The 72,089-nt window shown below is 38.1% G+C and overlaps 4 protein-coding genes across 11 annotated transcripts; 3 read left to right on the forward strand and 1 right to left on the reverse strand.

The window, feature by feature from the left end:
* Positions 1 to 5,433: 5,433 nt before the first annotated feature.
* LOC104224851 (small RNA 2'-O-methyltransferase) lies at positions 5,434 to 14,665 on the forward strand. Of its 8 annotated transcripts, none has more exons than XM_009776564.2 (10): positions 5,435 to 5,625; positions 6,399 to 6,737; positions 7,234 to 7,323; positions 7,999 to 8,456; positions 9,294 to 9,533; positions 9,928 to 10,874; positions 11,040 to 11,191; positions 11,269 to 11,385; positions 12,756 to 12,893; positions 14,107 to 14,665. In XM_009776564.2, the coding sequence occupies exons 2-10, from the start codon at positions 6,465 to 6,467 to the stop codon at positions 14,536 to 14,538; spliced, it is 2,847 nt and encodes a 948-aa protein (XP_009774866.1). In that variant the 5' UTR covers positions 5,435 to 5,625; positions 6,399 to 6,464; the 3' UTR covers positions 14,539 to 14,665. The 8 variants fall into 8 exon arrangements, with proteins under 8 accessions (XP_070023996.1, XP_009774866.1, XP_009774867.1 ...); XM_009776565.2 differs by having other exon boundaries at positions 5,436 to 5,625; positions 6,418 to 6,737; XM_009776563.2 differs by having other exon boundaries at positions 5,436 to 5,625; positions 6,423 to 6,737.
* A 946-nt stretch (positions 14,666 to 15,611) lies between these two features.
* Positions 15,612 to 17,330, forward strand: LOC104224852 (UDP-glycosyltransferase 91C1). The gene has a single exon (XM_009776568.1). It carries the CDS (start codon positions 15,740 to 15,742, stop codon positions 17,156 to 17,158), a length of 1,419 nt encoding a protein of 472 aa, XP_009774870.1. The 5' UTR covers positions 15,612 to 15,739; the 3' UTR covers positions 17,159 to 17,330.
* Positions 17,331 to 17,847: 517 nt separating this feature from the next.
* On the forward strand, positions 17,848 to 20,009 carry LOC104224853 (pentatricopeptide repeat-containing protein At2g01860). Its single transcript, XM_009776569.2, has one exon. It carries the CDS (start codon positions 18,243 to 18,245, stop codon positions 19,767 to 19,769), a length of 1,527 nt encoding a protein of 508 aa, XP_009774871.1. The 5' UTR covers positions 17,848 to 18,242; the 3' UTR covers positions 19,770 to 20,009.
* A 6,750-nt stretch (positions 20,010 to 26,759) lies between these two features.
* On the reverse strand, positions 26,760 to 31,534 carry LOC104232458 (LRR receptor-like serine/threonine-protein kinase GHR1). Its single transcript, XM_009785672.2, has 3 exons — positions 30,210 to 31,534; positions 28,521 to 30,059; positions 26,760 to 27,893 (listed from the first exon to the last, which is right to left on the reverse strand). Exons 1-3 carry the CDS (start codon positions 31,270 to 31,272, stop codon positions 27,310 to 27,312), a joined length of 3,186 nt encoding a protein of 1,061 aa, XP_009783974.1. The 5' UTR covers positions 31,273 to 31,534; the 3' UTR covers positions 26,760 to 27,309.
* Between the last annotated feature and the right edge of the window lie 40,555 nt (positions 31,535 to 72,089).

Below are 72,089 nucleotides of genomic sequence, written 5' to 3' on the forward strand. Positions count from 1 at the left end.
AAAAAAAGGGGATAACAACTTAGATCTACTTATTCTATTTTCTTTTGAATATGATTGCTTGTGCTTAAGCTTTTTTCTAATACTTTAGGAGTTTAAATCAACTAAATTTTGCGTATTAAGTTCTTCATTAGCTGAATATATAAAAGACTCTCATATTAAATACCTTGTATAAAACTCTTTCTTATTTGAATTATGTAATCTAATTTTTTAGTAAAATATAAAAATAATCTAAAATTAAACGGCAAAGTCCACAAAGAATAAGTGAGAACTAACTGTTATTAAAGTCGGTAATAGTAGGCGACACTCTCTCAATATTTAAGGATATTTAGGTTCTCAAACTCTAAGTTTTTTGCTTTGTAAATATATACGATATCTAAATTTCCTTTTTTGCAAGGTGTTCTAACTCATCTCAATTAAGGATCTTATTAGTTCATATTTTTTTGCCTATATTTTATAAAAATAATTATTAATAGTTATACCAACTCAAATGGCTAGCCACCTAAATAGAATTGATATATATCATTTTGAGAAACTTTTATACTATTTTTAGTTTATATTTAATAAATCAAACACATTAATTAATAATATTTGTATAATTTCAAAAAATTATACTCATTGATACCCTGAGACTAATTAGCAGAAATGGAAGTACACTGACTATATAGCATTATTTTTGTTGCCGTTTGAGCTAGTTGAGTGGAGGTAGGGATGGCAATGGGGCAGGTGTGGGGCGGGGCAGGGCGTGTTTAGAGATATGCCGGGTGGTCCAGGTTTGTACATATGTGGGTGGGGGCAGGTTAAAATAAAAGAAATTTATTTTTTTGTGGGTGCAGGTTTAAATTTTTTGACGAAATATAGTTTTTCAAGTTCTTGTGGTTGTTGTTATGGAATTTATTTTCACTTTTCCTTCATCTGTGATGGATAAATTAATAGGATCTTTACAAATATGAACAAAATGCTTTAATCTTTTTTGACAAGTTGACCTTTTAGTAAATAGCTTTTGTAATTTGGTGTTAGTATCTCCCTTCTGCACAGGTTTTGGAAGTAATAGACATGGTATATCAGTGTTAGTTTTTGAATTGAAGATTGGGATGTGTATCGCATCTCAGTGGCAAACTTTTAGCTTAAATATTTGATTCTACTCAATGATATGGAAATATTGGCTTTTTTGCCTTACTACATGCTTCATCGGTTGCTATTTGCTATTGTATATTTTTTTCTTTATAAAATTATACTTTTTCAAAATATAACCGGTGAAAAGATTAGGTATTTGGCATTTGAGGATATAAAATCTAAAATCTGACCAAGGAATTTCTCATGTTAGCCCTCATTTTTCTCACCTAAAATAGAATGAGATTGACAATGTCGTAGTTAAATTATGGTGCTCAGTACTCATTTTGAATGCTTGATTCTAAATTTAAATGGTTATTGTTTAGCTTATGTATGCTTATAATTAAGAAGCAAAACTAAAAATAAGACAACGGAAAAAAAAATGTGGGGCGGGTGGATTGAAAGAGCTATGCGGGACAGGGCGGGCGGGTTGAAATTTTACGTGTTAAGATAAAACTCGGCCCGCACCGCACAACACCGCTCGCTATCCCTACGTTGAGAACCATATTAGTTATGGTACATAACATGACCAAATTATTATAGTGAAAAATTGCACAATTCATTTCCCCATATGCAATAGCGTACGCGGTGAAGAACAGCAACTACAACAGCTCTCCTGACTCCCAACATTCTCCACATGAAACATGTGCATTTAGAGCCTCACTCTCTATAAATGTGCCTTTTTAGAATATTGAGTGGTATGGTTTTTCCTTTTTAATACTAGTACTAGTATATATTAGGCTTTTGTATCATGAGACCTAATATTGATTTTCTTACCTAAACACCTGTCTCCTCTCCCCAATCACAATTAATCTTGCAAAAGAACACAAATAAACAAAGACTATGAAAGCCCAAATTATTGTGTCCAGACATAAAGTTGTAGATACTTTGAAGTGAAAAGTAGTAAAGGAAAGGCACCATAATAGGAACTTTTTCTTCCTTTAATAATAAGTGTTTCTACTTTCTCCTTCACGACACCTTCCTCCACTAATCTAAAACTTAAGCATACATACGGTTTTGAACCACATTTCTTTAAACACTCCTTCTCTGCTTCTTCCATAACTCTATTCTTTATTTTCAAATATATACCCGTGACCAGACATAACTTCTCTCCCTCTATATTATTATTGTCCAAGATCATTGCATGTCCCAACAGTCCAAAACTATAAAGTCTCGTCCTTTGTATTGGATTTTTGCTCTGGATTTCCTCCATTAAAATTCCTCAGATACTAAAACTTTAGAAAACAAATTAGATCTTTTTTGTTGAATTGGAGTTTGCAAGCATGTCTTTTCCATGGAAGAAGTTGAAGAAGACAAGTTGGTGAAGGACCATATTCGTTCTCACAGGAATGGTGGATCTCCTCTTATAGTAGAAACTGGTTTCCCTACTTCCCTTGTAGATTTTTTTGTCAAAAATCGCCAGAGGTTAATGAAAGCTTCCAAGAAAAAGGTACTTTGAGCTCTCCTTCTTCTCTGAGTACTTTGCATTTGCCTTTTCCTATGGCTCCAACTTCACCAGCCACTTATACAATTAATAAGGGGTCTCAGTTAAAGGGTTGCCAGGAAAAAGGTGAAAGATTTGATGTTGATACAAATCAGGTGTTAATAGCACTTGTGAAGATCTTTCTGGTGGTGGTTTTAGTTTTAGCAGCAAAGAACTTTGTTATGGGGATAACCATGTCAGCTATATTGTTGTGTTTCTTGGAATATTTGTATAGATGGCTCATGCCTTGTGCAAGACCTCAAAGGAGGATTCTTTTGACAGTAGAGTGGGTTTGGAGATTTATTGGAGGCAAAATGTTTGAGTTATAAGAAGAAGAAGAAGATGATGATGATTGTGTTTTTAAGGCGCAAAAAGAGTTAGCAAATCTTCCTTGCTCTTATATGGCTGGTCAGTGTGTTAAGGAGAAAACTTATGAGTCAAGTAGGGAGATGAAGGAATGGACTCAGAGGGAAAAGAAGTGGAATTGAGGAGTGAATTGTTGGAATCCAAGAAAAAGAAATCTCATAAATCCAAGATGAAGAAATTTCTTTCAAACAAGTTGAGAAAGAAAATAAGTTCAATGATTGTCAAGTGAAAGCAAACAAGTTTTGCTCAAAAAATCTAACTAGAATAGTCAAGTTCAACATTTGATTAACCACTTAGCTTAGGGGTTTTGTATTATCTCTGATATGTACAAGAGTATAACTTAACAGATCTTACTGAATCATATATTGCATTGCCTTGCCAAATAATTCACCCTGTTTCTTTTTTAAAACATTGGACTTAATTATAATTTATCAAACCTTTTGTATTACTACAAATGTATAGGGACAAATCGCAGTGAATGGCACACAATACAATTGTTGTTTTAGGTTAATAGTATTTCCCCTTGCAAGATAACTCTTCAGTCATTATTAAAAATAAAAAATAAAAAGAAGAAAAGATCTTCACCTATTACTTTAGGTATTTTAGAAAAAGAAACATTAGTTTTTATCCAAAGTAGGTGAAAATGAGTACTAAATTTTGGCAAAGCTTCTAAAATCAGTTTTTTTTCTAAAGTGCAGTTTGTTTGTGTTTGATTAATTTATTTAAAAAATATTCTTGAACAATAATTAGTATTTGATCAATCTTTTGAAATGCACTTTTAGTGGGCGTTTGGACATAAGAATTGTAAAATTCCAACAAAAAAAAATGAACTTTTTTAAAAGTGAATTTAAAAGTGAAAATGGTATTTGAAAATTAGAGTTGTGTTTGGACATGAATATAATTTTGGGTTGTTTTTAAATTTTTGTGAGTGACCTGAGTGAAAATTTTGAAAAATAGCTTTTTGGAGTTGTTTAAATTTTCGGAAAAACTTAAAATGCATCTTCAAGTGAAATTAGAAATTTTATGACCAATCTACGCTGATTTCGGAAAAAAAGTGAAATTTTTTTGAAAAAAAGGAAAAAATTTCTTATGTCCGAAGGGGCTCTTAGTATTTTTTCTCTCAAAAGTGCTTTTCGAAAAACTAATTCTAGAGAGAAACTACTTTTTCTGCTTCTATTTAAGCACTTTTTTATTAGTTCTAAATAGGCAGAATAACTTCCTGGCCACTTAAACTTGTAAGGTTTTTAAAAGCCGATACATGAACTTTCAGCTCTCCTATTATAATACTCGAACTCATTTTTTCGATAACAAATAAACACATTTGACCATTGACCATGACCATATGGCATCAGTTGGTCCTAATCAGCAGGTCGTGTGAGGAACATGACGCACAGGAGCATGAAAGCCCCCTTCCCAACGCGTAACGGTACAAAATGAGATGTATGTATCTTCTTATTCATTCCTTCTAAAATATCCTATTCCTCCATTTTTTGTTAAATCTAAAGCTCCATTCCTCCCATTTGTAAAATCTAAAGCTCCATTTCTATTTTTTTTCTTCTTTTTTCAGACCGTGAAAATGATGGAATCGAAAAGAGACAAACGAACCTTTAGATAATATAACGTCACTGAAATCGAAAGCACGAACCAAATGAAACTCGATCAAAACAAGATTCACATATAATAAACGAAAATAAAAAAAATAGGTGAGCGATTATGATCGATTTTGTAATAGGGTGAGTTATTGTTAGTCCATTGGTAACCTAGGTATAACAGGAGAGGGTTTGGTTAGAGAGGTTAAAATGAGGGGATGGGGGTCCGTCTATGGAATAAAAGTGGGGATCCCGATCTATTAGGTTAAGGTTTTCGCGGTCTTGACGTATAAGACATCCATTGGTCGTTTGTTGGCTAGATGGACACGTATGTGTAATACACACGCGCATGGTTAATGGTCAAATGTATTTATTAGTTACCGGAAAAATGAGCTCGAGTGTTCAAATGAAAAAGTTTAAAGTTCATGTATCGGTTTTTAAAATCCCTACAAGTTTAAGTAGATAGGAAGCTATTCTGCCTTCTAAATATTGATCAAACACCTTAACCTTAGAAAAAAAAAAAAATTTTGGCCAAAAAAGTAATTTTAGCCCCAAACAAACAAGGAATCCTGGCCAAACTAGTTATAAGACTGCACAAATGACAAAGTCACTTAGCCTTCAAATATGTTTATAAATTGTTTTTTTTTTTTTTTTAACTTTTAGCCCCCACGGAACCTAATTACCTTTGGTAACTGAAAAAATATATATAATTTTTGTATATAACATATATATTTTTAGGTTATCATTTTTGCACTAGCTTTTGCAGTTTCTAACTAGTAAATTGAATTGCTTCTGAAGTTGGTACGCCCTATTTGATAAACGACTTGTACAATTATTATTGTTATTCGTGCAAAGCATTTCCCCTCCAAGTACCAAGTGTTTGTTTGGGGAATAAATAAAAGGCCAAATTTCTACATTAATTTTTTCTCATAAACCCAAAACCCCATTACCCTTTAAAACCTTTTCAAATTCCCAAGACTCCATTACCTTCTTTCTCTCTTACCTTCCCCACAATCGCAATTCACAATATTTGCATTTACACAATCACATTAGTTGTACCTCTGTCGCCAGTAATAGGTACTATCTTCTCCTTAACCTTCTTGATTCTCTCTTATTTTTTGCCTATCTTGTAAAGTAAAGCTTGTGGCCCTTTTCCCTTCTTTTTTCTTTTTTAAAGATAAGCACTCAACCCACAACCATACATGTACCGAATTTCTAAAACAAGCTTTACTTTTTTCTGTCGGCTTTTTTGCTGACCCAGAAACTAACTTCTTTGCTTGTAAGTTATTGGACTTGTTTTTTTTTGTTGTTGTTGGGGTTTGTTATGTAGGAGTGAAAGAATGATCGTTTAATGTGTTATGTATGTAATCTGCACTTTAGAAGTAGAATTTTCACTATTAGTATAACATTCCCATTATAAATGCAGTAACTTTTCTGTCGTTTAACGAACAATACATGCTGCAGTCGGAAAGTGTAAACATGTACTGACTTCTCTAAACCTTATTAGCTGTTGAATAAAGTATTAACATTGGATGGAAATTGATTCATTTGTCCTGCTGGATTGTTGGCAACAGAATGAGTATTTGAATCAAATTAGGAAATTGTTACTAGTATTTACTATTGTACTGTGTTCTTGGCCAGTGCCGGCCTCATGATTATTAGATCATCGGGGCTCAACAAATTTTAGTCTGAAAATGCTACCGAGATTGGATGCTCAGTCAATATATTTGTATGATTTACTAGCTATTCTATTTAAATAATAGTGTTTGGACCTGAATTTAGCTTTAACTTAGCTCCGCCATTATTCTCGGCCTCACTTTGCTTTCTAATTGATGCATGATGGAAATCAGTAATGAAGCGCCTTTTTAGTGTAGGAGTTGAATTGGTCTAAGTATTCAATTCTTCCTGGCAAAACTATGGAAACTGGAAGAAATCCAGCTAGTGGTCCAAAGAAATCGCCTTTCACGCCTAAGGCTATCATACATCAGAGATTTGCTGCTAAAGCTTGCTATAAGGTCGAGGAAGTTCAAGAGGTTGCACAAAATGGATGTCCTGGTTTAGTGATCCCTCAGAAAGGTCCTTGCCTCTATCGCTGTACGCTCCAACTTCCAGATTTTTCTGTAGTCTCTGAAACCTTCAAAAGAAAGAAGGATGCTGAGCAATCTGCTGCTGAGAAGGCTATACAAAAGGTTTTGCCTTTTTCTCTGTTCTTGAGCTATTTAAATATTTGAAGGAGAAGAGCGAGGCTTTACTGTAGGAGCTATTTAAATATTTGAAGGAGAATAGCCTAGTACAAAAGAAAAAAACTAACACTTGGTAAATTGGGTCTCAAGGAAACAACTTTTTTACTTTCCCTTTTTTGCTGACTCAGGTGGTAGACTCCAACTCTTAATCATAAACCATCCATTTCACTTAAAGTTTATCTTTGCTAAGCATGCTCTTATAATGGGTGCTGTAAATGTAGTGGGCAGTTGATAATTTTATCTCTCTCAGGTTGTCGCATAGATCTAAATTGTCCATGAAAAGTTCATCATTACCTCATGATTGTCGTTTATCTGCATGCTTTGGTGATCAGTTTTAACAGATGAAGTGGACAAGTTTCAATTTTTCTCTCAGATTTGAACTTAGTTTTTCAAATGTGAAATGCTAATGCATTAATGACTCATGGTTGTTGTTTATCTGCAGTTAGGCATCCAGCCTAAAGAAGATAATCTCACTGTGGAGCAAGCGTGGGATGAACTGGCTGGTCGACTATCATATTTATTTTCAATTGAGGTATGTAACTGTGTTGGTGTTAACGTGATGATGCAATTCTTCTTGGAGTCAGCTGCAAGGTTACAAAGTTTCACTAGCCATCGAGATTAAGTGAGAACTTTGACTTATATACATGTTTGTCTGCATAAGAAAGTTTTTAATAAATTATAATAACTCGATGGTGAAGCTGGTTATACAGGGTATTGTCACTTTGTCGTGAAATTTATTTTCTATAAAACAGCAAACACTATACCAAATACGTCATTTTTAGTAATATCTCAGCTTTGGAGTTTTTTTTTTTTTTGCAATTTAAAAGTCTTTCAGTGCTATTTGATTGTTTGTAGAGTCTGAAATATGATGTTTTTATGCTTTATTGAAACTTGCCCAAGGTTTCATTAGAAAATATAAAATTTCCTATGGTTTCATCATATATTTGTGGCATGTTCTTATAAATAGTTCTATTGAGTTTGTGAGATATTTAATGCTCATAAAGGTTCATTAATATTTTTTATATTTTCATTAAGTCCAGCTTCAGTAGATAATAATTACTGAGTTTTTTGTTTGTAGGATAACATGATGTAAACGGATTCACTAATTGGATGTAGTTATGTAATGTATTTTTTCCTGCAGCTAATGAACTACCTGACTTAATGTTATTTACGGTTCACTTTTTTCGTTTCCGGTTGTTGATGAAAGTTCTTGCCTTCAATTCATCCGCTTAGCGGTCACTTCAGAGCAGCATTGCAGAGAGGAGGTCACCTTAGTGGATTTATTCCTGTAGCAGCTATTGCTGCGTTTGATGCTAAGATTAATAGCTTATGTAAATATATAAATCCTGAAGTGGAGTCGAATCACATTTTGGTGATGTCACTTATTATTGAAGCTGCTAAGAGGTTAGCGAATACGCTTTTGTTCTCTGAGGAGAAGCTTTCATTGCAGAGGCTAAATCCACACCCTCCTGAGATTATACAGTCTTTACTAAAGAATGAATCTAGTTTCCCAGAGAGCATTTCAATTGAAGCAGTACGTATTCCAGCTTCAGCAGAGAAGATTGTGGAACCTTCAATACTTGATGCCTCTTTTGGCAATTATTACCTGGATGCCATTGCAAAGGAGCTAGGGGTTAAGGATGCTTCTAAGGTTCTGATTTCTAGGTGAGAAAGAATATATACAGAGCATTGAACTAGTACTTTGTTTGACTGGTAAAATGTTGTGAGCTTGACTTGTAACAATCAGAAGTCGGTTTTAATGCAGTATGGTAAGAAGTATATGAAGGAGCTCCTATCCAGTGATGGATGCAGCCTTTATGCTGCGAGTTCTACCCAGTATTCTCAATACAAAGTTTAAAGAATCACTAAAAGCTCAACAAATATTAAATCTGCGCACAATTTCAAAGTACAATTGCCATTGGGCTTTGGTCTAGTGGTGAGAACACAATGCGTGATGTGTAGGTTAGGTGCATGTCACAGGTTTGAAATTTGCTGCAGACAAAAGCCTGGTATTTAAGCAGAGAAGGGTAGAGAGACGGGCCCCATTACTCACCGAGTTTTGAACCGTGCACCATTGGCCCTCGGGGATTTCTCTGTTGTCAAAAAAAAAAGAAAAAGATCAGAAGTACAATGAATTTAATGCTAATAGCTTTGAAGGTTTAAACCATCAAATTTAAATGCCAGATCCGCCTTTGATTCTATCTAGAGTTTTCTGATAGGTTGTATTGTTCCTTCTTCCATGCTGGTATGATATATACTTGATGCATCTTGATATTTATTTTTAAGTAAGACAAAATTAATCTTGTATGACGAAAGCTGACACCCTTCATCATAAACTGGTTATGGATGGATGTTGGAAGTTAGTTCATGGCTGGTTCAATGTGAGCTGTAAGGTAGTTTTGTGGTTTTTGTTAGAGAAGGCTGGATCAAATAAATAATTGCTTCCATTTTAATTGAGCATTTCCTGTATCTTTGATGATGAACATTTGTTTTCTGTTACAGGACTATTGGCAAAGCTTCCTCAGAAACGAGGTTGTACTTCTGTGCTCCAGAATCCATAACGATTGGCCCATCATCAGAGTTACATATGAAACTAGCCAGTTCATTTAGAGAATTTAATGCCCTTGCGACCTACCTATCTGGTCAAGAAATATACGGTGATGCAATTTTGGCATCTGTAGGATACACCTGGAAGTCTACTGATCTTTCTTATGAAGATTTATCCTTGCGTGCATATTACAGGTATGTCCTTGGCACCATTTTTGAGTTTTTAGTCAGCGAAGTCTGGCTGAATCAAAACTGAGTCTGGCTTAATTACAACTGGATTGTCATCTAGGATAGCAGAATTATGATAGCCATTCTAGTAAGTTTCCCCCCTGTGATCTGGGTGTGGTGGGCTAAATAATGGAGACAGTGAATTTGCATGATGAGTTTAGGGTGCCGAACTCAGGACCTGAAGTCACGTGTTGTACTTCAGGAATTTCTTTTCTTTTTTATTTTTGTTTTTCCTTTTGATTTCTTTATTTAACTGTGACACTCAGTTGCTATCATTGATTTGCATAATATTTTACTTTTCTTCTTTTTTATTTCACTCATAATAGCGGGGTTCATTTTCTTTTCTCTTTTTCCTCTCAAGAATACTTGCCAACATGATACCTAGCGGAATTTACAAGTTGTCAAGAGAAGCAATACTTGCCGCAGAGCTGCCCACAACATTCACAACAAGGAGCAATTGGAGGGGTTCTTTGCCCAGAGATATTCTCTGCACATTTTGCCGCCAGCATCGATTATCTGAACCTGTCTTTTCCAGCGATTCCTTTGAACCTCTGCCAGATTTAACTGGACGTAAAAGATTGAGGGATACAGCATCAAGTGGAGACGAAATTAATGAAGGTGGTCTTGCTGCTACTGCTACTGCTGCTGCACAAGGAGGGTGTACTCTAGTCTATAGATGTACAGTGAAGATATACTCCAAGTACCAGGATTTGATTCTGCTGTGTTCGCCAAAGGAATCTTATAAGAAACAGACTGATGCAATTCATAATGCTGCTTTAAAAGTTCTCTTATGGTTGGATAGATTTCTTGATAAAGTTGCTATGTCTGTGGAGGAGATGACATCGTCTGCAAAGGGACTTGATGTTCTTATTTATCCTCAACAGTTTGTTAAGGAGTTCTCATCATGTCAATTCTTGCCCAAATATCGGTGGAGCACTGCAACACTAGCAGACAGCTCTCTGTGTTCTAGCTACTCTTATGTACAGAAGAACACGCTAGAAGACGAAGTAGCATCTGTTAGGATAAGTGGTGAATATTCTGGAACGACTCCATCTAATGGTTCTTTGGTGTGTGTGACATACAACATATATTTAGTCACGGAAAGGGAAGGCATTAAGGAACAGCTTGAAGGGTCTAAAGAGTTTGAATTTGAGATTGGCAGTGGAGCCACATCACCTGTTCTCGAAGCAGTTGTAACACAGATGTCCATTGATCAGTTTGCATGTTTTACTATGGAATTGCCTTCCAAAGAGATTGTTCTAGCAGTGGCTCGTGATTCAACAACTGTCCTTTCATTATTGTCTTCAGGTAAGTAAGGCAGTTCTTTCCTTTTGTTCTGATTTTTTTTTGGCTCTATTTGTGTTGATTTCCATTTTAGAACATGCTTTCCGCAGGACATTTGTCGTGTCGAACCCATATAAAATTTCTGTTGTATTCCGATAATCTAGAGTTTTCTCTCCTCTCTGGAGACAGGTACTTGTACGATGAAATGTGAAGTCACCTTGCTGCGGGTGACAGTACCCCTGGAGGATAGAATGGAACAGGCCTTATTCACTCCCCCATTATCAAAACAACGTGTTGAATATGCATTGCAGCACATTAGAGAATCTTGTGCTGCCTCTTTGGTATAGGCCTTTTCAAATGATTTTGCTGTCTTTTTAGATGATAAAAAGACTTGATTCTGATCTTTATCCCATCACAGGTTGATTTTGGATGTGGTTCTGGAAGTCTCCTGGAGTCTTTATTAGCTTATCAAACCTCTCTTGAGAAAATAGTAGGCGTTGATATTTCACAGAAAGCTCTTGCTCGTGCTGCCAAGGTCTGATGCACTCACAGCCTTTTTATACTGCTTTCCAACTTTCACAATCTCTCTCAGTAATTGTCCTTCAGTTTCTTCTTTTCTTTCTACTGCATTTCTTTTTCTTAGTAATGGTAATAAGAGCTTGTGCATTCTCTAACTTAACTATGTAAGTTGAAAACTGAACTGTGATTCGAGCGAGTGAGAAAAATCAGGATCTGCAATGTGTGCCAATCCAATATTTAGATATTATCCTGTATCGTCAGCTAGATCTAGTTTTGCCTATGCTTTCAGTGTGACATTATCCATCTCATAGGTAATGACAGTATTTTCGGATTGCGAAAGCTAGAGAGATGTTTCCTTATTCAGGAAAAAATTTAACATTCCAGATCAGAAGAATCTAATTTTTTTAAAACTCTCTAGTTTTATTATCAATTGTTAGATAAATAAATTGGATAAAGTAGGTTCTTCATATTAGCTTGACGTTGCTGAAATGAGAATGTCATTGCATTAAATGTAAAAACAGTAAAAGAAAGAAAAAAGGCTGATAAACAAAGAGATATAAGTAATAGCTGAAGTAGCTCCAGCACCAACAAAGATAAAAATAAAAATAAAAATAGAAAAAGAGAAAGAAAGATGGTCCAGATGGTTATATGCCCATTAGAAGGTTTAAGATTTACTTATTGGGAAGGCTGGTAGCATAATCATCACTTGGGAAGTCAAGGGAATTCACAAATGATTTAAAAAATTGTAAATTGAATACATAACAAATATGATTTTCTGATTATGATTGTTGAATTGAAGCTAATTTGAGTTCAGATGACTATTTGAAGGTTACTAAAAAAAAGAAGGTAATCACATGACTCCATATAAGATACTTGGACAGAGAAATGTTAAGGTCCTTTTACCCCCCCCCCTCCCCTCACAAGTAGTTGTACAACTGATATCATTTTCTATTTCCTTAGTCTAGCGTCGGAAACTCCAAAGTAGATACCATTCAGTCAGTGGTGGTATAGGATTCTAGAATTGGGAACTATGGTATTGGACTATCATGAGAAATCCAAAAAAAAAAAAGTAGTTTCTGCTGAAAAAGAAGAAACTTTTTCTCGTTTATCCCTTTCTTTGAGGATGGCAAGCAACTTTGAAGCTTCAGGAATATAGCAACATGAGCTTTTTTTCTTAGACATTCTGAACTAGTAAACTAATGAGGTCAAATATGTTAGTTCAAGATGCTAAGAGATTTCTGATTAGCATAGTTCACTTTTTCTTTCTGTTGCATTGACGGAGTATAGTTCTAAACATTTAATGTCTGCCACATGTGTTGCTGGTGCCAAATTATAATTTTAACTTTTCTTATTTATGCGTTCACTAAGAGTCTTCTTAATTTCCAGATACTTCATTCAAAGCTCAATGGAAATATAGAAGCTAAACAACTGACTAACAGAATCAAGTCTGCAATACTATATGAGGGTTCGATTTTGACTTGTGATTCTCGGTTATGTGGGTATGACATTGCAACCTGCTTGGAGGTAATTGGTTCCTCTTCTAGTGATGGTTACACAGCTTTCCGGATTTAAAATTGAGCTTTAGGACACTTAGTTTCATGAAGTACTTGCGTAAAAATGCTTGTGTACCTTATATCCATGCCAAAAATGAGGTCTATGGCTGGTTATATCATTCTTTTTTATTGAAGCAGTTGAGCACAGTGGCAGAACCAGGATTTTTACCAAGGGGATTCGGAATATTAAAAAGTACACACACGAACAAGCCAAGGGGATTCAACATCTACTATTTATGCATAAAAACAATTTTAACCTTATATATATAGTGTAATTTTCCGGCGAAAGGAGTTTAGGGATGAAGCCCCTTCCGCCACTAGCTCTCCCCCCCCCCCCCCGTTTGAGCAGATCAGTGAACTTAGTGTCTGGAGAGGATCTGTCAACTAGATTGCTGTAGAATGGTTTAATATGTTATCTTACCAAAAAAGAGCTGTTGTAGATGGTTTAGTATGTTAGATGTCATATATTAGTATTTGAGGTCGGGAGAAAGTAGTTTCTGAAGCTTGTCACTATATAAGTTGGAGATTGGTGTAAGTGAGATATTGAAACTTCTATGCATTTGATTTGAAATAGACGTCAGACTGATTTTTCTGTAGCCTTCACATGAGTTTGCAGAGATAGACACGGTGATTCACATACCAGAAGAGCATAGTGCCAGTACTCACTAATAAAGAGTGTAAGAGTGCAAATAATAATTTTTCATACTGAGTTTGTGTAATGGGTTGCTAGATCATACGCTATGACAATGATATTTTCAAGTTGCATGTTAGGGTCTATCCACTTAGCAAATTATCTGTTTAGTTAAAAGAATTTTGCCCTGCTAGGGAGACTGGTGATGCATATGATGGTTCTGCAGTTCTTTATTGGCACTTATTGGCTGAATTAAGTATGAATTATTTGGCACCTTTTCCTTTCTTGTTTTTCTTTTTGTTACTTATTTCTTATTATTCCCATCATTTAAGTGGTCTTGCCTTTCCATCGTGATATATATAGAGTTTTTTAGATAGGTTTCTTCAGTTATTGATGATCCTAGGTTGATACATTTTGTCAGCTCAGGTAGTTGAATGAGACTTTGCTTTTCTGCAGTTATATATCCATCATCTGTCTTTTCTTTGTTCCATACAATCTGTAAAAATTAGATCATCTATTGATCATGAAAGATGGGAATTTTGATCAACTATAGGTGATTGAACACATGGAGGAACATGAAGCGTGCTTGTTTGGCGATATTGTGCTCAGTTCATTTTGTCCACAGATTCTTATAGTCTCCACTCCCAATTATGAGTACAATGTGATTCTCCAGAATTCTTCTCCTCAATGCCAGGAAGAGGATCCAGATGAGAAGAGCCAGCAGCAATCTTGCAAATTTCGCAATCACGATCACAAATTCGAGTGGACTAGACAGCAATTTTGCCAATGGGCATCTGAGCTAGCTTTAAGGCATAATTATGATGTTGAGTTCAGTGGAGTTGGCGGAGAGCCTAACAAAGAACCAGGATTTGCCTCCCAAATTGCTGTCTTTAGAAGAAAAGATGGCAGTCCCGCTAATGCAGACTTTACTGAACACTTTGATGTTATTTGGGAATGGAGTAGCAGCAGTAATTCAAGATCTTAACTGTAGATGCTTTCTAACAAACTCATTTTTTGCTGCATCTTAACTGTAGATGCTCTCTAACAAACTCATTTTTTGGCTAGTCATGTCGATTTCAGAAGTTATAGAAGTCTGCTCCTCCATTCATACCTCTTCTTTTCCCCCTTCTAAATGGAAGATTTGCTCATGATTTCTTTTGCTTATACTAAGTGCTGACTGTTCTAGAAAATTATACTTAGTATTCCTTACCTAAACGCGCAGAAATATCTACTTACTAGGTGCAAAATGATACTAGCTGTTTGAAGAAGAAAAATATGGTACTCCTAACTCATGGTTTAACATTTATGCTTGAGTTTTAGTTTTGTTCGGTTTTCCTTTCACCTTCGCTTGTAGAGATGGTCTGTTGTGAGCTCATACTCATGGTAACAGACTCGTGTGGGTGGAAAAGTTTCTGTTCATCGATAGGAACATTCTTTTTGTACTTGTACCACTTGGCCCAAAAGACATAGTTCCCAAAGTTGAGCAAGCTGAGGATTGCTAGGAAGAACCAGTAGAAAAGCTCGATATGGTTCTCGTTTCTCTTAATTTTTGAGAAGAAAGGGCTAAATTCCAACATTGCGGTGGCGCTAGTATTGTTTTGCTGTCTCTGTTTGGCCAAGATTTGGGAGGAAAAAAATTGTTTTTGAGGAGAAGCAGTAAAAAGTACTTTTGAGAAAAATACACTTAGAAGCAGTTTTTTAAAGCTTGGTCAAACACTAATTGCTGCTCAGAAGTGCTTTTCAAATTAATTTGTTTGCTTCTCGCCAAAAGTACTTTTGAGAAAAACACTTTTGAAAAAAAATACTTCTCAAAATAAATTGATTTTTGTAGTTTGGTCAAACGGGCTATTAGTCGGTTGTAGATATATTTTAATTGGCTGATCCAGCCCGCATTTTGAAAATCATATATTTTTTTAAAAACGGCAAGTTGGATGGTCCCATTTCTTTAACCAAATATTACAAAATTCCAGGAAGTTGCTGCCGAAAGTAGCACGCAAGATTTATCTATATAATTGCCTTCTATATATTAAAATACATAAGCTTTTGGCTAGCTATAGTGGTTGAAACTTCTCGTTTATGGAAAGTCAAAACACGGACAATGCACCATATATTTGAACACTTTGCTTTATATCAATATCACAAATTACTAAGTTATTTGTTCTTTCAGTAGTGCTGTAATTCCTTCAATGGAGAATGAGAGAAAACCTCTTCACGTAGTTATGTTCCCATGGTTAGCCATGGGACATATTATACCTTTTTTCCATTTATCAAAATGGTTAGCACAAAGAGGCCATAAAGTTACCTTCATTTCCACTCCAAAAAACATTGAGAGATTAGATAAGGTTCCCTCTGATATTGCTCACCTGCTAAATATTATTAGCATTCCTTTGCCTAAAGTCGAAAACTTACCAGATCATGCTGAATCCTCAATGGACATACCTTATCAAAAAGCTCAGTTCTTGAAAATTGCTTTTGATTTGCTCGAAACCCCGCTAATCACTTTTCTTGAAAATTCATCAAACCCAAAACCAGATTGGATTGTTTATGACTATGCATCTCACTGGCTACCTCAACGTGCACGCGACTTAGGCGTCTCGTGTGCTTTCTTTAGTCTGTTTACAGCTGCAACTATGGCCTTTTTTGGACCTCCTCAGGTTTTGCTTAATGATGAAAGGTCAATACCTGAGGATTATACAATTGTTCCGAATTGGATTCCTTTCGAAACAGACGTTAAATATCGGCTGCACGAGATAAAGAAGAACTTTGAAGCACCAGCTGATGAGTCAGGTACATCTGATGGAGCCAGATTTGGTGGTTCAATAGATGGAAGTGATGTTGTGTTGTTTAGAACTTGTGTTGAGTTTGAACCTGAATGGTTCAACTTAGTTTCTGAGCTTTTTCAGAAACCTGTTATCTCAATTGGTGTTCTTCCTCCATCTATAGAAGATTTGGGCCGCGGCAGCAATGATACAACATGGCTAAGTATCAAAAAATGGCTAGATATGCAAAACCAAAATTCTGTGGTGTATGTTGCACTTGGAACTGAAGCAACATTGAGTCAAAAAGAGCTGAATGAGTTAGCTCTAGGGTTAGAAAAGTGTGGATTGCCTTTCTTTTGGGTAATAAGGAATCAGCCAAGAATGAATCAAGAAGAGTCACAAATGCTTCCTAATGGTTATGAAGAGAGAGTTAAAAACAGAGGTGTAATTTATAGAGGTTGGGTTCCACAGACAAAGATATTAAGTCATTCATCTATAGGGGGATTCTTGACTCACTGTGGATGGAATTCGGTCATAGAAGCGCTTTGTTTCGGGTGGGTTTTGATTATGTTTCCAGTGATGAATGACCAAGGTTTGAATACTAGGTTGTTGCAAGGTAAAGGGGTTGGTGTAGAGATACCAAGAAATGAAAATGATGGATTGTTTACTAGTGAATCAGTGGCTGAAACTGTCAAGTTTGCAGTGGTGAGTGAAGAGGGAGAGACATTGAGAGCCAATGCAAGACAAATGAGAGGTTTGTTTGGAGATAGCAATAGAAATAGAAGTCTTATTGATGATTGCATTGGTTATTTGATGGAAAATAGGGGACGCAAGCATTCAAGCTGAATAATCTTTGGCCCCCAAAGAAAAGGAGAGAATAATTTTACGTACAATAAATGTAAATTTGATGTTTAATGTCCTTCTCTCATGTAACAAAAATAATGGACGTTAAAATAGAAGTGGCAATCAAGTTACATATTTTTTCTTTTATTTCGAATTGATTTTTCACTTCGACTCACATGATATCCTTTGTATTCTTTTGGTATCTTTCAAAATATTTGGCTTCCACTAATAATATCACTTTATTAAGAGTTCAAATTCATTGCCAATTCATTTTAGAAATTGAGGGGGAAGATGAAGGGTGAAAATGAGGGAGAGGTTATGGTCTGGCCGTTTGGGTAAATTTTAGTCTATAGCGCTATCATGTAGTGTTGTCCCGTAGCTACCCGCCTAAAAAAGTAATTGCTCTAGAGTTTGGCGAATTAAACTTTTCTTTCGGCATTTGGTTCACCCAATCAAATACAAAAGCACAGTACAATATTATTTCAATTCAAATCACCTCAAAATTCCACCAAATCATCCCAAAACTTAGATTCAATCTTCTTAAGATATACCCAATTTATTCTAGTAAAACTCACACAAATAGTTATTTGGCTAACATTAATAATATATTATAGATTGACCAATTTTGTAATAAACTACTTAAAAATAGACATAATTGATAATTTCCATGTAATATACTACATACATTTCATGTGAAAACAACAACGACGACCCAATATAATTTCGGAGGGTAATATGTACGCCGACCTTACCCCTACCGAAGGGCAGACATGTCAGAAACAATTAACAAGTGTAAATTTGGAATGAGGGGGAAAAAATTCCTCCCTTCTTTTTCTTTTTAACAGAAAACAGCAAGAAGATAAATGTACATCACCGATAAAAGATTTCCTCAACCTTGTCTTTTCTCCCTCGTCCAATGCCTTCTCAGTCCTTAACTGTGCTCCATTTGCTCGCCTAATCTGTTAATCAAAGCCGGCTAGAATACACAGAATGGCACTTTGTCAGCCCTTATTCTGCATATCCTTCGCTACATTTATGTGATTCTTGGAGGTTCCACTAGTCCTGTGTCCACCAGCTGTTCGACCAAATGCTCAGCCGGAGTTGTTGCATGTTTTCGACCACCCATGAGACCCTTCCTTGGTCTTCATCTACACATCCCATCTCACAGAGTTGTAGTACCAGTACAGCTGCTTCTGGAACACCTTCTTCAAGTCTTGGAAGAAGAGGGGAAATAGTTGTTTTTATGGCTGTTTGTAGTAACAGAACTAACCACAGAAAACTCCCAAAGAACCTCAGCAATCCTCGACGATCCAAGCTTCCACCTGACATGGACTATAGCTTCAAAAGGATCTTGTACGAGGATGCTGACGAGATTACCCAGCAGCCAACTATTGACACTTTCACTACTGCTGATGAGGAAATTGATGAAGAATTGGAAGTGGAAGTAGAAGAGACTATATGGGAGTCGGATGAGATGGAAGCAATTTCATCTCTTTTCAAAGGGAGGATCCCTCAGAAACCCGGTAAATTGAATAGAGAAAGGCCTCTGCCTCTGCCCCTTCCTTACAAGATTCGACCTTTAGGACTTCCTACACCAAAAAGATTCTCAAATGTTTCAAGGCAATCCATATCAAAGCAAGTGTACAAGAATCCCACTTTCTTGATTGGTTTGGCCAAAGAAATTCAGAGCCTCTCAACAGAAGAAAATGTATCAAAGGTTCTCAGTAAGTGGGGTCCATTTCTTCGAAAAGGATCATTATCGTTGACAATCCGAGAGTTGGGTTACTTGGGCCTTCCTGAGAGAGCTCTGCAAACATTCTGTTGGGTGAAAAAACAACCCCATCTTTTCCCGGATGATCACGTTCTTGCTTCTACAATTGAAGTTTTGGCAGGGTCAAACGAGTTAAAAGTGCCTTTTGATTTGGATAAGTTCACTGGCTTGGCTAGTCGGAGTGTGTATGAAGCAATGTTAAGGGGTTTTATCAAAGGAGGAAGCCTGAAGCTTGCTTTGAAGCTTCTCTCAATAGCTAAGGGATGTAATAGAGTGCTTGGTACTGGGGTGTATGCTAAGCTAATATTGGAGCTTGGTAAGGATCCTGATAAAAGCACACTTGTCTTGGCATTGTTAGAGGAGCTTGCTGTGCGAGATGATCTGGATTTGACTCCACAAGACTGTACAGCTATTATGAAAATTTGCATTAGGCTGGGAAGATTCGAGATTGTGGAGGGACTATATGATTGGTTCAGGAAATCTGGTGGCAATCCAAGTGTAGTTATGTATACTACTCTGATTCACTGTCGTTATTCAGCAAACAAATATAGGGAGGCGTTAGCCATGCTATGGGAAATGGAGGCTTCAAATTGCCTTTTTGATCTTCCAGCTTATCGTGTAGTGATTAAGCTATTTGTTGCTTTGGACGATGTCTCAAGGGCTGTGCGCTATTTCTCTAAACTTAAGGAAGCAGGTTTTCGTCCAACATTTGATATATACTGCAGCTTGATTAAAATTTATATGGCTTCTGGAAGGCTGGCCAAGTGTGAAGATATCCGCAAGGAGGCAGAGATGGCTGGATTCAGGTTGAACGAACATACAATGTCAAAGTTGCAACAGTAAAATTTGTGTATCTTGCGATGTATTTACATGTACTTTAAGAGTTGCTGTTGTTTAAATTCAGACCTCTATCCCACCCTTCTACTTGCATAGTTAAAAGCATTGTAACTGGTGGCAACCATAGGTTCTTGTAACATTCCGTTTCCACCTTAGGTTTGCGTAATGATGCTATTACTGTGCAACAGAATTTTTCTGGAAAAAGTGTACTTACTTTAACAAGAAAAGCCAATGTGCATTGTGGCATCCGGCAGTAAGTACCTAAGATACGAGCCCCATTTGATAAGAATACCCTATTTTGTGTTCCCTTGGAGGTGCTTTTCAGTGGTTTGTAAGTTTTGAGGCAAATGTTGTGACGTTTTGAGATTGAAGCATGATTTGTGGCTGTGTATGCGGCAATTGAGACAATTTACAATTAGATTCTCACTTGTCTTTAAAGCTACTAGATGTCACATGCAACAATTACAATGAACATCTTAGATTCTCACTTGTCTTGAAAGTTACTAGTTGCCTCATGCAGCAGTGCAATGAACATCTATTATTTATTTATTTTTAAAAAGGAGGAAAAAAACCAACAAAAAAAAATAAAAATAAAAATAGGGGAGCTATAACAACTACTACGCCTCAGTCCCAACCGTGTTATGATCCGCTATAAGAATACTCACTACTTCATTTAAGTTGTCATTGTCAATTTGAGCATATTATCTGTTACGCGGCGCCTTCCTGAGATTCCTTGGAAGGGCGACGTAAGGCTAAGCAACTGATGTCAGTGCAGTTGTTGTCCGCCAACTGAGGTCCCCTCCGTACGCTAGACTAGATTGTCAGTGTCATACGGGAAAACCAATGTCAAGAGCAATTGAGAGAACATGAATGAGAATTGAGAATGGAAGAAAGCTTGATTGCATTAATGAAAGCTATTACAGAAAGGCAACGCGGTGTCGAGGGGGAGAGACACCAGTACAGAGAATTGTTTGCTTGCTAGAAAGTTTGATTGCTTGATCCCCCCTAATAATGCTTAAAAAAAATAATCCAAAGCTACAAGACTAGACTTGATTAAGCTAGAGAAACATAATGGAAGTACATGGAATAAAACTACTCTATATTTACAATGAAAAAGACTTAGTTTGCTATAAGGCAGAAACAGGTCCGTTGTCGGCAGCATAGTCTTTGGCATCAGGATCTGCGCGCGCGGCATTGTCTGCGCGCGCGGCGCTGTTGGCATCTGCCTGCGGTTGGGCGCTGGCGAGGGATATCGGTGGGGCGACAGAGGCACATGCGCGCTTGTCACTTGGCGCGACCAAGACCACGGGGCCGTCCGTGGCGCTAGGCATTGGAAGGCTTGCTAGGACGCCACGGGGCGCGCCCAAGGGGTCATGGGGCACGGCTGGAAAGCCGCCCATGACATTCTCCCCCACCTGAGTTGGCGACGTCCTCGGCGCCTTACTTGCAAGATAATCTTCAATTAGGCTCTTGTAGGCTTTGAGGTTTGTTCCCCTCTCCCAAGTGTTCTCCTCTGCATCACAGCCCTGCCATTTCACCAAGAACTCTTGGTGATCTTTCTTTGAGGCATGAATCACTCTATCATCAAGGATAGCTTCAACACGCCTTTTCCCGGTTGAATTGGGCCCTCGAATACTGGGTATTGTGAGCTGGCTCCTTGAAGGATCCTCCGTGTCTTCCCGAAAAGGTTTCAGGAGGCTGACATGGAAGACAGGATGAATTTTCCACCAAGCTGGGGTATCCACCCGGTATGCAACTTTCCCAATGCGCCTTTCAATGGACAAGGGTCCAATGTATTTTTGCAATAAGCGAGGGTCATGGACCCCTGCAAATAAGTAACGTTTTGGAATTTTGACCATCACTTTGTCTCCTACTTGGTATTCAACAAAGCGACGATTCTGATCAGCATGCCTCTTCATCCGCTTTTGAGCCTTGACAAGATAGCTCCGCACTATCTCCAAATTTTGTTTCCACTCTTTAGAGAAGCTAGCAGCTCAAGGAGATTTAGACATATTTGGTGCATTGACTGTGTGTGGGAGTAGCGGTTGCTGTCCGGTAACAATTTCAAAAGCGCTTTTGTTTGTACTAGAGCTCTTTTGTGAATTGAAACACAGTTGAGCAGCATCCAGAAGCTTCACCCAATTCTTCTGCGATCCGGTTACAAAATGACGCAAATATTCCTCCAACATACCATTGAACCGCTCCGTCTGGCCATCAGATTGCGGATGAAAACTTGAGCTGTGATTCAGCTTCGACCCAAGACACTTAAAGAGTTGGGTCCAAAAGTTGCTAGTGAAGCGTGAGTCACGATCACTAACAATATCTTTGGGTAGGCCCCAATATTTGACGACATGAGAGAAGAAGAGTCGAGCTGTATCTTCTGCTGATATATATTGTGGGGCAGCAATAAAGGTAGCATATTTGGAAAACCGATCTACCACAACCAAGATAGTTGTTAGATCCCCGACCTTGGGCAATCCGGTGATGAAATCCAGGGAAACACTTTCCCAAGGTCTCTTTGGGACAGCTAGTGGTTCCAAAAGTCCCGCCTGTGTTAAGCGGTCTGACTTGTCCTTCTGGCATACTAGACAAGTCTTCACATACTGAGCAACGTCATCGGCCATTTGAGGCCAATAATATGCACGGCGAAGTAACGCCATGGTGCGTTCTTCACCGGGATGGCCGGCCCACAGAGTATCATGACATTCCGCTAGAAGAGTCCTTCGTAGATCTCCTCCTTTAGGAACATAAAGTCGGTTCCCTTTCACTTTCAGAAAACCATCTTCCATGTAGAACTGGCGAGTCTTGCCTTGTCCTACCAAATCAACCAAATACTGTGAAGCAGGATCTCTGATGAGTAGATCTTGTATCTGGTCCTTGATGGAGGTGGCTACCTCGCTCCCCCTTAGGGTGGCGAGTAAGCACACTGATGCTAGATCAGCTCTCCGACTGAGCGCATCAGCAACATGATTGGTCTTCCCACTTCGGTATTCCAGGTTGAAGTGGAATTCAGCTAGGAGTTCCTGCCACCTGGCCTGTCGACCATTCAACTTCGGCTGGGTCATGAAATGGCTAACAGCTGTGTTGTCTGTCTTGACCACGAACGGGGTTCCCAGCAGATAGTGCCTCCAGAGGCGCAAGCAGTGGACGACAGCCAATAATTCTTTCTCATGGGCGGCATAGCGCCGCTCTGCATCTTTTAGCTTCCGGCTCTCGTACGCCACAGGATGCCCTTCTTGTAGCAGGACTCCACCGAGGGCATAGTCAGATGCATCTGTTTGTACTTCGAATGGCTTGGCCAGATCAGGAAGGGCCAAGACGGGGCTACTAGACATAGCCGCTTTCAATGCATTGAAGGCCTCCGCTCGCTTGGGTCCCCATTCCCAAGGTGTGACCTTCTTGAGGAGTTCTGTCAATGGTACTGCAATGAGGGAGTAGTCTTTCACGAATCGCCGATAGAAATTGCATAGACCAAGGAACGCCCTCAAGGCGTGGATATCCTTAGGTGGCGGCCAATCTGTGATTGCCTGAATCTTCTGCTGGTCCATCTTGATTCGCCCTTCCCCAATGACATGTCCGAGGAAGTCAATTTGCTTTTGAGCAAAGGAGCACTTAGATAGCTTCGCATATAGTTCATGCTCCCGCAATCGAGCTAGGACCTTCCGCAAGTGCATCAGGTGTTCCTCCAATGTTTGGCTATATACCACAATGTCATCCAAGTAGACCACCACGAATTCATCAATGTACTCTCGGAAGACTTGGTTCATCAAAGTGCAAAACGTAGCTGGGGCGTTAGTCAAGCCGAATGGCATAACCAGGAAATCGTACGACCCATATCTTGTCACACAGGTCGTCTTGTGTTCATCACCCTCTGCAATCCGAACTTGCCAATAACCTGTCTTCAGGTCTATTTTGGTGAACATTGTCGCACCACCTAGTCTATCGAACAAGTCTGCCATTAGCGGAATAGGGTACTTGTTCTTCACAGTAATTTTGTTTAGAGCCCGATAGTCCACACAGAGTCGTAGACTACCATCATGTTTCTTTTGGAATAGCACAGGGGACCCGTATGGGGATTTGGAGGGCACGATAATCCCTGTGTCTAGCATTTCCGTCAATTGTCTCCGAAGCTCGGTGAGTTCGGGTTGTGACATTCTGTAAGGTGCCCGGGCAGGTGGCTTCGCGCCCGGCACCAGCTCAATTTCATGGTCCACAGTGCGCCTAGGCGGTAGTCGCTTTGGCATGTCTTGTGGCATGACATCTTCAAACTCTAGTAGTAGCTCCTTCACGGGTTCAGGAATGGGACCCGAGGAGCGTTCTACATCTTCGATGCAGAGGGTTGCCAGAAACGTGGGTTCATTTCTTTTGACCCCCTTCTTCAACTGCAAGGCCGAGATGTTTTCAACGGCCATCTTCATGGGCATGCAAGGGATAATGCAGGGCTTGGTCCCGTTTGCTCCCATCATCAGTAACATGTCAGCATACGGTACAGGCATGGTGTTGGTTTGCCTCAGGAATTCCAATCCAACTATCAACTCGAAGTCATCTATGATCACCACGCGCAAGTTGAATTTTCCTTCGTAAGGGCCAAGCTTCATCGGTACTTCTTTGGCTATTCCACCCACTGGCTGGGGAGGTGAGTTGATAGCCTTGACACGGCCTCTACCTTTCCCTACGACTAGACCAAGGCGCTCCACCTGAGTCGAGGCTAAGTAGTTGTGGGTAGCACCCGTGTCTACCATGGCCCGAATGGGCTTGCCATTCACCTTCATCTCAACGAACATTAAGGTCCTCTCGTGCTTAAGAGGAGTCTCATCATCCGCCTTCTTTTTCCCTTTCTTGGTGACTGGACATGGGTCCTTCTTCTTACGGATACCAGCACTAGTCTCTGCTAATGCCTCAGAAATGGAGCCAACAATTGCATTGAAGGCACCTACTGGTTCAATCTGATCTGCGTCGTCTGAGTCGTCATCCGTCCTATCATCAAAAGTCTGATGGGCGTTCATCTGTGCCTGTGGGCACTCATTGTTCCAATGTGGTCCGCCGCAATGACGGCATCCTGAAGGAGGCTTCCTCCCCCGATCATTGTTGTTAGACGCAGCACTGTTGCTGCCTGTGGAGGGAGCCTTAGGTTTGGTTGAGCCCCGATCTCCCCCACTTCTGCTAGGGCCACCATTGCTAGACTGGCCCCCTTTGAATCCCGCTCGGGCAGGCGGCTGAGGCCTATCCTTCCGAGCTTCCATTTGATAGTCCCCAAGGCATTCAGCTGCTTGGATCGCCTTGGGCAGGGTATCTACCCGTTGTCTTTGTAGCTCCATACGGGCGTAAGGTTTCAGCCCTTCTAGGAAAGTGAAGAGCTTGTCTTTGTCCCCCATGTCGCGTATGCTTAGCATGAGCGCGGAGAATTCCCGCACGTAGTCCCGCACAGATTTGGTCTGACGGAGCTCCCGTAGCTTTCTCCTTGAATTGTATTCAACATTTTCGGGGAAGAATTGTAGGCGGATGGCTGCCTTCAGTTCTGCCCATGTTTCGAGAGCATCTTCACCGGCCTTGATGGCTTCGTATTTCACCCGCCACCAGAGTTTAGCATCACCCTGAAGATACATGGCAGCAGTTGCTACCTTCTTAGCTTCTTCTAGGCCCCCAACAGCATCGAAATATTGTTCGACATCAAAGATGAAGTTCTCCACTTCCTTGGCATTCCTAGCTCCACTGTATGGCTTTGGCTCAGGAATTTTCAGTTTTTGTGTCGCGAAAGTGGGGTTTGCAGCGCCCCCGATCTGGTTTCCACCGCCTCGCAGCAGGCCCTGTAAAGCAGCATTGACAACATTGAGCTTGTCTGTCAAGTCGTCAATAGTTTGTTGCATGGCAGTCACCTTGTCTGCCTCTTGTGCCATGTAAGCTAAATCCTCGGCACGCTCCTGTTGGAGTCCCTCGAATTTGCCAAAAATTTCGGCTGCCTCTGTGGCTGCCGTTTGCCGGTCTCCCTCGGAGTCACGACTGATGTTTTCTATGTCAACTTCGGCCTGGAGCACCCTGCGGTCCAGGTCGTCCAACCTTTTCCCTAGGTTGGTTCTTAGTTCAGGCACCGTATCCATGATGGACAGTAATCCATCAACCGTCTGTTTAAGGGCCGCAATGCGGTCCCCATGATTCACCATGGTCAAAAATGGTGGTAATGGCAATGCGTTCCCTCGTCCGATGTCGAGCCTAGGCTCTGATACCAATTGTTACGCGACGCCTTCCTGAGATTCCTTGGAAGGGCGACGTAAGGCTAAGCAACTGATGTCAGTGCAGTTGTTGTCCGCCAACAGAGGTCCCCTCCGTACGCTAGACTAGATTGACAGTGTCGTACGGGAAAACTAATGTCAAGAGCAATTGAGAGAACATGAATGAGAATTGAGAATGAAAGAAAGCTTGATTGCATTAATGAAAGCTATTACAGAAAGGCAACGCGGTGTCGAGGGGGAGAGACACCAGTACAGAGAATTGTTTGCTTGCTAGAAAGTTTGATTGCTTGATCCCCCTAATAATGCTTTAAAAAAATAATCCAAAGCTACAAGACTAGACTTGATTAAGCTAGAGAAACATAATGGAAGTACATGGAATAAAACTACTCTATATTTACAATGAAAAAAACTTAGTTTGCTATCAAGCAGGAACAGGTCCGTTGTCAGCAGCATATTCTTTGGCATCAGGGTCTGCACGCGCGGCGCTGTTGGCATCTGCCTGCGGTTGGGCGCTGGCAAGGGATATCGGTGGGGCGACAGAGGCACATGCGCGCTTGTCACTTGGCGCGGCCAAGACCACGGGGCCGTCCGTGGCGCTAGGCATTGGAAGGCTTGCTAGGACGCCACGGGGCGCGCCCAAGGGGTCATGGGGCACGGCTGGAAAGCCGCCCATGACATATCATACTCCACGTCTTGTATGGATTTATCTATAAAACCTCACTGGCCGCTTTGCACGGCAACATATATGTCAGCTGAATATTAGAGCTTTTGGAAAGGATCTGTGCTTCAGGTTTGGAAAATAATCCGAGTTACTTCAATTTTTGCGTTGAAAGAAGGGAAATGATTTCCAGCAAAGCATCCACGGCATATGAGAAGAGGGAGTTTCAAGAATAATTCTCTCCTGAGTTTTAAATTAGCACTATACAATTGAAACTAAGGAAAACAGCTACCAATGCATACTCTCACCCTCAAATTATAGTACATCTACATGCATATCTTGCTAACAATAAAGTAGGTCCTCCTCAAAAAATAAAGTAGGCCAAAAGTACTTAGCCTTTCTGCTTTTGAATTGTCCGTAAGAGTATCTACTCTAAAGAACTGATCAAAGACTGAAAGCTCATAGACCAAAAGGGGAGAAAAGTTTGTTTACACATTTAAGTATGCCCCAATTTACAACAAGCAAACCGTCAATAAAACTAGCCCCATTCACACACTAAGTGGATCTAATTCTACTACTCAAAAGGGAGGTCAATGAGCTTTTTGATTCCCAAAGAAGAGCAAAACATATGGTTCACCAAAACCAAAACGACTACAAACTATATAGATGAAAGGTCCTCATATATAGTCTTGATACCTGGCCTCTCAGATACAGAACGAATGCATCGAACAGCTATCCCAAGAACCTCCTTCATTTGCTTCTCCATTGCTGGATTTCCGATCTCGGCCGACAACATACTGTCAAAACAATCCGAGCCACAACCTTCTGCCACCTTCAACCTTACCCAGTCAGTTAAGTCTACTCCACCATCTTCGCCAGAGACAACATCACCTGCACACTTCCCACTTAGCAGCTCCAGCAAAATAACTCCAAAAGCATATACATCTGATTTGAAGGAAGGCAGTGGCTTCTTCGACGAAGCCAACTCAGGGGCACGATAACCCAACACTCCAGCATCAAGAATCTGTTCTATTGTGCCGGCTTGAGTCATGAGGCGGTGAAGGCAGTAATCCGCAACTCGTGCATTAAGGTCTGGCCCATCCAACAAGATGTTGGTTGCCTTAAGGTTTCCATGTGGCACCTCACGATCAAAATGGAGGTAGTTCAGACCACGTGCAACATCAACTGATATTTTGAGTCTTTGGGGCCAGGTTAGTGGTGGGCCTTTTCTACCCGGTCGATCTACAAACGGGCAGCACATTAGAGAAGTATATCAAGAATGACCACATAAATATTGAGATCTACACAAGGATTATGATACAAGAAAAATGTATCACATTCTAGCTGATTTCCAACAAAGTGAGTCAGGAAACAAAAGCCAAACATCACATTTTTCAGATCCATTAAGAACTCAAATATCAAAAAATTTAGCTACTAGAGATAGTAAGTACTGTATTGCAAATCCCTCACAGCTTGTATAGTGAACATCAAGTAGAATATATGGCATATTACAACTTGGTGTAAAAATTACGTGAACAAAAGACAGGTAAGTACAAATGTATTGGGCTCTAGACGTGCTAAAATATTATCACATCAAACCAAGGACTAAATACTTGAGGTTCTTTTGTAAAATCCCGCCACTGGATCACATAGCAATGTTAAATGCTCTACTATAATGCACATTGGAAAAACATACGAACCATAATCACAGTCAGATATATCACAATCAGATTGCCTCATATGAAATATGAAATATGAAATGGGAACTAAAGAAAACTGACTAGATTAAAGAAGAGGGAGATAAAGCCTCTACTGTGGATTTAAAGCAAAACATTACATGAGAGTTTAGAGCTAACACATGAAGCTTACCATAGAGGAAACTTGCAAGACTTCCAGGAGATATATAATCCGAAAGAATGAGCTTCTCATGCTGTGTGGGACCCCAGTAGTAACCTCTTAATCCTACTACATTAGGATGCCTTATATTGGCAAACTTTTTTGCCTCCTTTGCAAAATCCTTTCGCTGCTTTGCCACTCCTTCTCTCAACCATTTCACAGTCAGGAGCAACCCGTTCTCTAGTGTTGCCCTGTAAGATGTACCATGGCTGCTTCTGCCTAGAACTTCAGCCGGAGCCCTAGATAGTTCCTCGGGTGTAAAAGAGATTGTATCATCAAGGAAGTACAGCTCTCCAGCAAGACGATCTGGAGACCTCACATCTAACCTTGCAAAGTTTTCTGCAATATACGAATCTCCAGACTCTGGTGACCATGAGAAATGGCTACCTTTCGAAGGGGAGAAACCAGTTATAGCAGCCATTTTCTCATCTGGACTAATTATTTCTGATGATCCTTTTCGTGAAGTCATAAGGTCTTCAGCTGAAACGACTACACCACCTGTACCCTCCCTACTACTAAAGCCAGAAGGATGTGATGGGGATTGGTGATGAACATCCTTTTTAGTAACTTGAGGATGAGGCTTCCTTGACGCTCGTATATAGTAAATGAAAATGGCTAGTAACACCAAAATAATAAGAGCAATTACACAAGCAACTATTATTACCACCTTGATGATAGTCTTAAGTGATCTGGTTTTCTGGTTTTCTGCTGAAGCTTGGCCAGATCCTGATGGAGGATTTGGAAATTGAAGTCCAGAGTTTCCAGGATAGAAAGATGATAACGGAAATTTTCTCAAATTTTCAGGAACAACACCAGATAAGTCATTGAGTGATGCATTAAAGCTTTGGAGGCCATTAGGCAGATTCTTTGGCAGTGGACCAGTAAAATGATTCTGCGAAATGTCAAGAGAAGTAAGTGCACTAACTTGACCAATCGAAGTAGGCAGAGATCCAGAGAAATTATTTCCAGCTATATCAAGTACTTGAAGCGCGGTCAACGAGCCAAACTCATCAGGAAAATAACCAGCAAGCTGATTATGAGAAAGATCAAGAACTCGGAGGTTGGGAGTAGCAGAGGGGGCAGGGAAATCAATACTTTCAACAAGTGCATTGTTTTGTAGGTGAAGTTCTTCAATAGTGGGTAATGTCAGCAGAGAAGTGAGAAGAGGCCCATCCAACTGGTTGAAACTGAGATCAAGGACTGTGATCTTAGGAAACTGTGTGATAACCTTTGGGAGAGTTCCAGTAAGGGTATTGTGAGAAAGGTTTAGGTGATTTAATCGCAGAAACTGTGCTGTAACCTCAGGAATGTTTCCAGTCAATCGGTTTTGGCTGAGGTCAAGAAATTCAACATTCCCCCATTTCTGCATTCTAGTTAGATTTCCATCTAACTGGTTCTTTGAGAGATCAAGTACTGCAGTACTTCCTGTCACCATTGGAAGTTCACCGGAAAGAGCATTGGAGGATAAGTTAAGGACACGCAATGTTGTTGATGTAATCATGCTTATTGACCCTGTAAAATGAAGTGGCTGCGTAAAGCACACTAACTAAATGATAGCAAATAAACTACTTTTTTGTTGTAACTTCAGTTCAACACAAGGTTAATGAATTACTAGTACAATATTTGCCATGTATTTCAAAATGAGAGCAGTTTGGAATATACCTGTGAGGTTGTTTCCACTTAAATCCATTTCTGTGAGAACCAAAGAATCTCCTTTCAAAAGATCATTTGGGACGAACCCGGAAAATCTATTGTTGCTGAGCTTAAGGACCTGAAGATCATAAACAAAATTGAAGCCAGGTAATTCCCCCGACAGCTGATTGTAGCTCAAATCCAGAACTTTCAAGTTCCCAAATGCCTGAGCTTCACCGCCACTTACTAGTGACCCAGTAAGTTGATTATGGCTAAGACTCAAGTATTTTACCGACTCCGATATGCCCGGCAGAAATTTCTGCTGTTGAGAGGTAGAACTGACAAGTAAATTTCCACTTAAGTCAACATAAGTAGCAGTAGTAAACATTAAGAACTCTGGATCCAAAGTACCATCAAGCATATTTCCATGCAAGTCAAGAACGTCAAGGTTAGCCATTAGCTCAAATCCTTTTGGGATTTTCTTTGTAAATCCATTAAGAGATAGATTGAGGTATACCAAATTATTTAACTGGGTCAAAGATGAAGGAAGTGGCCCAGAAAGAAAGTTGTGGCTCAAATCCAAAGATTCAATTGACATGAGCTCTGAAATCGTATCGGGGATTGGGCCAGAGAAGCTGTTGCCAGCTAATGACAAATTCTTTAAGCTTCCTACTTTTCCAATCTCTGGTGGTAAAGAGGAGGTGAATAGATTGTTTGAAATATCCAGATACTCAAGGCTCTTGAATTCACCAATTTTGTTTGGCATTTTTCCAGCAATTGAATTGTTAGCCATAGAGAGTTTCACAAGCATTGTGAGGTTAGCAAACACACTCAAATCTGCATCAGCAGATAAACCTAAGTTATCAAGGACAACAGCTGCAACATTACCACCATTGCACATTATACCGTTCCAAGATGAAGGGCAACCGTTAAAATCAATCGACTCCTCATTCCATGACTGAAGTACATAACCCGTGGGATCATGTTTTATACCCTTCCTGAACTCAAGAAGGGTCAAAATGTCCTGAGAAGGAAGCTGCCCCATAGCAGAACCAAAACAAAGCACAAGTATCAAGTACCTAATTAGCTTCATTATAACACCAGAAGAAGCTCTGCTAAACAAAGTGACAAACTCACACCCAAAAATCAAGAAAATCTTCAAACTTCCAAGCTTAAAAAAATCCAAAAGGAGGCAGCTGTAAGTATGAGGTTCACTATAAGTAGAAGCTCAACATATGAAAACCACTTTTCACAAACTTATATCCATGCCACTAAACCTCAATAACAACCATTACAGTTCAAAGCAGTAAAACTGTAAAACAACAGCCAAAAAGCACCCAACTTCAACCCAAAATCACAAGAATTCTCCTTCAACCAACAATATATGGACCAAAAACCAAATTCTGTCTAAAAACAGTTATGCAAGACAGATTCAAGAAGAGCAATTTTTCTACAAATAGTAGCTGAAAGGAGGCAACGAGTAACAAAAACAAAGTGCAGACAGAACAAGTTCAGCATTTTCTTACATAACAACACACATTTTTACCAAGAATGAAAGCTCAGTAACCAAAAAAGAAGCAGTCTTTTTCAAAGATTTACTGAATAAATTCAGCTACTTGCAATGATTACACCTTTTTGAGTTATGTTGAAACCTCAGATTTGTTCGCATTCACCAACTTCCCCTCTTGTTTAATGCACTGTAAATGCACTCAAGTGGTGGACTCAAAATCTGCATTAAAGTACAAGAAAATGGAATGGACCAGCAAAGTGTTTAGCCCTTTAGAAATCTTGATAACATTACAAATGAAGTTCAAGAAAGGTCCAAAACCAAAAGTGTAAAACCCTAGTGTTGCTTTTGAGATTATATGAATGAAAGAGAAGCCTCAAACCCCCAGAAATGGCAGTGACACACTCAGCATTTGTCTTCTTCCAATTTCTCTCTCTCTCTCTCTCTCTCTTACAACTCTCAACTTCTCTCCCTAAAAAGGACATTTTTGTTGGAAAACTCAATAAAGACCCCAATAATTATGTCTCGTTTTATTCTTTGGAATTTTTATTTGGATTTTCTAATACTTGAATATTCTTTTTAGAATTGTTTTAGATGAAAATTTGAAATTAGAAATTTGGAACTAGTTTATTAACAATTTGCTAGTAGTTATTTCAAAATTTGTATAATTTTTTAAAGATTTTTATATTCTTTCTTTCTCAATATGATTTTTGCAATGTGTTCCTAATTAACAGCATTGTATTTCAGAAATAGGGTTTGAGTATCAAATTTTAAATTTAAAAAAAATTAATTTTATAACCAATTTTTCCAAGTAAATTATACCAACAAAATATCAAGATGAGACAATTAAAAAGATTATATATTATAGTAATTTGAAATTTAAGAAATTATATTTGTAAAACCCTTGAGTTATTATTACATACATTTTCTTTTCAAACTAAAGAGATCTAGATCCAAATAATACTATGAGAAGTAAGGACTCATATATAAAAGTGCAATTGGTATGTTACATTGTTTTGAATCTATGCTTGAGACTTGAAAAATATATTAAGTACTAATTAATTAACATTTTTATCTTCCATTCTTTGAGATTTAATAATTATTTATTTGTTTAAAAGTTTCAATATTTTGGAAAAAAAAGAAAATTTGGCAAGAAAAGAGGGGGGGGGGGGAAGGAGAAATAGCGGGAAATGAAGGGCGTTTTTGGCGTGATTTGTCAGTAAATTATGAGCTTTTACCCGCGAAAAAGGCATTAGGAATCTTTTTTTTCATTGTGGACGTGAAAAGGATTTATCAAATCTAGTTATTTTAAGATTGTGTTATGTCCTTTTTATTGGGAAGTGATGTGTTGTGTAGAAGCATGGGAGAGTGTGGTCTGTACACATCACACTGGGTCCTATATTTTTCCTTTGATTCACAAGTTTTATTTTGTGTCTCGTACAACTAACACTAGGTACATGAGATTTCTTTTTTATCTTATAAATTTGTGAACCTCAATTTTATATTTTTGGGTCCACAAAATTGTGAGACAAAAATATTACCTCATAAAACTAGTATAAATTATATGAGACATAAAATAAAAATTTTCCTACTATAATTACTAGTATTAGTATGTCAAATATTTAAGTTATTTGGATTGTATTTAAATAATCTTAAAATTTACACTTTCTCAGTAAATATAGATAAATACATAAAAAAAAATAACTATTTCTTCTATTTTTCTTTTTTGATATCATTCTTGTCGGTGTCATTGGATCCTAAAAATAGTCAGGAAGCAAAATAATAATTCATATTTATGGCAAAACAATCAAATGTTGAGACAATGAATGACTCTTTGGATAGGACTTAAAAAATATTTCTTTCTTAAAATTTCAGTTTCTAAAACATTATTTTTCAATAATAATTATTTTTATAATAATGTAATTGAAAATATTATTCTTAGTTCAAAAATCATTTTATTTGGCTATCTAAAAATATAAATAATTCTTTAGCTAGTGAATTATTTTTACTCCATTTTGATATTTGACATTAACCATGTTAAATATCTGAGTTATTTGAATTATATGTAAATAACCTTAATATTTAAACCTTATAAATAATTATAGATAATCGTCAGATATTAATTAAGAAACATTACATGAAAAAACTCTAACATTTTCTCAATTCTCGTAGTGATAATTTTATTTTTGCACTATTCTCATAGGTGTCATTGGAACCTAAAAATAGTCATAAAGTGAAATAATAACTCATATTTATGGCAAAACACAAAGGTTGACACGATATAAACGATTCTTTGATTACGACGTGACTCTTATACTATGACTTGCACTCTTATTTGATATGATTTTATCTTTCAAAAAATATTTCTATTTTGAAATTTTAATTTTTAAAACTTTATACATATTATAATAATGATTATCTTTATAATGATGCAAGTGAAGATATTATCCTTAATTTAAAATTCACTTTAATCGGTTATCTAAAAATTTAAATGATTCTTTGGCCGGATTTATTTCAGTATGACTCTACTTTAAATTTATCGATATCTCTAGCCCTAGAATTTGAATTTTTAATACCCTATATATATAAAAAAATTATTCTTTGAATCCTTAAATGTTAAATTAGTTGATTATTATTATTATAAAATATTGCATATATTGTCTTAAAATTATCAAGTAGTTTATTTTTCGACACCATACTTTGCTTAACCTCAATGCAAACTACTCAAATTGCATTCCAATTCAAATTCAAATATCATATCAGTTTGTTAGTAATAGTGATTTTTTTAAAACGACATATAATGTAAACTAAAAAAAATATTCTAAGATATTCTTATCTTATAATCTATGTATTTGAGTTGAAAAAAAAAAATTAAATCGATGAGATTAACTTTCAAATTTTTTATACTCGACAAAGATGGAACATAAGAAAAAATTTGTTGTCATCTTTTATTTCTCATTTTATACCTGTCTAACATTTTTTCAATATTTATTTTCTTTTATCTTATTTTTCATGTCATTATTTCTTTTGTTATAAAAATTAATTTATTTCACTATAAAAGGATGAGTTTTAATAAAAACTTTCTACATATGAACTTTAATTATATTTTTAGTCTTTGGTTGAAATTATTCCATATTTTTCTTTTGGCTTTATCTAATCACAACCTAAATAGGTGCTCACCCGACCACTTAAATTAAAAAATGGAATGATGTGTAATTTATATATAATTCATATATAATATGTGTATAATCGTATATTGTCGGTATATCATTTATTTATATTAGCTATAAAAAGTAAACAATAAATATGGCCGGATATTATATAAATATTCCATAAGATTTCGGTTTTTTGAGTTTATCCATGATATAAATTCTATTATAATAATTTTAAAACTCTCTACTAATGTTCAAAAATATCTTATATTTTTATTATCTTTGAATTAAAAAAGTAAAGAGTTTTTTTTGAAATAATTTATTTACATTTTAAAAAAATATTTCACGTCATACCAATTTTTTCTTTATATATACTCTTTGTTACACTTAAAAGCCACTATAGAAACTATCAATTAGAAACAAATTTCTCTCTTGTTGAGTTTGAAAAAAAAACTTTCACATAATCTAATGATTCAAAACTAATATTCTTCAACGAAAAAAATATTATACCCTTGCAATATTTGCTTGACTACAGCTACATGAAGCGGTTTCGGCTTATACCCTTCAATTCCTTGAATGTGCTAAATTGAAATTAATAATAGCAATTGTATAGCCAAAATTTTGTTATTTGTTTGATGTCCGTTTATGCAAATTGACTCTTCAAACAAATATTCTTCAAGAAGAAAAAAGAAATAACTTTTTTTTTAATATTGACTGATTTTGTGATGTTTCTTTCTCCAACATATATGTTTACTTTATTATTTATGTAAGTAAACATTTATTTGGTTCTGTAAACTCTTTTTTGTTATTTGTATAAACATAGACGTGTACCCTATATATTACATTTATTTTAAAAGAATTTTATTTTATTCAAATTTAGCTACAGCGTTTCAAAGAACTATACTTATAGGATTTTAAATGTGAAAGAATTTTATAGTTATATGGAGTAGTTTTTTTTTAGAGGTGAAGTAGTATTTAAATAATGAAAAAAATAACAAAAGTTCCTAACATGATTGCATATGATCATTAACCGGATTAAGTATAATAACATGATAAAAAAGATAAATTTTATTTTTAATTTAAATTCAAATTTTAGAACTTTATCTATAAATTCAAACTTATCTTTTAATTCAAATTTCGTTTATATATATATATATATATTTGTATTTAACTAAAATATTTGTATTTTATGTGTAAACTTATGTCCAATAGAAATACTAGGTAATCGAACATATTTTTTTGGAAAATGGCCAAATATATCCCTTTACTTTCGGATATTATCTATATTTAACCTTCGTTATACTATTCGGTCAAATTTACCCCTGCTGTTATATTATTCGGCAAAAATTACCCTATCATCAGCAGACTTTTATATTTACCCCTTAATCTGTTAAGTAATCCCAAATCTCTTAACTTTCCTTTATTAAATCAATTGTTATTCTTCTTGCTCCACTGTTTTCAAAAATTACTATTGATGTGAATGCTAAAGGTACTAGCTGGACTATACAAATTATTCATGAATATTTTTAGTTACCAGTGCACTCACTTCTCTTCTTGTGATTATGTGTGTGGAATTGATTTAAATTTTTATTTATTTTTAAACCATACATATCGTAGAATTAGGTGGGTCTATTTATTGTGTATTATATGCAACTGATCATCATGTATGTACATGTATATTTAAATATGTTTTGTTATTGTATGATTATTATATAGTTCGATCGACTAACTTAAGAGTGCACAATGAGTAGACATTTGATTAAAACAAAGTTGAATTCGACAATGTAAAGTCTCCAAGGACCTTCATCTATCACTAATACTTGCAAAGTCGTCATATCTTTGGTGCAACGAATTCATTAAAGTTGAGATGTTGTAAATACTTTTGGAATTTAGACAAGCTACTTAATTTAGATTCTTCAATTTACTATACTTTGTTTGCTAACTGTTGTATTATTTTAATATTTTTTCTTATTTTTTTCAATTAAAAAAGCATGTAAGTGTCAATTATTTCGAAAATAGTGGATCAAGAAGAATGATAAGTGACTTAACTAAAATGATTTGGGGGATTCTGGGTCATCTGACGGACCAAGGGATACTTTTTAAGAGTTTGGTGATGGTTGGGGTAAATTTGACCGAATAATATAACGATAGGGATAAATTTGCCCGGATAGTATAACGAATGTTAATTGTAGACAATATCCGAAAGTAGATGGGTATATTTGGTCTTTTTCCCTATTTTTTTCAAACCATTAGTATTAGTATCATTCTTATATTTTTTTGTTCTTAAATTTCTATTATTATTGCGGTTTTTTTTCTTCGGCTATCTTTTTTTTTTTTGTTACTGCTTCCTTTTTATATGACTTTTCCACTATCGTATTTCTTACATTGTTGTGATTATGCTTTTCGTGGGCCAAGTATTTATCGAAAATAGTCTCTCTATCTCCACAAGGTACAAGTAAGGTCTTCATATACTTTACTCTCCCCAAACTTCACTTGTGAGATTATATTCGTATATTGTTGTTATTGTCCTTCGTCCCATTTTATATGAGATTATTGGGAGCATAATCGTCACATATCTAGTTTTTTATATGAATTAAAATATAGTATTTTGAAATTGAATATATATGTGAAGAAATTATATAAAGAATATGAAAAATTACAAATATTAATAAGTTAAAATATTTAAAAGACATGAAAAAATTATACACCCTCCTGTACACCATAAGTGATTATTTTAATTTTGGCACACCCATTAAGGAACTACGAACTTCTAAAGAGAAAAATATGTATTCACTAATTAACCTTAATTGATTGTTACATTGACACATTGGAATATATAAATAAGGGCAAATTTTAGAAAAATAAAATTAATTATTTCTTGATTATGTAAAGGGACACTTATTTTGGATCAAAATAAAAAGATGAAATAATTACTTACTGTGAACCGGAGAAATTAATTAAAAACTCTCGAAATAATAACTTTATCACTAGAGTAAAAAAATTTATTCGTCGTGATTAATAGAAGTTGGCACTTTTACCACTAAACTTACAGGCCACTGATACTCATGAAAGGTTTTCCTACAATAAATGTAATTTTAGTTCTTACTTGTCCACTTCATTTTATCGCTTGTCTCAAATTTCTCATAGTTTGTTTGACCAAATCATACCCACGTTAAGCAACCTTTGCAAAAACCATCACTGTCCACATTATGACATTTAATTCCAAAAAATTGCATGCAACACAGGGAATCGGTTTAATGATGTCTCCATCTTTGTCCTTTGGCAGTTGGTACAACATATCTAACTCCACTTTCAATTGTTTTCTTATGGATAACAGAAAACTATCAAACATTTGTTATGTAAAAGACACTTATGTCTCATCTTAATCATGGACTATATATGCCACGATGACACTTTCTTTTGACACTATTTCTTGACTTTCATCCTCTTATTAACTAGTCCTTGATTTGCCCAATATCACTATTTTTCTTTTCTCGTCAACTTTTCAGATGTCATGACCCGTCATATCATCATGTCACGTAGGTGTCACTTGGCGTATATTTTTGCTATATGAAAGGGTTATATAAGTTTGAGACTAGATCTTGATAGAATATTCTAGAACTATGGAAAATTTCCTTGGAAAACTCTAGATATTTATGCACTTGTAGGAAGATTCTAGAGAAATATGGAGATTTCTCATAGAAGACCTTAGAATCCTATAGATTTTTTAAGAAAGTCCTTGGAATCTTCTAGGCATGCAGAATATTCTAGAAAATAGACTTATTTGTAAATATGGAAGGACTTGTAGAATAATTATTATTTACATACTAGCCCCTAGGTGATTAGTATAAATAGGAGGCATTCATTTGTAAACTAACCAACCAAGCAAAACAATCAAGTTCTCTCTAATACAAAAGCTTCCTTTGGCAATTCTCATGTGTTCTAACATTTCTTAACCATCATGAGTGTAGTAGAGCTGACTTGGTATAGCAAGAACGTGAGCAAGTTATGCAAGATCGTGCGTGAGTTGCCAAGTGCCGCACGTGCACTTAGTTTAAGACTAAGGACGTAACAACGTGGTATCAGAGCACATGTTATGACTAAGGAATGTTAGAAAGAATACGAGAGATTGCTAGAAGGAAATTTTGTAAGGAATTATGGCCGGAATTACCAAGGGCTTGGTACTTGCAGAAGGGATCAACGCGAAGGTCCCTAAGCGAAAGCAGTATGGTGGTGCACGCGCTGTATGCGAGGTAGCAAACTGGCGGAAGCTAAGGGAGCTCCGACAGTAGCCACAATTCGGGAGTATGTGCGCGAGTTCACTACCTTAATGTTGCAAATCTCGTCATTGTCCAAGGAAGATTTCCTCTTATACTTCATGGATGGTTGCAAAATTGGGCGAAGCGGAAGTTAAGAAGACATCAAGTAGCCAACGTGAATGGGGCCATCGGAGTAGCCTAGTCACTTGTTGACTTCAAGATGGAGCCTGCCAAGTCCAAAGAAGGCAACGCCGAGGGATGAGGGAGATCATGATGAGGACAACGGGAAATGAATAGCCGAGGTATACAAGGGTAATGGCAAGGGGCAATCCCATAACGAAAATAGGTCCAAGAGAAACGGCAAGGGGCCGGAAAATGGTAGGGAGTACGTGCCTAAGAGAGAGTACTACTTTTGTGAAGGATCACATCTGGCAAGTGAATGCTCAGAGCTGAGGAAGCTTGCAACAATGATAGGTAACTTTGCTCAAGCACATAAGGATGACACAGGGGGAACCGCCTGTATTGGAGGGATGCGCTTGGAATCTAAGCCGAAAGTAGGGGATTCCAAAGCCTATCTTGGCATCATGCAAGTATGGTGGCAGCAAGAAAAGTTGGACGAACATAGTTGAAGAGGATGGCGAGTTACAAAGTGATGGCATGCTATTTGACTCAGACGATGCACCAAGCAGAGGGTTCAAGTTTGCCAGTAAGGCTGGACCACAGAGGGCAGCCAAATAAGGAGTGGAAGCATGGACTCGATGCTTGAGAAGCTGCTAGACTTGGTTGATTCATGAGAAGATTCAGACCAAGAGCAAGGAGGGGGCCGGAGGATGGATGCCAGCATTGCTAGCCATCTAAAGTACAAACGCATAAGAAGAAAGGTAGTTACTAGCCAGTGCCTTGTGAAATGGGAAGGAGAACCGCTTCATAGGGCATCATGGCTAATGGACAAAGATCTCTAACGACGCCAAGGCGAGGTGTGCGCATATGTGTCGATGTTTTGTGGCGAGGGCGACACGAAATTGGGTGGGGGAGAGTGTCATGACCCGCCACACCATCATGCCACGTCGGTGGCACTTGGCATATATTTTTTCCATATGGAAGGGTTACATAAGTTTGGGACTAGATCTTGGTAGAATATTCTAGAACTATGGAGAATTTCCCTGGAAAGCTCTAGATATTTATGCACTTGTAGGAAGGTTCTAGAGAAATATGGAGATTTCTCATGGAAGACCTTAGAATCCTATGGATTTTCTAGGAAAGTCTTTGGAATCTTCTAGACATGTAGAATATTCTAGAAAATGGACTTATTTATAAATATGGAAGGACTTGTAGAATAATTATTATTTACATACTAACCCCTAGGTGATTAGTATAAATAGGAGGCATTCATTTGTAAACTAACTAACCAAGCAAAACAATCAAGTTCTCTCTAATACAAAAGCTTCTTTTGGCAATTCTCATGTGTTCTAACATTTCTTAGCGATCATGAGTGTAGTAGGGCTGAATTGGCATAGCAAGAATGTGAGCAAGTTATGCAAGATCGTGAGTGAGTTGCTAAGTGCCGCACGTGCACTTAGTTTAAGACTAAGAACGTGACACTTGTCACGACCCCAGTTCGCCCTCCGTGAACTATCATGACGGCACCTAGTCTCTACGACTAGGTAAGCCTAACAATGCGGAAAATAACTAAACTTGCGGAATAAATAGTCAACAGCCATAAATAATTGAAGGAAACAATATTTACATGCCGCTCAACACACACACACAACTCCTCAATACTCTGATACACTATTCCAAAACCCGGAAACTCACGGATCCACAAGCTGAGATGAACACTACATAGCTCTAACTCTGGAATGTCTAATAAGAACAGAAAAATACAGAAGGGCTAAAGACTAAAGGCAGAAATAGAAAGGGGCTCCTTGGTCTGCGGACGCGGTAGATGTACCTCAGAGTCTCTAAAGTAGTCGCCTCCCTTAACGGTAGTAAGCCTGATCCGCGGTACCTGGATCTGCATATGAAAAACATGCGCAGAAGAGGCATGAGTACACTACAGCGGTACTCAGTAAGTGCCAAGCCTAACCTCGGTTGGGTAGTGACGAGGAAGGTCAGGGCCCTACTGAGGTTAAATAAAATATAAGATGACAGGATAAGATAAGTAGTGCAATTGAGAATCTATAGTAAGAATGTATACAGGATAATAAGAGTACAATAACAGAAACAGAGATGAAAACAAACCACAAGGGAAGTAACCGGGGATCTCTAAGAATCCCGAGGATCTCTAAGAATCCCGAGGATCTCTTAGTATCCTCAACATGTACTAGGGATCTCTTGGTATCCACAAGATCTCTTGATATCCTCAATATATGTCAGAGATCTCTTGGTATCCCGAGGATCTCTCGGTATCCTCAATATATGCCAGGGATCTCTTGGTATCCCGAGGATCTCTCGGTATCCTCAATTTACGTGCTAGGGATCTCTTGGTATCCCGCATCTCAGTCCAAGTCATCAATACGAACAGGGGATCTCCCGGGATACCGTCCCGTAGTCCCAATTTTAAATATAGAGCAACAACACAAGAATATTAAATTAAATGTTAATTTCGTACCGAGTAAACACTTACTTCTAGCCTAACATGCTTCATGTAATGCAATTCAAGCAATTTAAGCAAATAGGCAATTAAGTCAACTAAACATGCCTTTCTAGACTAGCAACATGCTAGATTCACAAGTAGAATAAAACAGGAAAAAAAAGAACTCAATTGAAATACTTAAAGAACAACCAGATTGTTACAACCCATATCCACATGTGTTAGTTCATGCCATATATTAGTTAACATAAATCCAATAAGGAATTATCTTTGAGATGATAAGAAGTCAATCCTATTGGTCTTAAGTGATACAAGAGTGTATAAGGGTGATTAACAAGTATTAGAAGTTAAATGAATCAAGGATGTTGTAACTCGTATTTTCAGGTAAATCTAGCGGTGCTTAATACACTCAAGAGGTCATGTATTAAGGTATTTTAATCATATAATATCTGTATCATAAGTCTTGAAGTCAAACGAGTTATGAAACAAAAGTCGACAAAAGTTGTCACAACTTAGGTTCATAATTTTACTTAAACATTAGGTCAAATGTTTCTAATCTTTTCTCCTAATTTACGAGGAATTACGGGGTGATCTACCAACCAAATTAAAGATCTATGAGTCTAGTTCCAACGCATTAAACTTTTTATCGATACGATCTCAGAGTAGAGAGATATTCGCGTTTTCGCGAGACTGCGCCAAGCACCTCTCTATGGGGCCCACTAAGTCGGTTTAAGATATTTGGACCTATATAGGATGACTCCAACCCGTTTTAAGTCATTTCTTTTCACTATTTTCAGACCTTAGAACCCTAGGAACATCCTCTCAAGGTTCTCTCAAGATTCAAGACCCAAAAAAGGGCAAACAACACAAATCAAGTGTCGGGAATTCCGTGGCGCTAGTAAGTCTCTTGTTCTTCTTGTTGTTGCTCATTTTTGTGTCGTTCCAGCTCGTGTGGGAGGTTGTTTTAAAGGGTTTATGTTCTGTAAATACTCCCTCATGTTCTTAATATCAATCCTAGGTGATTTCAAGCCTTCTAAAGTGATTCTAGTGCCGAAAAATACTAATTGATCGCTAGTTTCGCTTTTTTGTTGTTGTGGCAGCATTGGAGGGATATTTCATGGAAATTTAAGGTCAAATTGGAGTTGTTCTTTCTGTATAAAGGTAAGGAACCTCTTACTCTATATGTATTTAAGATTATCCAAGTTGCGGCTAAGCCATTGAAGCTAGAACTTGTGAAATATATATCGAAAGGCTTGGTAGTAATGTTATTGTTTTGTGGACTGTTTTGCGTTGCTGTTGGGCTGCGTATTTTACTACTGTTTTGTGGAGTTTTGGAGGAGGAAGGGTGTGGAGAAACACCATATATATATATATGTAGGGTTGTGGGATGATAGTTATTCATAACATTTTCGTGTCGTTTGACACGACTACGGTGGTCGTCGTATGTATGGAGTGATTAGGTTGTGCGTGGACTATTTTGGGAGGCTCAATATGTTTATTATTGATGTTGTTTGGTCTATTTGGTGATTGTTTTAAATGGTGTGAAGTCATATATATAGGGGAGGTGCTGTTCGTTTCATCGTAAAATAGGTTGTGGTCGATACATAATAGTTATGACGCTTAAATGATAACGATAGTATCGTTTCTCTTATTGTAGACTAAGGAGTTTTGACAATTGCATAGCTTGAGATTGGGGTAGTATATACAAGGTATGTGAGGCTATCCCTTTCCTTCTTTTGCACGACTCCGATTGTACATAATGTAATGAACGAGCTTCCAAGATACTCTACTCTTAGAAGCTAGCAGTACTTACATTGTTTTCCCTCTTATGGAACGATTGATGTTAATGTTGCTTCTCTTATTCTTATGTTATCAATGTTGTTGGTACTTCCTGATTCTTATAAGGTTCATAGTGAAGAGTTAGTCCTAATAACGTGTACAGAGGATACCGACCTTACGTCACTCCGAAAGGTTTAGAATGTGATTCCATGAGTCGAGCATGCATTATATATATGTATCTATTTTACTCTACCGAGCCACGCTATAGTTGGCCGGGTACGGCACCTATTGTGCAACCACTGATCAGTTGGGTTTTACCGAGCTCCACGTGGCCGGGTACGATTCTACCGAGCCTATTATGGCCGGGTACGATATGATGATGATGATGCCCACAGAGGCGAATGCTTTAAAGGTTTATGTATTTATACATATGTATCATGCATTTCATGTAAGTAGCCCTCAGAGGTACTAAGATGTTACAGGTTGTATATTCTCTATCCTTGCTTACATTACTGATCGTATTTATGGTTCCTTGCCTTACATACTCAGTACTTTATTTGTACTAACTTCCTTTTATTTGTGGACGCTGCATGTCGTGCTGCAGGTCCTGATAGACAGGTAAGTGCAGCTCCCCCACCACAGTAGGTTGTCCAGTTCAGTGGTGATTGGCGAGATCCTTTCTCCGGACTTGCCTTGATCTTGGTATGCATTTTTGTTATAGACATTATGGGTATGTCGGGGCCCTGTTCCGGCTATGTTGCAGCACTTATGTTCATTTAGAGGCTCATAGACAAGTGTCGACTCATGTATAGTTTGGTATGCCTTGTCGGCTGGTTTTTGTTATATAGTCTTTCATGGTAGCGTGGTAGCTCATACCTTATATGTAGTTTCTTGATTGTCTGGTCATCCCCTGCTATGTATGTTCATGCCGTCATATTTTATTGCTGGTTGTCCATGATCCAGGTCTACCATTTATATTGATCTCGTCAGCCCTAAAAGATAATAATGAAGGTTAGATGAAATGTACGTTGGTGCTCGGCAAGTATGGTCGGGTGCTAGTCATGGCCCTCCAGTTTGGGTCGTGACAAACTTGGTATCAGAGCAAGTCTGTCCTAGGGATTGTCTATGAGCCATGTCTAGTAGAGTCTTGATTATGGATGTGTAGCGCGCCACATTTATAATCAGGAGGCTACATGACATCTAGGGTTGTTACCTTCTTCCTGAATCTAGATCGTGCGTAGAGTTGAGTCGTAAGTGTTTGTCTATAATATTCACCTTGTTTTCTTTCAGCGATGCCTTCGAATAGGAAGCAAACAATTAGTAGACGGCTTGATACAGCTGCGGGAGAGGGTACCAGTCAGGTGCCCCAAGCCAGAGCAGGCCAAAGTGAGGCTCATAGTGAGATGCCGTCTCATACCTCATCTACCCCGTCTCCTTCAGAGGATATTAGGAGGCACCCAACACCTCCAGTTCCTCCGTCTGGCACTACAGACCAGGATATGCGGAGTGTTTTGCAGTTATTGACTAGCTTGGTAGCTGCTCAGGCTCAAAGGCAGAATACAGGTGCTGCTGAGAAACCAGTTAGTACAAGAGTTCGTGATTTTATTAATTTAGACCCTCCAGTGTTTACCGGATCAGACCCCAAGGAGGACCCACAGACTTTTATTGACCAGGTTCATCGTACACTTCGGGTTATGCATGTTAGTGATACAGAGGCAGTAGAGTTGGCTTCTTATCGGCTACGGGATTTAGCGGTTCTCTGGTATGATAGTTGGGAGAGATCCAGGGGTCCGAACCCTCCTCCAGCTGTGTGGAAGGAATTTTCTGAGGCCTTTCTTCGTCACTACTTGCCAGTTGAGATACGACGAGCTAGAGCTGATAAGTTCTTGAACCTTAGACAAGGTAATATGAGTGTGCGAGAGTACAGTATGCAGTTTGATTCTTTGGCAAGGTATGCTCCCCATATGGTGGCCGAGATGAGTGATAGGGTGCATATGTTCGTGAATGGGTTGGGACCACATCTGATAAATGAGTGTACGACAGCCTCCTTGGTGGAGGGCATGGATATTTCCCGTATTCAAGCTTATGCCCAGACCCTAGAGGATCGTAAGCGCCAGCAGAGGGCAGTTAGGGAGCAGGATAGGGGCCAGCATAAGAGGGCGAGATTTGCAGGGTATTCTGATGACTTCAGAGGCCGCATCAGGCCACAGTTTTCGAGGAGTTCGGCGCCACCTGTAGCTAGTGCTCCTCCACAGTTTCAGAGGCCTCGATATGATCGATCCTATTCTGGTCCAGGTCAGAGTTCGCGGGCATCTGGCTCGCAACATCACAGGGATACTAGTCAGATGAGACCCCCAACACCACATTGTGATCAGTGCGGCAAGGCCCACTTTGGACTGTGTCGTCGAGGTTCTGATGCATGCTATTCGTGCGGGCAGCCTGGCCATATGATGCGGGATTGTCCTAATAGAGGAGGTGATGGTATGGCTCAGCCGACTGGATCTGTGTCTGGTTCTTCCTCATCAGTTCGACCTCCAGCACGGGGTTTTCAGCAGTCGACAGGTCGTGGTAGGGGTAGAGGTGCAGTGCCGAGTTCGAGTGGTGCTCAAAATCGAACCTATGCTCTAGTAGGTCGACAGGATCTCGAGTCGTCTCCAGATGTTGTTACAGGTATTATATCTGTGTTTTCTTATGATGTATATGCGCTGATTGATCCGGGATCTACATTATCATATGTTACACCCTTTGTGGCTAATAAGTTTGGCATTGAACCTGAATTGATAAGTAAACCCCTTGCGGTATCTACTCCAATAGGAGATTCTGTGATTGCTAGAAGGGTATATAGAGGTTGCACTGTGATGATTTGTAGTCGTCAAACCTCGACAAATTTATTTGAGTTAGAAATGGTTGATTTTGATGTGATAATGGGAATGGACTGGTTGGCCTCATGCTATGCAAATGTTGACTGCCGTACGAAGATGGTTAGGTTCCAATTTCCGGGTGAACCCGTCATTGAATGGAAAGGGAACATTGCTACATCGAAAGGTAGGTTTATTTCCTATCTTAAGGCAAGGAAAATGATCTCAAAAGGTTACATTTATCATCTCGTTCACGTTAGGGATACGGAGGCGAAACCGCCTACTCTACAATCAATCCCCGTGGTCAACAAATTTCCAGATGTTTTCCCAGATGAACTCTTAGGCCTTCCTCCTGAAAAGGAGATTGAGTTTAGCATTGATGTGTTGCCTGACACTCAACCGATCTCTATCCCTCCATATAGAATGGCCCCAGCAGAGTTGCGAGAGTTGAAGGTGCAGTTGAAGGACTTGCTGGATAAGGGCTTCATTAGGCCTAGCACCTCACTTTGGGGTGCGCCAGTCCTATTCGTTCAGAAGAAAGACGGGTCGTTATGGATGTGTATCGACTATCGACAGTTGAATAAGTCTACTATAAAGAACAAGTATCCACATCCAAGAATTGATGACCTGTTTGACCAACTCCAGGGTGCCAAGTATTTCTCCAAGATTAATTTATGTTCAGGGTATCATCAGGTGAGGGTTAAGGAGAAGGATATTCCAAAGACGGCCTTCCGGACAAGATACGGGCACTTTGAGTTCTTAGTGATGTCGTTCGGGCTAACAAATGCCCCAACAGCTTTTATGGATCTCATGAATACTATATTTAGGCTCTATCTTGATGTGTTCGTGATTGTATTCATTGATGACATTCTAGTATATGCTCGTTTGGAGGCGGAATATGCGGGCCACTTGCGGATAGTATTACATACGCTTCAGGATCGTAAGTTATATGCTAAGCTCTCTAAATGTGAATTCTGGCTGAACTCAGTAGCATTCCTTGGCCATGTGATATTTGATAAGGGTATTAGTGTCGACACTCAGAAGATCGATGCAGTAAAGAATTGGCCGAAACCTACAACCCCATCAGAAGTCTGCAGCTTCCTAAGGCTAGCAGGATATTATAGGCGGTTTGTGGAAGGGTTTTCCTCTATATCATCACCATTGACTAAGTTAACATAGAAAGCTACCAAGTTCCAGTGGTCTGACACTTGTGAACGTAGTTTTCAGGATCTGAAGAATCGATTGACATCCGCACCAGTGCTCACTCTTCCTGAAGGAACAAAAGGTTATGTGGTATATTGTGATGCCTCAAGTATAGGTTTGGGGTGTGTATTGATGCAGCGTGGGAAGATGATTGCTTATGCATCAAGACAATTGAAGAAGCATGAAAAGAATTATCCAACCCATGATTTGGAATTGGCTGCAGTAATATATGCTTTGAAGATATGGCGACACTACTTATACGGCGTCCATGTTGACATCTACACAGATCACAAGAGTTTACAATACATCTTCAAGCAGAAAGAGTTGAATTTGAGGCAGCGTAGGTGGCTTGAATTATTGAAAGACTACGACGTCGAGATATTGTATCATCCCGGTAAAGCCAATGTTGTGGCAGACGCTCTCAGCCGTAAATCAATGGGAAGCTTAGTACATATTGAGGCAGGTAGATGGGGGTTGACTAAAGAGCTTCATCAGCTAGCCAATATGAGAATCAGATTGTTAGACTCTGATGACGGAGGTGTTACTGTACAGAATACATCAGAATCATCTTTGGTAGCCGAGGTAAAAGCACGGCAATATGAAGATCCTATCTTAGTACGATTAAGAGAAAGCATTCAACAGTGTAAAAGTACGGCTTTTGAGATCGGAAAAGATGGGGCACTGAGCCAGAGCCGATTGTGTGTGCCTAATGTGGCAGGGTTGCGAGAGAAGATTATGAATGAGATTCATCAATCCCGATATTCCATCCATCCCAGCTCGACAAAGATGTATCATGATGTTAAGGAGCAGTATTGGTGGGATAATATGAAGAAGTCTATTGCAGAATTTGTAGCTCAGTGTCCCAATTGTCAACAAGTAAAGATAGAACATCAGAAACCCGGTGGATTGCTTCAGAATATAGAGATTCCGATCTGGAAGTGGGAGGTGATTAATATGGACTTCATTATTGGATTACCTCGCTCTTATCATAAGTTTGACTCCATCTGGGTGATAATTGATCGACTTACAAAATGTGCCCATTTTCTGCCAGTGAAGACAACTTACACGGCTGAAGATTATGCGAAGTTGTATATCAAGGAGATTGTTAGGCTTCATGGTGTGCCCATATCTATTATATCAGACCGAGGAGCTCAATTTACGGCTAACTTTTGGAGGTCTTTCCAGAAGGGTTTAGGCACACAAGTAAATCTCAGCACTGCATTTCATCCGCAGACTGACGGACAGGCTGAACGTACCATTCAGACACTGGAAGATATGCTACGAGCATGTGTTCTAGATTTTAAGGGGAATTGGGATGATCATCTTCCACTCATAGAATTCGCCTATAACAATAGCTACCATTCCAGTATTAAAATGGCCCCATACGAGGCACTATACGGGAGGAGATGTAGATCACCAGTTGGATGGTTCGAAGTCGGTGAAACAGAATTATATGGGCCAGATTTGATTCACCAAGCTATTGAGAAGGTGAAAGTGATACAGGAGCGATTGAGGACGGCACAAAGCAGGCAAAAATCCTATTCCGATGTCCGACGTCGTGATCTAGAGTTTGAGGTTGGTGATTGGGTTTTCCTGAGGATCTCACCAATGAAGGGTATTATGCGTTTTGGGAAGAAAGGTAAGCTGAGTCCAAGGTATATCGGGCCGTATAAAATTCTTCGACGAATTGGACAGGTTGCTTATGAGTTAGAATTGCCATCCGAATTGGAATTTGTCCACCCGGTATTCCATGTATCTATGTTGAGGAAATGTATTGGAGACCCTTCTCGAGTCATCCCTATCAAATATGTACAAGTTACAGAGGACCTATCATATGAAGAAGTGCCAGTGGCGATATTAGATCGACAAGTCCGCAAGTTGAGAACAAAAGATGTAGCTTCCGTCAAAGTATTGTGGAGGAACAAAAATATGGAAGAAATGACATGGGAAGCAGAAGAGGAGATGGAGTCTAAATACCCTTACCTATTCCAAAATGAAGATAACAAGGATGCTGGTGGAAGACATGATACATTGGAAGGTGAAACGGCTCTATGAGGTAAGCAATAATTTGAGAATACTCCTCCTTAATACAAAATGGTGATATGTAGATAATGTAAATATCCATAATGCTTTGTGTAGCCTTGTGAAGCCATATGTTGGGCTTAATTGCTTGCAAGTTTTGCTAGTGACCATTTTATAGGGGAAAATTGATCAGAAATTTCCATTGGAATCCACGATGATTTAAACTCCCCATGAACCCTTACATTCGAGGACGAATGTTCCTAAGGGGAGAGGGTGTTACAACCCATATCCACATGTGTTAGTTCATGCCATATATTAGTTAACATAAATCCAAGAAGGAATTATCTTTGAGATTATAATAAGTCAATCCTATTGGTCTTAAGTGATACAAGAGTGTATAAGGGTGATTAACAAGTACTAGAAGTTAAATGAATCAAGGATGTTGTAACTCGTATTTTCAGGTAAATCTAGCAGTGCTTAATACACTCAAGAGGTCATGTATTAAGGTATTTTAATCATATAATATCCGTATCATAAGTCTTGAAGTCAAACGAGTTATGAAACAAAAGTCGACAAAAGTTGTCGCAACTTAGGTTCATAATTTTACTTAAACATTAGGTCAAATGTTTCTAATCTTTTCTCCTAATTTACGAGGAATTACGGGGTGATATTCCAACCAATTTAAATATGTATGAGTCTAATTTCCAATGCATTAAACTGTTCATCGATACGATCTCAGAGTAGAGAGATATTTGCATTTTTGCGAGACTGCGCCAAGCACCTCTCTATGGGGCTTCAAACAGATGAGGATATCTGCTCCGTACCTCCCGCTAGGTCTCCCAGGTAGCCTCCTCCACGGGCTGGCCGCGCCATTGAACCTTTACCGAAGAAATGTTCTTTGACCTCAGCTTTTTAACTTGTCTGTCCAATATTGCCACTGGCTTCTCAACATAGGATAGATACTTGTCTAGCCAGACTGAACTGAAATCCAACACGTGCGACGGGTCACCGTGATACCTCCGGAGCATCGAAACATGAAATACTGGATGAACTCCTGCCAAGATGGGAGGTAAGGCAAGCTCATAAGCAACCTCCCCAACTCGCCTCAATATCTCAAATGGGCCAATAAACCTCGGACTCAACTTCCCTTTCTTCCCAAATCTCATAACGCCTTTCATAGGCGAAACTTGAAGCAGAACCCACTCACCAATCATATAGGAAACATCACGAACTTTTCGGTCCGTGTAACTCTTCTGTCTGGACTGGGCTGTACGGAGTCTATCTTGAATCACCTTAACCTTTTCCAAGGCACCCTGAACTAAGTCCCTGCCCAATAATCTAGCCTCATCCGGCTCAAACCAACCCACCGGAGATCTACACCGTCTCCCATATAAAGCCTCATACGGTGCCATCTGAATACTGGACTGATAGTTGTTGTTGTAAGCAAGCTCCGCCAATGGCAAGAACTGATCCCAAGACCCTCCAAACTCAATCACACACGCGCGAAGCATATCCTCAAGAATCTGAATAGTGCGCTCGAACTGTCCGTCCGTCTGAGGGTGAAATGTTGTACTCAACTCTACCCGAGTACCTAACTCATGCTGAACGGCCCTCCAGAACTGTGATGTGAACTGAGTACTCCTATCTGAAATGATGGAAACCGGGATACCATGCAGACAAACAATCTCCCGAATATAGATCTCCGCCAACCGCTCTGAGGAATAAGTAGTACGCACAAGAATAAAGTGAGCGGACTTGGTCAGCCGATCCACAATCACCCAAATAGCATCAAACTTTCTCAAAGTCCGTGGGAGCCCAACTACAAAGTCCATGGTGATCCGCTCCCACTTCCACTCCGGAATCTCTATTTACTGAAGTAACCCACCTAGTCTCTGGTGCTCATACTTCACCTGCTGACAGTTAAGGCACCGAGCTACAAATCCAACTATATCCTTCTTCATCCGCCTCCACCAATAGTGCTGCCACAAATCCTTATACATCTTCGCGGCACCTAGATGAATAGAATACCGCGAACTATGAGCCTCCTCCAATATCAACTCCCGAATACCATCAACATTGAGTACATAGACCCGACCCTGCATCCTCAATACCCCATCATCACCAATAGTCACATCTCTGGCATCACCGTGCTGAACCTTGTCCTTGAGGACAAGCAAATGAGGGTCACCATACTGCCGCTCCCTGATACGGTCAAACAAGGAAGACCGAGAAACCACACAAGCTAGGACCGGACTGAGCTCTGAAAGGTCCAATCTCACAAACTGGCTGGCTAAGGCCTGAACATCCATTGTCATAGGCCTCTTTGATACTGGTAGATATGCCAGGCTCCCCAAACTCTCCGCCCGATGACTCAACGCATCGGCCACCACATTGGCCTTGCCCGGGTGATACAAGATAGTGATGTCATAGTCCTTCAGCAACTCTAACCACCTCATCTGGCACAAATTTAGATCCTTTTGCTTGAACAAGTGTTGCAAGCTCCAATGGTCAGTATAAATCTCACAAGGCACACCGTATAAGTAATGGCGCCAAATCTTCAGGGCGTGACCAATGGCAGCTAACTCAAGGTCGTGGACAGGGTAGTGCTTCTCATGTATCTTCAACTGTCTGGACGTGTAGGCAATCACCCTACCGTCCTGCATCAACACCGCTCCGAGGCCAACCCTCTAGGCATCACAATAGACTGTATAAGACCCCGAACCTATAGGCAGTATCAAAATTGGGGCTGTGGTCAAGGCTGTCTTGAGTTTCTAAAAGCTCGCCTCACACTCTTCCGTCCACTGAAATGGAGCACTCTTCTGGGTCAGCCTGGTCATAGGGGCTGCAATCGATGAAAACCCCTCCACAAAACGACGGTAGTAGCTAGCCAAACCAAGGATACTGCGGATCTCAGTAGCTGAGGATGGTCTAGGCCAAATCACCATCAAATCACCAATTTAGCATAGGATTCAAGTCTAAGAACTCCAAGAACTCTTAAATTATGCTTTCGATCAAAAGGTCTATCAACTCTTGTCCGAATGACTTGAAATTTTGCACACACATCCCAAATGACACAACGAAGCTACTGCAACTCTCAAAATTCCATTCCGACCCCTATATCAAAATCTTGCCTATCAACCGGAATTTGCCAAAATATCAATTTCGCCAATTCAAGCCTAAATCTTCTCTACAACTCCAAAACCCATTCTGATCGCGCTCCTAAGTCACAATCACCTCCCGAAGCTAACCGAACCATCGAAACTCACATCCGAGCCCTCTAACACATAAGTCAACATCCGGTTGACTTTTCCAACTTAAGCCTTCTTAAAAGAGACGAAGTGTCTCATTTCTTACCAAAATCCTCTCCGAACTCAAACTAATCAACCCGATCACATAAAATACGGATAACGAAGCGTAAAGAAGCTGAAATGGGGGAAACAGAGCGGTACTCATGAGACGACTGGCTGGGTCGTCACAACACTAGACTTTTATTCTTCTTTTTCCCTTTGCCTTTTTTTAGGTGGAGGATCTTAGCAGAAACTTTGGAGAGAAGGGTCGCGTTTGCTAAGAATATGAAAGTCCCCTAGCTCATGTGAAACTATTTCCTTGGGCTATGGAATTGAAAACAAAGATGGAATAACTAAGAGAAAATCTCACTTTATACCCATTAATTCCAAACTATTTATTCTTTAATGCACAGGCCCAAACTATTTACTACTCCTACATATGCGTCCCAAACTATTTACCCGCTTATTTATTTATTCTATTAAAATAGCTCTTCTTTCTACACTGAAAATTTGGACGAGGGCACAACTTCAAGTTCTAGATCCCATCTCTCAAACCCTAGCTTCCATTTTACACTCCTAACAAATCCAAATTTGTCTTCTTTCTTCTGAATCAGTAGTAATTTCTTCTTTGGATTTTTAACTTGATTTGTGGTTATTAATATAATAGATGGATCGGTACCAAAAGGTGGAAAAACCAAGAGTAGAAACACCCATTCATGCAAATGAGATTCGTATCACCAGCCAAGGCCGCATGAGAAGCTATATTACCTTTCTACACTGAGAATTTGGACGAGGGCACAACTTCAGGTTACCCCTAGTAGGTAGTTGATGACTCTATAGGATCAGAGAAATTTGGGTGAAGACCCAAGATTAAAGAAGGCTTGGTCTTAATTTTAGTAACTCCAGATCCTTGAATTATTTTCTTGTTTGCTATTTCTTGACTTACTTGTAATTTGTTCTCATAAAATTGTTCTTCCATTTCCCTTGTATCCTTTTTCAAAAAGAAATTAGATCTGATTATCTAAGAAGTTGAGCTCTGGCTAGTTTCAATTCTGCTCCACTTTTTCTTAATTGTTCTTTCCCTAGCTCTTGCTCTTATCTTGGCTTAAATTTTTTATTTTGTAGATTTCTTGTTTTATTCAAAGTGGGTGTTATTAAATATTGTTTATAATACCTTCTGAAAGTTCATACTGAAATTTGATAGCATTTGGAGCTGATTTGAGGTGATTGAGTTGGAAATTTCAGCTGAAAATCGGAAAAAAACACAACTACCCAATAGTATACTACTACAGTATACAATATGATGTAGGAGTATATAGCTATACTGCAATAGTATACTATTATAGTTTACAATATACTGCAACGGTATATTGTAATAATCAAAGAAGAACACAGTTATCTAACAGTATACTGCTACAGTATATAATATACTATAGGAGTATATAGTTATACTGCAATAGTATACTATTATAGTATACAATATATTTTCATAGTATACTATAATAATATGCAATATACTGTAACACTATGTTGTAATAGTATACAATATACTATAATAGTATACAATATACTATAATAGTATATAATATGCTATAATAGTATACTTATTACCCGTAAATTCACTTGCCTTTTCCCTTTTAATTTGCTTTAAGCTTTTACCCAATGTGAGGGGCAAATTGAAAATGCAAAATAAATAAATAAATTATAGTATGCTATATAATGTAACTGTATACTCTTACAATTAGATTCTTTTAGAATTTCTTAAATTTTTTTTATTGATAACTGATATTATTTCAGTTTAATAATTGAATTAAAAAAAAATTTAACTCTTTGCGTACAATTGTATACCCTATTGGTATAGCTATATACTATATTGGTATCATATGTTAGTTATTATTTTTTGGTTGTATTAGATACATTTAATTGGTACACAATTTGATTTTTCTTTAGTAATAATATAAAAAAAGAATAATAAAAAATAGTGAAAATAATAAATGAAATTAGATCATGAAGAGAGAGAATATAAAAAAAAAGTTAAATGAAATTAGAAAAGGAAAAAAGACAAAAAATAAGAAGAAAATGAGAAAAAAGAAAATGATAAAAGAAAAAAGAAAGAAAAGAAGCATAGAAATAAAAAAGAATTGGAGAATAAAGAAAAAACTCCTCACAAAAACTACTATGGATAGAAAATGTAATTAGTTTATGGGTAGAAAAATAAATGGGTAGACAAAGGTAAATAGTTTTGTTTTGTGGGTAAGTATGTCAAAACGGGTAAACTTAATTTTTAGCCCGCAGTCAAAATTATTTATCTTCACTACCCGTGAAAGTATATAAAATTTATATATTTTTTTGTATATGACATACAGAAATGTAATGTACAGGGTAAAATGTGCTATGCCTAGTGGTCACTTTAAAAAATGACACGTGGAACCGAAGACAAATATCCCGTTTGGTACCAGAAGGAATGACACTCATAAAGAGATTATAAATACCCTCCGCCCGATGGCACTAATGAAGAACATTCCACAACATTAAGTGCACTGCCCGTTACAGAGAATTTGTCATTTATGTTCACCATTATACCTTCATCAATGACCCTCATCTCAAGGATTCAATCAGTGACACCCACAATGAGGGGGAACGATGCCATACCGGTCCACGATAGGTGATACCCACGAAATGTTTGAGAGATAACTCCCGATGATGCTGAAGAGGAGCATGTTGTTAATGCGGTAAGGATCCTACAAGAGCAACAAGTGATCATTCTGGGCCATCTCATACGGTAAGATAAGGTTATGACGGAGTTGAAACATGCGTTATAGGGGGCTTCCAATAATGCGAATAGATGAGATCCAGTTCATCTCGGTGTTCCAGCAAATCAAATAACTCAGAGGACTGACAACAACACCCCAACGGGCGAAGTTGGCTCCGATGGAGCTGGGGGAGCGGATCCAAACCTAACAACGAAAATGATCCCTTCAAAATGAACTCTTATGGTTTATGAGAGAAGTGAATGCCTGCATGGACCAAATCCCGGGCGCACCCCCCGGTGCTGAAAGGATCGGACTCAAAGAAGTATACTCAATTGTCGTGCAAACCAAGCTCAGCACCCGAATTAATCCCGAAACGGTTTAAAATGCCCGATGTGCCCAAGTATGATGGAACTTTAGACCCCCAGGAGCATATTATCAGCTACACAACAGCGTAAAGGGGAATGATTTAGCTCATCATGAGATTGAATCTGTTTTGCTGAAGAAGTTCGGAGAGACTCTCATGATGGGAGCCTTGACGTGGCATTCACTGTTACCTGAGCATTCTTTAGATTCCTTTGATATGCCCCGTGAATTCTTTTATTAAGGCTCATGCCGAGGCCAGAAAGGTGTAGGCCCGGAAGGCCGACTATAAGCATTTAAATTTTATCGGGATTTAAATCTATAAAATAATTTGGACCATATTAAATTCAAGATATTAGTCCAAATAAATATTGTGGCTAGTAAATTGGGCTAATTATTTAAATTCAATATATATGTGTTGGGCTAGTCCATTTAATTGGACTACAAATTAAATGATAAGCCCACTTCCTTAGCCCAAAGTCCAAATGACTAGTAGCCTATCTTAAAGCCCAGGCTCATGCCACATGTCAAGTGATGTGGCAATCCAAGCCAAATAAATGAGGCAATGAAATCATGTCATGTGTCAAGTGATGTGGCAATCCAAGCCAAATAAATGAGCCAATTAAATCATGCCAAGTGTTTTGATGGTATTGGTCGGTTCAAACAGACCAATCAAATCGCAGAGCCATACTGTCAAGACCCAAAATTCGTTAAAGGTCATGATGGCACCGGACACCACTGTAAGGCAAGCCAACACTAAATAGTTAATTAAATTCTCATTATAATATTTTTTTAAATCATTAATTTCCTTCAACTTAACTAGTTAAAAGGAAAACTTTACGGAATAATAATAATATTTTTAATTTCAATACTGAGTATCCCATAATTCTCCCAGAATCCGATGTCATAAATACATGAACATTTACTAGGAAATAAAATAAAAATACAATAACTGTCTGGAATACAAATTTGGACAGAAAAGAAAAATACAAGTACTCTGAAGGAGACTCTGCTGGCTGTGAATCGTCTCATAAGATGCAGCTCGCATAAATCCTCGTATCAACCACGCCGCTGCACCCACGAGGCCACTAGACATACATGTGCATATACAACAAAATGTACAGCAAGTGTAGTATGAGTATGAAAACAACGTGTACCCAATTAGTATCCAGTCTAATATCGAAGAAGTTGTGACGAGAGGTTGACTCCGACACTTACTATGGCCAATAATAATATAGCGATAATATAATAAATTATGGATTTTATAAGGCAACTATAAACTCAATAACATGAAGCAGATAAACAATTCTTTTGTTAATAGGAGATTTCCAAATTTATTTTCATCTTTTAACAACTTATATCTCCAGCCAATGAGGCCATATCAATTATCAATAATTCCAAAACAATCAATTAAGTCATGCACAAATCATGCCGAGGTCGTACGAACCGATCTAACATAATATTAAATTGTGCACTGCCGGAGGATCGAACGGTGCGAACCATAGATGCATCTATTTAACCTGCCGAGGCATTCAACCCGTTTTACAAAAGATAAACACATTCAAACATCCAAATCAAGGATTTATTTAGGTTTGATGTTCAAAGAAATATCAATTCTCATTAACGGTCAAGTGAACCATCCAAAACCCAAGTAGGAGAAGTTTAAACTTCTGAAATTCCTTTATCAAGTTTCAATATGTTTTAAACAGTTAAATTAACAAGTAGGATGAAAGCATCGCAAATATAACGTGATTTGGGTCCTAGACTACCCGGACATAAGCATAATAGTAGCTCCGCACGGACTCTTGTCACCTCGTACGAACGTAGCCCCAAAAATAGAAGCACATATGGAATTATTTTACCTATGTGGTAAATTCCTTCTTACAAGATTAGAAAGGATACCTACCTCGCTCTGAAGTTCTATATTCGGCTCCCAAGCCCTTCCGACGACTCAAACCGATGCCCAACGCTCCAAGACTAGTCAATAATTATGCGAACCCATAAATATATACTCAAATACTCATTATAATCCAATTTATAACCATTTCTAACCCCGATCAAAAAGTCGATAAAAATCACCCTCGGCCCACGTGCCCGAATTCTGAATTTTTTTGAAGATAAACATTATCCATAACATCACGAACTCAAATATATAATTTATTCTCAATTCCATGCCCAAATTCGTGATCAAAATCCAAAAATACAAATTTTTAATGTTTTTTACCCAAATCCCAAATTTTCACTAATTTTCCATGAATTTTCATGTTAAAATCTATGTATAATCCAAGTATTTAACTTGCAATAGGTGAGAATCACTTATCTTGACATAGATGATGAAGACGGAGCTCCAAATCGCTCATAGGTCGTCTCTCATGGAGGAAATGAGAAGAAATAAGCCAAACCCATTTTTTCAAACTTATACACTTCCAGGCAACCCTTCTTCGCGTTCGCGGGCCTCCCATCACGTTCGCGATGAACAAAATTCTCGAAAGCCATTTCCAAACTCTTCTCAGACTGCCTCTAATATAATGGTCATAACTTTTTGTACAAAACTCCAAATGTTAAATGGTTTAACTTTATGAAAACTAGATGCCAAGATCTACAACTTTCGTGTTTGGTCATCTCTCAATTCCTTATAGATTTCAAGATATAAGCTGCCAAAGTCAGCCTTGTGCAACACAAAATTCTTCTTCATCTTCCCGGACGGTCTATAATGTACCATCCAGAACATTTTGTACACAAATTCAAATGCTAAATGGTTTATTATCCTTAAAACTAGACACAAAGGGCTACAAGTTTCATTTTTAGATCATCTCGAAATTTCTTATAGATTGCGAGATATGAGCCTCCGAAGTCAGACCTGTGCAACAGAGATTTCCATCTTCGCGAACACGTAGAACAAAATCCTAGAAGCCAAATCCTTCTTCGCGAACGCGAAGAACAACACCAGATATGAGTAAATCAGTATCCAAAGTAACCCAAAATGATCCAAAACACACCCGAAGCCCACCGGGACCCCGTCCAATCACACCATCATGTCCCAAAACATGACACAAACTTGCTCGAGGCCTCAAATCACATCAAACAACATCGAAATCATGAACCACACCTCAATTCAAGCTTAATGAGCTTTAGAACTTCAAACTTCTACATTCAATGCCGAAACCTATCAAATCACGTCCGATTGACCTCAAATTTTGCACACAAGTCACATTCAACATTACGGACCTACTCCAACTTTCGGAATCAGAATTCGAACCCGATATCAAAAAGTCTACTCAAATTTACCATACAAACGACTCCAAAATGACCTACGACTCCAAAATGACCTACGAACCTCCAAACCCATACCCGGACGCTCTCCCAATACCAGAATTACCATACAAAGCTATTCCCAAACTCGGAATCTCAAATGGACATCGATAACATTGAAATGCACTTCAACCCAAATTTATGAATTTCATCCAAAATGCCAACTTCCACAATAGACGCCGAAATGCTCCCGGGTCATCCAAAACCTGATCCGAATATACGCCCAAGTCCGAAATCATTATACGAACCTGCTGAAAACTTCAAATCCTGATTCCGAGGTCGTTTACTCAAAAATCCAACCTTAGTCAATTCTTCTAACTTAAAGCTTCTGAAATGAGAATTCTCTTTCCAAATAAACTCTGAACTTCTGAAATTCTAGTTCCGACCATGCGTACAAGTCATAATACCTAAAGTGAAGCTGCTCATGACCTCAAATCGTCAAATGACGCGCTAGAGCTCAAAATGATCGATCGGGTCGTTACATTCTCTCCCACTTAAACATAAGTTCGTCCTCAAACGTGCTAAGAACTGCGCCGGAGTTGTCTGAAATCACTGTTTAACACCTCATGCACCTACCCGTGCTACCACAACTCAGTTGAGCACATTTTCTCGAACATATCTGAAGATTCTACCTTTTTATTTAGCCAAATAAGCCTTAGAGTCAAATTCTAACACCTGGAATTCTCTACCAGGCCTGTTTCTAACATATGAGCACCGTATCAATCACCACACGATGTACCCGGATTGCATGCTTTTGCTGAATTAATATCATGCACCGTGATAGTAGGTGATAATAGGCGAAATCTAGGTGATTTAGCTATTGTTTATGCTTTCGCTTGATTATATTCCAATGACATATTATGGTTAGTTGATGAAAAATAGGCTCTAATTGTGATCTGTATATATTGCAGGATGAGGAGCCTAAATGATGCTTTCAAGAGGGAATTGGAATGATTTATGAGCAAGAACAACCCCTAGGAGTCGAGGGTGCGCAAGGACGAGACGGAAAAATGGACAAAATCGAGCTACTGAAGCGCGCGAACTACTGCGCGAAGTTCCAAGCTTCGCGCAATAGTTCGCGAGTGTTTCTTCCTGGAAGCCAAGAGAAGCGCGCGAACTATCGCGCGAACTTTCAAACTTCACGCGATAGTTCACGCATGTCCTATCCGGAGAGACTTTATTTAGGGGTAAAATTGGAATTCATTCTTAATCCCACTTAACTTACATAAAGCAAGAGCTCCATTATTAGGTAGATCAGTTTTTAGAGGAAGAAATAATTTTAGAGAGAGAAAGTGAAGAGAAGACTCAATCTTGAAGTGAAGAAAAGAAGGGGATTACAATCTTGAAGCAAGGATTCAAAGAGTTCTTCTAAACTTTCTTCTATTTGTTTGTTAATATTATGTTTAAAACTTTTATTGTTGATTTTTGTATGATTATGAGTAGCTAAAATTCTTGGGTCATGGATGTTAGATAATTATGTTATTTCAAGCTTAGATTGAAGATATTGAATTTATTGTTATGGGTTATTTATTTGATTCTACTTCTAATTATTTTTCTGCGTAGCTAACAGTAAAATATTATTTATGAATATTGAGTTAAACTTGAAAAAGGAAATTCTTGATTGCATATAGAATCAAATAGAGCAAGATCCGGATCCTGGGCATCGGGTGAAAGATTCGCAATTAAGATAGAACTATACTTAATTGCCTTGCTTGGTTGAAAAATAGGAGTTGTAAATGCATTCTTGCTAATATTAATACCATAGACATATAGGTATTAGTTTAACTTGAATAGATGCATAAGAACTCGAAAGATTCTTATGAATATTATTAACCTTATAATCAATAACCCGGATAATTCAATAAATCAATCTTAAGCTAAAATAGTAGCATGATCTCTAGCAAGTCCATGACCCTGGAATATCTTTACCCAAATTGTTATCAAAATATTGTGTAATTGGTGTAGTAATTTTGTATTGAATTATTGTTTAATTACTAAGTAAATTGTAAATTGGTTCTTTATATATTTTGTGATAATTTAGCTTGAATTGATAATTGTTTGAGTCTACATCAGTCGATAAGTTGATCACAATTCCTCGTGGGAACGATACTTTACTTACTACTATATTACTTGTCGATCGCGTACACTTGCGTGAGTGTTTTGGTCGCAACAAGTTTTTGGCGCCGTTGCCGGGGAATTAGACATTAACTATTCTTCTGGGTTAGACTTTTATTATTATCTTTACAAGTTTATTTTCTTTTCTTTTTGTAAATATGTTATTTTTATAACTATTTGATTTTTCTCTTAGTATGTTTCTAGTTCTCTCAGGATGACATCTGATGATGAAATATACAAAGGTAAGGTTAATGATGAAGACGCTTGGTTAATCAAAGATTTTTATGGCCCGTATTTTTGGGCTAGTCATGACCTCACCTCTTGGACATCTGAATTTGAATATGGGAGTAAGGGTTGGTATTGGGACGGATATTCTCGATTAGTGGATTCTGCGAAACGACGTTGTTTACTAACAACGGTGATGAATGATTGGTCTAAGGAGAGAGATGAACTTACACAAAAAAGTGATAATTTTGGCTTGGTTATGCATAACTTGGATGCAGATTTGAGTGCAAAGGTTGATGCGTGTAACGCCCAACAATTTAATAATGAGTTATGTGAAGCTGAAAAAAATCTTCTAGATCAAATTGAGGAGCTAAAACGAGAATACCAATCACTAGACCCTGTTTTTCTTGAGGATGCCAATATTGAGAAGAGTGCTCTAGAGTCATGTGAGGGAGTAGATAACATTACTTTGGGAGAATTAAGTGTTTGTATAACTGGGGATGTAAATAGTAGTAAAATTCATGAGTTATGGCGCATTAGACCTCATTCCAATCATTTTTCCACGTTGTGCTTAGATAGTAAGATAGTAATTGAGCCATCTGAGCCTATGGGGGAGTCAAAGAGTGAGGATGAAAGTGCCTATATTCTTGAATTTGTTGTGTCGAAAAGCAAAAATTACATTCCCCATTTAAAGGCCAAGAAGTGCAGAATGAAAAAATTATTACTTGGCCTGGTTATCATTGTAGCCCCACCACTTGAGCATAGCCGTAGACTTGAAGCCAAATTGGGGGCTCAATTCATAAGTTCGAGGTGGAGGCAAAAAGTGGTTCACGTCGTGCCGCGACGTTAAATTAGGTGCTTGTTGGGAGGCAACCCAGCTTTACTGCTTTCTTTTATTTTTGATTTTTTTTTCTGATTGTAATATTCTTGCAGTGTTGTTTTATTTTGTAGGATTTTGAGCATATGGAGTCAAAGCCAATGGGCATGTGCAAAAGCGAGCAGGTGGTTGAAACTAAGTGTGAGGTACCCGCACAAGAGATCATACCTGGGAGAAGTCTGAGTATCCCGTGAACTGCTAATTCTTCGGCCTTTGGCCTACCAGGGAGTCTCTTTTACCTTCTTGTTATTCTTAGTGTACATTGAGGACATTGCACAATTTTAAGTGTGGGGTGAGGAGATTGTTTGGGTGCTTTTCTATGCTATCTTAGCTCAGTTGTAGTACTTAATTTTAGTGTAGTAGTTTTTGACACAAAGGGAAAATATGTAGACTCTTCCTGATGACGGATCCTTTAGACAAATTTCTTGAGGGAAGTTAGTTTAAGAAAAAAAAAATATAGCCTATTTATGTCTTAGGAAGTGTAGCAATCCCCCCCCTCCTTGGTTTTTCTTTAAGCCGCGGTTCTTTTCCAAGGGTTTATCTTGAACCGGGCATAAGTAGTTTTTAAATTTCTGTTTTTATATTTTTTTTTATTTTGTAGACTAAAATAAAGAGTTATAAGCTATAGAAAAGTGAACCCATAGCATTGACACACCTGAACACAATAGATCCTATAGTGTAACGCTTAGTCTTAAATGTTGAATCTCACTGAAAGTGCCTTAATTTGTATGTTTGTACTGAATTGAATGCTCGTAATGGAGTGTCTTGATGAGCGGATCTGGAATGAGTCATATGCCATGTGTGGTGAGTATTTGTGTACTCCATGTATTGTACTTGTGTCTAGAACTTGCCCGGTATATGAGTTGAAGCGAAATTTGAGGTGATGCTTGGTTTTAAAAATGATGTTAGGCTTTCTTTAACCTTTTTTTTGAGCTTTATTGCTTATCACAAATAAAATTTGTCTCTAGTTAACCCTTTTGAGCCTTTAGACTTTTGTTTGGCACCCACATTACAAGTCTATACCCTTTTTGTTCTTAATTGACATTGTCCTGATCCTTTTACCTCTTAAAGCACGTTAATTATGAGAGAAGAGCTAAAAGAAGTAAGAAGGAAATGAGTGTAGGGTAGCTTTTAAGTGGAACCAATAAAAGGATGAAAGGTGCACTTATGTTGTAAACGAATACACCACTAGCAGAAATTGAGTGACAAGAAAAATAAACTGAAAAAAAGGAGATGATTACATTGTGTCATGCTCTAGCTAGTGAGAACGAATTAATAGAGTGCTTAAAGAAGAAGGGCGTATTTGTGGGATGATATTGTGTATGAATGAGAAGTGGGTTGAAGAATTTGCGATGAAAAATTGCTCGTGTGATGTGTTAAAGTGCTTAGGGGTTGAGTCACTATTCCTAAATACATCCTACCCGTCCCTTAGCCACATTACAACCATGAAAAAGTCCTAATTGATTTTGGATCGAGCTAGCCTACCAAAGTAGAGATTTACATTAAGGGCAAGCTTATGGTACCAATTGCATGCATGTGACCTCTGTTGTGAGAGTGAGTGATTTCCTTGATATATGTGAATATATGAATTGAATGTGGTGGATTGAACTCAGATTTTGTTGATGTAATTGTGAGGGCATATGAATCGTGACGGAGAAGCAAGTCTTGATTTCTGTGTAGAGTAATTTGAGGAAGTGTGAATATTGCATGGCACTTGAGAGTTGGCTTTGAGGCTAGGATTGTTTACTGCTAGGCGTAATACATATACATTGTTCTAGGTGTAAAGCGTTAAGGGAAATGGTTGAGCGAAGGATTCTCTAGAGAATATAGTTGATTGCTCGAGGACTAGCAATGAATTAAGTGTGGGGTGTTGATAATAGGCGAAATCTAGGTGAATTAGCTATTGTTTATGCTTCCGCTTGATTATATTCCGATGGAATATTATGGTTAATTGATGAAAAATAGGCTCTAATGGTGATCTGTATATATTGCAGGATGAGGAGCCTAAATGATGCTTTCAAGAGGGGATTGGAATGATTTATGAGCAAGAACAACCCCTAGGAGTCGAGGGTGCGCAAGGACGAGACGGAAAAATGGACAAAATCGAGCTACTGAAGCGCGCGAACTACTGCGCGAAGTTCCAAAATTCGCGCAATAGTTCGCGAGTGTTTCTGCCTGGAAGCCAAGAGAAGCGCGTGAACTTTCAAACTTCGCACGATAGTTCGCGCATGTCCTATCCGGAGAGACTTTATTTAGGGGTAAAATTGGAATTCCTTCTTAATCCCACTCAACTTACATAAAGCAAGAGCTCCATTATTAGGTAGATAAGTTTTTAGAGGAAGAAATAATTTTAGAGAGAGAAAGTGAAGAGAAGACTCAATCCTGAAGTGAAGAAAAGAAGGGCATTACAATCTTGAAGCAAGGATTCAAAGAGTTCTTCTAAACTTTCTTCTATTTGTTTGTTAATATTATGTTTAAAACTTTTATTGTTGATTTTTGTATGATTATGAGTAGCTAAAAACTCTAGTATTCTTGGGTCATGGATGTTAGATAATTATGTTATTTGAAGCTTAGATTGAAGATATTGAATTTATTGTTATGTGTTGTTTATTTGATTCTGCTTCTAATTATTTTACCGCGTAGCTAACAGTGAAATATTATTTACGAATCTTGAGTTAAACTTGAAAAAGGAAATTCTTGATTGCATATAGAATCAAATAGAGCAAGATCCGGATCCTGGGCATCGGGTGAAAGATTTCACAATTAAGATAGACATATACTTAATTGCCTTGTTTGGTTGAAAAATAGGAGTTGTAAATGCATTCTTGCTAATATTAATACCATAGACATATAGGTATTAGTTTAACTTGAATAGATGCATAAGAACTCGAAAGATTCTTATGAATATTATTAACCCTATAATCAATAACCCGGATAATTCAATAAATCAATCTTAAGCTAAAATAGTAGCATGATCTCTAGCAAGTCCATGACCCTGGAATATCTTTACCCAAATTGTTATCAAAATATTGTGTAATTGGTGTAGTAATTTTGTATTGAATTATTGTTTAATTACTAAGTAAATTGTAAATTGGTTCTTTATATATTTTGTGATAATTTAGCTTGAATTGATAATTGTTTGAGTCTACATCAGTCGATAAGTTGATCACAATTCCTCGTGGGAACGATACTTTACTTACTACTATATTACTTGTCGATCGCGTACACTTGCGTGAGTTTTTCTATCTCCTTTTAATTCTTGTAATTTTACATTATGAATAATTTAGTAGTTTTCTCTTATTTTGTTATGAGTAGCTAAATACTTATCTAGGGTTGATAGAACCAATTGTTGGTTGAAGTTTTGACTCAAGTGGTTATAATCGAACCGGACTTATAAAATATGATTGTTCAACTACGTTTTGTATGGTGATTAATTGAATGGGCCCTTGATTAATCGTGTCTAATTACCTTATATTGCTTGAGAAAGAATATCAGGTTACATAGCTTTTGAACAACACCACTTTTGGGTAATTGAATAGATTCATTACTTGAACTTAAAGTGGGTTTATAGATAACAAAACTTTGGTGGGATAATTTAGAGTTGCATAACTATTATCAGCTAGAGTAGTTAGAGAGAATGCTCTAGTAAATTATTGTAGTTGATCGAGAGATAATTACGATAACCCATAACTCTTAATCCTCATAGAGTATTACGGTGAGATTATAGCGGAAGAATCAAGACCTAAACTAGCAATTGGGGAAATCACTGCCCTAGACCTTTTTACCATTGAATTATTTTTGTTTTAGCTTACTGTTGTTTTTAATAGTAGTTGAAGTAGTTAAACAAAAACCCAATCTTTATTGATAAAAAATCTTGCATCTAGAGATTGATTGAGTTGATAATAACATTGCCTTAGAGTGTAATAGATAGGTTAGTTCCCTGAGGATTCGATTCCGGACTTAAAACCAGATTATATTTGCAGCGACCGCTTTGTCCTTTAAAAGGCATAGTTGGACGTTATCACACCGCATAATTCACATGACCATAATAACATCCCCTGATAATAATAACCGACATTCCACAAATCTGATGCTCACACATACCTCATGCCTCATATATGTCCTGTTCTAACTCTTGCAATACTGCCACGACGGAAAAGATATGTAGAAATTCATGACTAACTGTTGAGTCAATAATTCATTGAGTTCCTTCTCTTGACAAGAACCATTGCCTCATTATAAACCAAATAACTATATTTTCTCTTTAATATACTTTATATAAATTCGATCTCACTGATCCCAGGTCCAATAATCTCGTCTCACCCAGTACAAGATGCTCAGACAATAAGCCACCTCAGACATTACCAAAAGTCTTATATGATACCACAATGTGCTAACAAGCTACAAACGCGAACGTCATACATAAGGAGAACAAACTTTGGAAAGAAGCACTCGAGCCACATAACTAATTGAACAACCGAAAGGATGTCATGAACCTCCCTCAGAAAATGGGAAACAAAGCATGCAATAATAGATATAGGAGACTGTACTCAACATCACACTGTTGCGGCGTGAAACCCGATCTATATATAATACCGTATAAGGAAAGACTTTACCAAGTTAAAATGCTCATGACTATGAAATACCCGAATATCATCCACAAGCACGCTAAGTGCATTATACAAATCCTGGGGAGACAGATAGCATCGTACGCCACAAAACTCAAACACGACTAAGGTGCGATATATGATCTGCATCTCGAGAGTCATCCTGCTCACATAACAACATCGCTACGTGGAACCTCAACACATGTGCATTTAATCAAGCCATCTCATAACCCACACAGCACAATAGAGTATTACATGAAATAGCCAACGACAAAATAACATTTAATCTCCGAATACTCCTCCATAAGAAGCACTATGCCGAAGTAAACACATCCAGCCTGATATAAAGCCCACATTTATATTTCAGATCCATACACGGATCTCAAGCCTATTCTAATCGTACTGTACTGGGCCAATAACCTTTCGATGATCCATAATGTCATGACCCAAACTGATGGACCATAACGGGCACCCGGTACCTTACTCAACCGAGTGCCTATGTAACGTATCTTTCGTATCATACTATCATAGGTAAACGAGCCAGAGAGGTTATCATGAGATAAGTACAATAAAACATTGAGAAATATTTGACATTGGACGATCCAATATGTAATCCAAACTTATACATATGACATACGGGCCTATAAGGCTAAAATAACCACTCGTATACTAAACATAGGCCGACAAGGCCATTTAATCTTTTACGTACATGACATCTGTCTACAAGTCTCTAAGGATACATAATTGTTATAAAGGTTGGGACAGAGCCCCTCCATACCAAATAATACACATCTAAATCATACTGACCAAACAATCAACTCCAGAGCAAATGGAGTACACCAACATCTTCTGCTGAGCTGATCGCCTACTTGGAGGATTCTCGACCTGTCTATCGAGACCTGCGGGCATGAAACGCAGCATCCTCAGGCAAAAGGGACGTCCGTATGAATAATGTACCGAGTATGTAAGGCACATAAATAAGTACATAACAGACATCGAAAGAATATAGAGTAAATGACTCAACCTGTATGTCTTGATAACTCCGTAAATCATGAAATAATTATAGTGTCATGCATATGCGTATGAATATCACGTCGTGTATAGGTACATGTTTTATAACATCATTAGGCCTCTGGACATCCCATCATATCAACTCGGCCACTGTGGGCAAAATTATCAACGTATACCAGCAGATCAGGTGGCGGTGCGTATATAACGCCGTAACCTTTTCCCATATCTTATATAAATATAATATACATATATACGCGTATATAACGCCATCTGGTCATGGGTCAATGTACATGTATAAATGCATAAGAAATACGTTAATAAGATTTTCTTGGAATGCCATAAAAATCCATATGCCTTTCGGATGAACTTTATCAAATACGTATTTTTTTGAGACCCATGAATAGAAGATACATTAATAATCTATATGGGGAATCAAGAATATAGACACCCCCTAGTATTTCTCGTAACAATCCCTCTACCCACATCTTTGTGACAACACGTAACGTAGATCAGAGTAGGAAAAATCTGTATGATATTCTCGGGAAAGATTGCACCGTACTTCCTTAGAATCGCATAATTTCGTCGCTATTACGTAGTATAATTTTGTATGAAATTTTCTGCACATAAGCATTACCTTGCTGAAATTTATACACTTTGGATTCATTAAGAGAATCCATCTCTTTATGAATTAGTCTTATAACCAATGAAGACTACAATCCACCTTTTAAAGTCCTTGTAGTTTTGTACGTAAGTGTCATTTGCAAGACACTTAGATGTCACCTTTTAATTTGTGGTATGAGTCATTCCAATTGCATGGGGGGCTTCCACCTCATGCTTTTTTAATACTTATCCAATATATCCCTAATTAATTAGGTAATATCTCGTTACCCGGTAATTAACCAATTACCCGCGTAATTAAGATCTACCTCAACTTACTTAAAATATTACTCTCTTTTAACATACCTTGTACACCTTACTAGCATGGTCATGTAGTACCTTGTATGACACTAGTCCATAAATATCGAGTATTAACGCTCGACCTGCATTTTATCCCAATATGCCAAACTTGGACGAAAAATTCATTTTATTTGACTTGCTTCCCCTCTCACCTTCACGAATTTATTCATCATTTGTTTAAAATAGCATTATCCTTATAATCTCCAAATAATCTCTTTCCTTGAACTAATGTCAATTGCCTTACGACAAATTCAACGTACAATACTACAGGGTGCAACATAGTCGTAATTTAATATTGCGGGACGTAATATCAACGTAATATTGCGGGGTGTAACATTATTCCCTCCTTTGGAACATTTGTCCTCGAATGTTGACTGATGGTATTATCATTCTCATAGCCCATAGGTCTTGCGAATACTTTAGTACTTGTCTTGCCATCCAGGCGACTGTTCTGTGAATGAATCCCAAAGGCCAGGGTATTCCCCCCTTTAAGACTCTTTCTCACACCACGACTTGTAGTCGGAATCCTTCTAATCTTGTAACTATTGCTATCTTCTATCATGCAGTCTTTACAACTCTAATTTTGTATACGTGCCTTACTCTTCTCTTCTCTTCCAACTTTTAGCCAATCTCTAGGCTTCACTTTGTGAACATATACAAAATTATATCAAGTTGTCCCTCTAGCTTCATTAGCTTTACTATATCTATGTAGGCCATACTATACCAAAATTCTTACTTCGATTTATCGTTACTGAGGTCTGTTACCGAACTCTAGGTTACTCTCATTTCTTATCCTATATGCATAAAGCTAAATCCTTTAACGCTTCTTCATTACTGTTCATCTTAAGACTAATGGCCCAATCTCATTTCGTACTTTGAAACTTTTACCCATCAATTGTTGACTCACCTCAATGTTGATTTACAATCATCCCTTGATAACTTGAAATTTCTTATGTACTATATTGCCACTAGGGCTTACGTTGCATCATGGAATATTTGAAGTGATTTTTCTGATCCACCTGGGTGATACAATACTTCCATAACTGTACTTTATAGCATCCCAATGTTACTAACCTTATATAGGTATTTTAGTCACTTACAATTCATGAAATCCTCTTCAAGTCAGTACTCACTCGAAGGCTCAAACATCATCCTTTTTCTATCACAATCACACTATCATTCTACTACTAGGGCAACATTCCATTTCTTCTATATGCTACTAGACTTAGACTCATTTGAGTTCATTCAGGCTATATTGAGCTTTCTATAACTTAGAGGAACCATCAGCTCCTTTGTTTTCACGGGCTTAATCCTATGAACTTATCCATTTTCGTCACCTTCTCACTTGCCCTTTTCTTGTCCTTACTCATGTCTTTCTAAAACCTTGTCGTTCTATCATACTTTAGCTTGCGATTGATTTCTTTATGCTTTTCTAGAACATCAAGCGAGACATCACATCGTCTCTAACTCTTCTTTTGCTATCTAATTAGACCTTTCGGTACTTAGAAACCATAGGCCGAAAGGTATGCCACTGACGATGCTGCTATCATTCCTAGATACTGAATCCCCGTGCTTTTAGCCTTTTATCCGCAGTATGGACTATTCACATCCTTTTGCATTTGAGTATCTCGTACAGTGTTCACCTTTACTTTTCTTATCTTATAATCTTGCATCACATCTTCTATCTCTCTCATGACCTCCCTTCCACATAGGTATAATTCACATCCACAACTTGAAGCTTTATTATAATACTTACACCTCTGGTGCATACACGATCTGGTGGTAGCTCCATACTGACTTTTTAAGAGGCTGGTACTCTTCTAACTGGATTTCTCGTAGAGCCATTATAAAATATAGTTGTTGTGCTATTTCTCTTGCACCTCTAATATTAAGAGTGATTTTGCTATGCTCTCAATTATGATTCCTATAACATCTGGGTCCAATAATGTACTTCGTTGATGTAACTCTTTAGTTTCCTCCTTCTTTTGATCAGCCTTTATGTCGGCTTAAGTTATCTTCCAATCTGCAACTCATGGTATTAGTTATTACTTTACCCCTTCATGGACGCTATGGAATATCCATGATATAATCTTCTAACAATTCATTCCTTTGTCTATAACCTGGGCTCAATTCTTTTAACTTATACCAAAATCTTCTACAGCTGTATGATTGTCAACATATATGCTGCATGGATAATATTCCGAACTCTTAAGTGTGTTCATATCGTAACCAACTCTGGATCATTAATCGGATAATTTCTTTTGTTCCATCTTAGCTTTCTTTCAGCGTATGCTATTACTTTTCCTGGTCTTTCTGCCCCTTGTTACGTCCATACTTAGCTTATCTTAGTGCCCATACATGCCAAAGTTTTCGTGCAACTCATATGATCTCAAATATTACTTTTAATTTTACTTCCCGTTCATTAGCCACGGTAGGTGCCACTTTCCTTTGGAGTGCTTACAATGTTGTTGTGAGACTGTTGTTACATGGCCATTTCCTCTTTAGGTCATTGTGCTTAGGTTGAAGCCTTCTTTCTTATTTCCTCATCTGGTCTTTCATTGTAGTACTTAGGGAGAACGCTTGACTCTCGTAAAGCTGTGAGCTTATTATGGACCTTTTGATGTCCTAACTTGCCTATAATCTTCCATAGTTGCTTACCTCCGTGTCCTTCTGCTTGTAGGGTTGCTTTTGAATTGATATTTTGACTGTTCCTAGTGGCATTTTTGTTTATCCCTGTAACACTCATATTGTACCTTTAACTACCCCGACTCCTATTTGAATATATCTCAAGTATTATAATGACATTACTGCGAGGCTGAATTCTCCATGTTGGGGTTTACTATACTTATCTTGCATGATCTGCTGATTTGTCTGTAACTTTTTGTCTAGTCATGACTAAGCTCTTCCTGAATCAACTACTAACTACTCGTCGGCCCATTCTCATATCCATATTCCACGTAATCTCTCTTGGGTTATTTCCTTTGTCTAACTTACCCTTTTGTACTGGCTCATTATTTATCAATAAGCTTCCAG

Source organism: Nicotiana sylvestris, chromosome 2 (assembly GCF_000393655.2).
Source record: "Nicotiana sylvestris chromosome 2, ASM39365v2, whole genome shotgun sequence".
Lineage (NCBI taxonomy): Eukaryota > Viridiplantae > Streptophyta > Magnoliopsida > Solanales > Solanaceae > Nicotiana > Nicotiana sylvestris.

Bases quoted from the DNA above. Each gene is read 5' to 3' on its own strand.
- LOC104224851 (XM_009776564.2), top strand. From the start codon at position 6,465: ATGGAAACTGGAAGAAATCCAGCTAGTGGTCCAAAGAAATCGCCTTTC. The intron at 9,534-9,927 runs GTATGTCCTTGG...TTTCCTCTCAAG, and splicing joins TCCTTGCGTGCATATTACAG to AATACTTGCCAACATGATAC. The intron at 10,875-11,039 runs GTAAGTAAGGCA...CTCTGGAGACAG, and splicing joins CCTTTCATTATTGTCTTCAG to GTACTTGTACGATGAAATGT.
- LOC104224852 (XM_009776568.1), top strand. From the start codon at position 15,740: ATGGAGAATGAGAGAAAACCTCTTCACGTAGTTATGTTCCCATGGTTA.
- LOC104224853 (XM_009776569.2), top strand. From the start codon at position 18,243: ATGCTCAGCCGGAGTTGTTGCATGTTTTCGACCACCCATGAGACCCTT.
- LOC104232458 (XM_009785672.2), bottom strand. From the start codon at position 31,272: ATGAAGCTAATTAGGTACTTGATACTTGTGCTTTGTTTTGGTTCTGCT. The intron at 30,060-30,209 runs GTATATTCCAAA...TTCATTTTACAG, and splicing joins AAGTGGAAACAACCTCACAG to GGTCAATAAGCATGATTACA. The intron at 27,894-28,520 runs GTAAGCTTCATG...GCCCGTTTGTAG, and splicing joins TCTTGCAAGTTTCCTCTATG to ATCGACCGGGTAGAAAAGGC.